The sequence below is a fragment of the Eubalaena glacialis genome, chromosome X (assembly GCF_028564815.1).
Source record: "Eubalaena glacialis isolate mEubGla1 chromosome X, mEubGla1.1.hap2.+ XY, whole genome shotgun sequence".
Lineage (NCBI taxonomy): Eukaryota > Metazoa > Chordata > Mammalia > Artiodactyla > Balaenidae > Eubalaena > Eubalaena glacialis.
The window spans coordinates 136,513,607-136,582,114 of NC_083736.1; the positions used below are offsets into that span (position 1 = coordinate 136,513,607).

The 68,508-nt window shown below is 57.9% G+C and overlaps 3 protein-coding genes across 7 annotated transcripts; 1 reads left to right on the forward strand and 2 right to left on the reverse strand.

The window, feature by feature from the left end:
• The first annotated feature begins 6,451 nt into the window (after window positions 1-6,451).
• ZFP92 (ZFP92 zinc finger protein) lies at window positions 6,452-15,402 on the forward strand. 3 transcript variants are annotated; one of them, XM_061179034.1, is made up of 5 exons: window positions 6,452-6,886; window positions 11,897-12,027; window positions 12,218-12,344; window positions 13,409-13,513; window positions 13,853-15,402. In XM_061179034.1, the coding sequence occupies exons 2-5, from the start codon at window positions 11,995-11,997 to the stop codon at window positions 15,118-15,120; spliced, it is 1,533 nt and encodes a 510-aa protein (XP_061035017.1). In that variant the 5' UTR covers window positions 6,452-6,886; window positions 11,897-11,994; the 3' UTR covers window positions 15,121-15,402. The 3 variants fall into 3 exon arrangements, with proteins under 3 accessions (XP_061035017.1, XP_061035018.1, XP_061035019.1); XM_061179035.1 differs by having other exon boundaries at window positions 11,900-12,027; XM_061179036.1 differs by lacking the exons at window positions 6,452-6,886; window positions 11,897-12,027 and having other exon boundaries at window positions 12,266-12,344; window positions 12,704-13,513.
• An 11,715-nt stretch (window positions 15,403-27,117) lies between these two features.
• TREX2 (three prime repair exonuclease 2) lies at window positions 27,118-28,567 on the reverse strand. Its single transcript, XM_061179074.1, is given in 4 exon segments — window positions 27,118-27,377; window positions 27,380-27,501; window positions 27,503-27,949; window positions 28,526-28,567. Coding segments are annotated over 3 exon segments (651 nt in total). The 5' UTR covers window positions 27,892-27,949; window positions 28,526-28,567; the 3' UTR covers window positions 27,118-27,237.
• Window positions 28,568-30,275: 1,708 nt separating this feature from the next.
• Window positions 30,276-48,301, reverse strand: HAUS7 (HAUS augmin like complex subunit 7). Of its 3 annotated transcripts, none has more exons than XM_061178745.1 (10): window positions 48,165-48,301; window positions 47,083-47,198; window positions 43,223-43,290; window positions 40,648-40,709; window positions 37,433-37,524; window positions 36,856-37,014; window positions 36,645-36,741; window positions 35,974-36,198; window positions 34,809-34,923; window positions 30,276-30,430 (listed from the first exon to the last, which is right to left on the reverse strand). In XM_061178745.1, exons 1-10 carry the CDS (start codon window positions 48,276-48,278, stop codon window positions 30,360-30,362), a joined length of 1,119 nt encoding a protein of 372 aa, XP_061034728.1. In that variant the 5' UTR covers window positions 48,279-48,301; the 3' UTR covers window positions 30,276-30,359. The 3 variants fall into 3 exon arrangements, with proteins under 3 accessions (XP_061034728.1, XP_061034731.1, XP_061034729.1); XM_061178748.1 differs by lacking the exon at window positions 48,165-48,301 and adding an exon at window positions 47,874-48,083; XM_061178746.1 differs by lacking the exon at window positions 34,809-34,923 and having other exon boundaries at window positions 30,322-30,430.
• Between the last annotated feature and the right edge of the window lie 20,207 nt (window positions 48,302-68,508).

Consider the following 68,508-nt stretch of genomic DNA (forward strand, 5'->3'; position numbering starts at 1 on the left):
ACACAAAAAATAAAGTAAACATTTTTAATCTTACAGTACAGTGCCTTGAATAGTACAGTAGTGCAGTACAACAGCTGGCATCGAGTGAACAGGCAGGAAGTGTTACTCACTGGAGGAGGGAGAGGAGGTGGGAGATGGTAGAGCTGAAGGATCCTCAGCAATAAGTGACAGAGGGCAAGCTGCAATGTCACTCATGCCTGACGTGGATAGCACAGGCTCTGGTTCCTTGCTGGATTCAATTCTACCTACCCTCTTAAAAAATGATCCAGTGATGTCTGGGTAGTAGCTCTCTTTTTCTCATCATAGATAACAAGGTAGCACTGGATTGCATTCTGAACGGCTGCTGCAACCTTCGGGTACCGTTCTACGTTCGGGTCCTGTGCCTCATAAACTAACAGTGCCTCCTCAAATAAAGAAAATCCCCTTGCCATTTCCGGCGTCATGAATCTCTCTGGTCCTTCCGTTACATCTTCTTCCTCCTGTCCCTCTTCATCCTTTCTCTGGGCCTCCAATTCCATCAGTAAGCTCCTCATGTTGCACAGCAAGGAGTTCAGTGAAGTCGTCCTCTTGCAGATCTAGCTCCAGCTTCTCGCTGAGGGTCACTACGTTGCTGAAGACCGCTTCGGACTTCTGATCTACCTTCTCAAATCCACAAAAATCATGAACAAACTGTGGGCAAAGGTTCTTCCAAACCCCATTCATGGTGACAGCCGTAACCTCACGCCAAGCAAAGTCAATGTTTTTTATGGCCTTGTAGATGTTATAGTCTTTCCAAAATTGTCACGATTGTTCCTGATTGGTCACTCGCCTTTACTGCCTGACGAAAAGTGTGAGGTAAATAATATTTCTTGAAAGTCGCTATAACTCCCTGGTCCATAGGTTAGATGAGCGACGTAGTATTCGGTGGCAGATGCACTACTTTGATGTTGGGATGAAACTTGTCGATGAATGGGGGGTGGCCCAGAGCATTGTTGAGCAGCAAAAGAATGTTGAATTTGAGGGACGCCCTTCTCCAAGCAATGTTTCTCTACCTCCGGGATAAAGTGGTGGAAAAACCAGTCCTGTAAAATGGCCTGTGTCACCCAGGCTTTGGGGTTACTCTTGCACACAACAGGAAGAGAGCCCTTGGCTATGTTTTTAAGGGCTCTTGGGTTCTCTGAATGATAAACTAAGAGAGGCTTCAGCTTCATATCACTGGAAGCATTGCCACCAAACAACAGAGTTAGCCTATCCTTTGCTGCTTTATACCCTGGCATCAACTTTTGTTTTTCAAGGTGATTTAATGACCTTTTTGGCATCCCTGTGACTGCTGAAATCTTCTGTAATTATTCAGTTTGGCGGCAGAGAGTTCTGTTGATCAAAGGAAGGCTGGTGTAGATGTCAAATGTCAATAAATTTGCAATCCATAACTGTAACCACTTGATGCTGGAGCAGACCGGGAAACGACTCGGGCACTAGGCCATGAATGGTTGAACCAGTACAAACACCAAAGTATTTCGAGTGTTACACATGCAAAAACATTACCCTATCTTTTCTTCTTCCACCAGTTCACTTTCTCTTTCCCTGCCTTTTTTTTGTCCCTACCTCTGTCCCTGCCACGGTCCCCATCCCTGGAGATGGGCATGCTGCATAGTCTACTTTCCAGAGTCTTCTGGGTCCATCTCCACCCAGAACCAATGATACTCTCAATGCACTGGCATCAACTTTTCCTCCTTACTGATGTAACTTCGGTCTGGCATCCTCTTACAGTACAGTCCTGTCTCATCCACATTAAACACCTGCTTGGGTAAATATGGCCTTCATCAATAATTTCTCAAAGCGTTTCAGGAAATTCCCAGGCAGCTACCGTATCTGCAATCGCTGCCTTGCCACTTACTTTTACGTTGTGAAGGTTGGCTCTAGCCTTGAACCAATGAAACCAGCCATGGCTGGCATTAAAATATGTGCCCTCTGATTCTTTGCCGTGTTTCTTCTTCAAGTCTTCATAAAGGCTTTTAGCTTTCTCTTGAATCAGCATTAAGCTGAGCAGGACTCAGCGCTGATGTTGATCCTGCATCCGCACACTGAGGAGTTTCTCCATCTCCTCCATCCCTTTTCCACGCTTCTTCGATATTATTGTCGATGTCATCGGCGCAGCAGACTTCACATGTTCCATGATCTTGTCCTTGTTCTTTAGAATCGTGCCAATGGTTGAACGATTCAGGTTATAAGAACAAGCAACGTCTACCATCTTTTCGCCTGGCTCCACTCTCTCAAGTATTTTCACTTTTGTTTCCATCATTATCGCTTGGCTCTTCTTAGCGGTACCAGCTACATCACCACTGCTTTTACACTTGCTTCCGGACAGCCTGGGCTTGAAATAAAGATACTGTACTACTTTACTCTATACAGTACTGCTCAGTAACGTACACAAAAGCACAATCACTTGTAGAGGATGCATGCATGTGACAATGTATGCCAGACACGTGAACTAACTTACGTGATTGGACATACGAATGCACATTCGCATCTTTGAAAGTTTGCAACTTGAAGGTTTGTATGTAGGGGACTTACTGTATATCCCTAACTTTTTACTGTCTGGTTGTGGCTAACATTGTACCACTTCACATAAATGTAAGAACCTTTCTACCACATAGATTCCTTCCCCCTCTGCCCCATCTTTTATGCTGTAATTGCCATGTGTATTATGTCTACACAGATTATAAAGCCTACAATATACTATTATAACTTTTACTTTAAATAGTCATATGTATAATAAAGAAATTAAGAGCAAATAAGTATTCTTTAATGTTTAAATGTTTACCCACGTGTTTAGCATTTCTGGTGTTCTTCGTCTCTACCCAAAGATCAAGGTTTCCCTCTACTATCACGTTTCTTCAGGTGGAAAGACCTCCTTTAGCGTTTCTTTTAGTGCAGATCTGTTGATTAATTCTCTTAGTTTTCATCTATCTCAAAATGTCCTTATTTTGCCTCCATTCCTGAAGGATATTTTCCCTGAATATAGATAGAGTTCTGGGTCGAAAGTTATTTTTTGTTGTCGTTCAGCATTTTAAAATGTTGTTCCACTGTCTCCTGGTTTCCATCGTTTCCGCTGAGAACTCAGTGGATTTTCTTGTTAATGTTCTCCCATATACAGTGCTTCGTCTAATTCAGACTGCTTTCAAGACCTTCTCTTTAACCTTTGTTTTCAGTAGTTTGACGATGATGCATCTACATGTGGTTTTTCTTTGTACTTATCCTACTTGGGGTTCACAGAACTTCTTGAATTTGTAAATTATGTCTACCTCCAAATTTTGGAGATGTCAGGCATTATTTCTTCAAGTAGTTTTTCTTCCCTGTTCTCTCTCTTCTTTTCTGGGATCCCAAAAACACATGTGTTAGACCTTTATATATTGTCCCACAGCTCACTGAGGTTTTTTTGTTTTGCTTTGTTTTCGTTTTGAAACATCTTTTTTCCTCTCAGTTTCTCAGAATGGATCATCTCTATTGATCTACCTTCCAACAAGTAACATGAAGCCTCTAAATATTCATAACTATTAACAAACACTAACATGAAAAGAAGGATGGAGTAAGAGGAGCCAATAAAGGACCTTGTAAAGAGCTGTCAAGTTCCAAGAGCAAGTGCTGTCCCTAAGCCTGGGGTAGGGAGCACATAATGCAGTGGGAGATCAGATGACCTCTGCAGAAACCTATTCCATCATGGTTCTTAGTAGCACACAAGAGAAGCAGACTGGCCAATGGAAGCACAAAGGGAATTAGCTGAAGGATGGCAGGTGTCCCATCAGCATTTGGGGAGGGCTGGAGAGCCAGGCCTGGAGGCTTTGCAGAGAGGAACAAGGCTTTGAATCATGCCACACTGCTGGGTTGGTGAAAGCACCCCTTTGGCTCCCTCCCTCCCACCACCGAGCACAGACACTGTGGTTTGCACCACCCCTGTGGGACTTGGGTGCTGCCATGACCACCACGGCTGCCACTGCTTCTTGAGAAACAGGTCTGATTGTCCCCGCCACCACCTGCCCACCCGAGTGGGATCTATGTGGCCCCTGCTCTTCCCAGCTCTGGCCCGACTCAGTTGGCAGCAGGCATCTGATTGATGGGTCCCAGTCCTGTGCCCACGCCCTGGCTGCAAGGGAAGCTGGGAGACTGCACACCTGGCATCTTCTGCTCCTCTTGTGGGAGGTGTGCTCCACATCAGCTGAGTGAAATGCAAGTGTAAATTTTCAGTCCTGGGGCTGAAAGGAACACGGTGAGTATCAAACTGAAAGAAGACCAGTGTGGCTGGAGCAGAGAGGGAGAGAGGGAGAGAGGGAGGGAGGGAGAGCGAGCGAGCGAGAGACACACAGAGAGAGAACACCATGTACTGAAGCTAGAGAACAGGCCGTGTAGTCCTCATGAGCCTCAAGAAGGGGTTGGTCTTTACCTAAGAGTTAGGAACCCACTGAAAAGTTTGAAGTCAGAGATGCAAGTGCACTCGTGTGTGTGTGTGTGTGTGTGTGTGTAACATGAGCACATATTTTCAGGCGTTTTCTCTCGCTTCCTTGTGGAAGAATTATGGGGGGGCGGGGCACAGAGTGGATGCAGAAAGTCTCTCAAGGGGCAGTTGGGGTTGTCCTGGGAGAGATGATGGTGGCCTGAACAATAGTACTGGCAGTGTCATAGGGTTGCGCCGATAGGGCAGATATAACAAACCTAAAACATGTGGAGAACTAACCAAACACTGTGGATGATCAGATGTGGAAGGTGAGTGAGGAACATGTCTCTGATTTCTGGCCTGTGACATGGGTGTATGGGGTTCCAGTCACTGTGGCTGAGGACTCGGGAAGAGCACCAGCCTGTGTAGAAAATCATGAGTTCTATTTTGGACATCTGAGTTGGAAGCATCAAAGTGGAGATGACAAGAAGGCAGCTGGATATAAGGGGCAAGGGCTCTGAGGAGAGGTTTGGGCTAGGGACAGAAATAGGATATCATGGAAAGCTCCCAGAGCCCCCCTCCCAGCCGCAGGCCCTCACTCCCTCCTTCCGTGAAGGTTGGATGCCAAGGCTCTCTAATAATTGCCCAAAGCCACAGGAGCTGCCTTACCCTGGGCTTGTGGCCACACCCCTCCAGTCTCTGCGTTTGTCTTCAAGTGGCTTCTCCTCTGTGTCTGTGTCTCTCCTCTTCTGTCTCTTATAAGAACACTTGTCATTGGATTTAAGGCTCACCTGGATCATCCAGAATGATCTCATGTTGAGATTCTGAATTTCATCACATCTACAAAGAGTTTTTTCCTGGAAAACTCACATTCACAGGTTCTGGGAGTTAGGGCGTGCACATATCTTCTGAGGGGCTATCATTCACCCCATTATACCTCTAGAGCCCAGGACCAGGCCTGTCTAGCCAGACTCCTGGCGAGAGGACAAGATTGGGCATCAGAGCCCACAACCAAGAGCCACAGGGGACCTCCCTGCCTCTGCTCCAGGGGAGGGCTCCTGAAGCTGTGCTGCGTTTGGCCCCCTGAGAACCCTGCTCCCTGAGGCCAGAAGCACCCTGAGTGGGGATCCCAGCTTCTCCCCTAAGCCAGGGGCGGGCCGCTGCTGTCCTGGGAGCACCAGCATGGGGAGGGCTTCTCGCTGCAGGCCTGCACTCTCCTGGCCAGGGCCCACTTGAAGAGAAGAAGATGCCTGCGCTCTGGTTGTGTAAGGAAAGGTGCCCGCCTTGTGCTCAATTCCCAACAGCCGGGGCGGGGACGGACAGAACATGCCATCCGGCTGTTTTTCCTTGTTGCTTTTCGTCCACAGTCTTTTTCCCATTCCTAACTTTGGGAGGAACTCATCACTGTCAATGGCAGGCATGTGCACAGTCAGCCCTGGATTTCAACCCCAGTCCTGTGGGAAAATGCAGACCCCAATGCCTACCCTGTGGCCCGGTTTGACAGTCACATGGGGGGACCAAGGGAAAGACCAGTGCACCCAGTAGCTCTTCACTGCTCCTTCTCCATCTGTCTGCACACCGCTCTTCCCCGAATCCCCTCTCACTGCCCTCACTTTCTTATCTTTGCCCTCCTGACTCAAGTGGGCTGGTCCCTTATTGGGGTGCCATGGCTGGGTCACTTGGTGCTGACTACCCCGCAGGGATCCCGTGGGTCCCAGATGGATGGACGGATGGATAGATGGACGTAAAGTAAAGCCCCAGAGTTTGAGCCGTGGGAGGTGCGCAGCCAACACTGCCCCTCCCCTGTCCCCTTGAGGGAGTGCGGTGGATGGACCACTGCGACCCTGAGCGCTCGAAGCAGCCCAGACTGAAAGCGGAAGTGCCCCGGGGTACGCAGCGAGCCAGGCCAGAACCCCCATGGGGCGCGCCGGGGCGGGCACGGGGCGCGCCGGGGCGGGCACGGGCCGTCCCTTCCTCCCGCCGCGCCGCGCATGCTCCGTGCCCCCACCCCACCCCACCCCCGCGCCCCGTTCCCACGCCGCCGCCGCCCCGGCCCCGCCCGTGCCTCGGCCCCGCTCGTCCGCGCTGGACTGACGGACGGCCGCACAACGCGCCTCCCGAGCGGCGCCCAGCTGCCAGGTCGAGACCCAGCCAGGAGCCCAGCCGCCTCCCGGGGGCGCTGCCCCGGAGGGCTTCTCGGAGGCGGCGGCCTTGGCCTCGGGCCTGCCCAGAGGCTGGGGCAGGTGGAGGAGGGAAGGACAGCCCAGAGGCCCGCGAGCCCGCTCTCGGCAGGTGGCCGAGGGACACCCTAGGAGGTGGCGAGTGCGAGCGCGGAGAGCTGCCGGCCGGCCCTCGGGGCCGCCCCCTTCGCCCGCCGGGGAAGGGCAGCCCGTGTTTCCCAGTTTCTCTCCTCCGACTGCGGTTCGCCGCTGATTCTGGGGCTGGCAGGAGAGCATCCCGACGCCAACCTGCCTGGTAAGTTTGGATTTTGCGCCTCTGCGTGAGGTCGCGGCACTCCTGCCCAGGGGCACCTGGCGAACCGTCCGCAGGCATGGGCCCTGAGGGTGCCCGGACGTGCGCCTGCGGCTCTCAGGGTTGGGGGTTTGTGCCCCTCGGTGGTGTGGAGGGTCGGCGGGGACGAGCACGCCAGGGGAAGGTACAAGAAGAGGAAGCCAGGGGCCGGACGGAAGGACCGCAAGGGCAAGAGCTGGGCTGGCCGAGCGGGAAAGTGTGCGGGGCTGCCATGCAGGGCCAGCTGTGGCAGCCCTCCCGTCCAACAGACAGCTGCGAAGCACGCCTGCGGGCCGGGCTGCGGGCACTGCAGATATATCCTCGGGGAACAAAACCGCAAAGCCCTGCTCGGGGGTCCAATTCTAGTGGCAGGACACAGGCAATAAAGAGTAAACGTTTCAAATTAAGAACTACAGAGTACGTTAACCAGTGATAAATGCCGCGGGGGAAAAATGGAGCAAGGGAAGGGAGGTGAGCGGTCGGGCTGCGAGTTTAAGTAGTGTGGTTAGAAGGCAACATTTCCGAAAAACTTGAAGGAGGTGAGAGAGCATTCTGGGCAGAGGGGACAGCCCGTGCAAAGGCAGGGGTGGCCTGGTGCGTGGCCAGAGCAGGGAGAGAAGAGGGCAAGGTCAGGAGATGGGCACCCCAGGAAGGGCTGGCAGCAGGTGGCCTCTTTCTGTCCGGGTCAGCCTCTGCCCCGGGAGGGGCAGGGCCTGGAGACACGGGTTGCAGAGTTGCTCCTCAGAGGGCTTTGCTTGGCCGGGCAGCAGGGATGGCCCTGGGCTGACCTGGGGCAGCTCCCAGGCTGGATCTCTGCTCCGGGCTGAGGCTGGGCCCCCCACGGCCTGGGGCCTCCGGCCTTTCCACCAGGTGGGTGGCAGGTGACACAGGTCTCAGGGAATGCTGCGTGGGGCCGAGAGGAGGCAGTTGGGGTCTTGAGTTACCAAACACCAGAGGAAGTTGCAGCAGGAAGGAAGAAGCCCAACCCTAGTGGCCCTGCTTATCCCTCCTCGCAGACGAGAACGCCCCAATTCCTGATCCGGCCTAAGTGGGACTGATGAATGCCTTTCCTATTGTTGTTTGTTTGTTTGTTTGTTTTCTGTTTTCTTTTTCTGGGGAAATAGCCCCATCTTGTGGTCTTCCAAAGACATCAACGCTGAAGCCCACTGGCTTCTTCTCCCTCTGGGGGCCACGTCGTTTCAGGCTCTCCGCGTCCCGCCGCCTGCTCCGCGTATACTCGGCTTTACTTCGGCTGGGCTCAGCGAGCGGCCTGGGGGTCTGCTCCCTCCGTGGGGCGGACCGGTGTGGGAGGGGCACCCAGTTACCCTGGCTCCCCGGGCCTTCCCAGCTTCTTGCCCCAAGTGCTGCTATGTGAGGGACCCTCACCTGCGTGCCCGGTGTCCTACTTCAGGGAAATCTGAGCGTCGGGGTCTAGAATCATCCTTCAGCTTCTCCTCCGCTCTGGAGGCCCACCGACGTCAAAGGGTCTCAGGAGAAGCCACTCTCCAGTTCCGCAAGCTCCTTCCATATCCTTCCTTCCATTCCTGCTTGGGAGTGTCTCCCCGTTACCACGCGGGGATGATGGGGCATTAGGGTCTGTGAGAACAGGGCTTGTCGTGTGTCTTTCCAGGATTTGAAATTATGCTGCCTTTGGGGCATTAGGTCTCAAGGATAGACACTGCTGTGTGTGAGCACATCGCTGGCCGGCGCCTCCGACGCGCCTCGTGGTGCTGACCTTGAGCGCTGGTCTCCGTCTACAGGCGAACCCTGTCCGTGGCGTTTCTCTCGGCGGGCACAGCTCGTTTCTTCTCTCTTGGGGGCTTGCACTGCACCATGTCTTGGGATGGGGGATTACAGAATAACACCTCTTCTTTTTCAGCTTTTCTGTATTTTTCAAAATGGATGGTGACCTGGCAGTACAGTCGTGATAGAGAAAAAACAAGCTTGTGATGTGTCTCAAAACAATTTGATGCTAGTCTGAAAACCCTTGCTATTATGAGTATTCATCCCTCCCCACACCTTTAGCTGGTGCAGGTCCCCCTGTGACTGATGGTGTGTCCCAATGAAACATGTCTGGCCTGTGGACAAAAGGATGACCACTTGACAGCGACACTAAGTATATTTGCAACTTTGTGCAGCCATCACCACCATCGACCTCCAAAATATTTTTATCACCCCAAAAAGAGACCCTGTCCTCATGAAGCAGTCAACACCCCCCCCCACCCAATCCCAACCCCTGGCACCCAGATCTGCTCTCTGACTCTCTGGATTTACCTAGGACTCTGGACATGTCATATGTTTTATAAGGTTTAAAGGTTTTTTTTATAGCGAGCCACAGGACAGTGACACTCTGGAGAGATGACAGGCAGAAGGAGGGATGGCTGCCACGAGGGATGGCGCACCTGGGTAGGGGTAGCTAGTGTCCTTGGGGTCCCTGGGCAGTGGCCAGTTTGAATGGTTTCACAGGCTCCGGTGCGTAGGAGCTGTCCCTAGTTGTCTGGTACCTGGCCACCGAGTGTGAGACCCCGATAAGGAGGGGTTGGGGCCTGGGTTTAGTGGCCCCGGAGAGAGGGGTTTGCTATGGGAGGTGGGTGGGGTGGGAAACTTCGCAAGCTTAGCAAACTGCTTGTGAAGGCCAAGGAGAAAGAGTTTCTAGTCATAACTTCAAAACTAGGTCAAGAAAGCTCTTGTGAAATATTATATTACATCATATAAATAGAATCATGCAGTATGTGGCCTTTTGTGCCTGTGTCTGGCTTTTTTCACTTAGCATCGTGACACTAGGTTCATCCACATGGTAGCGTGGATCAGTATTTCATCCCTCTTTGTGGCCAAATAGTATTCCATCGTGTGTCTAGAGCATGGTTTGTTATCTACTCTTCTGTTGATGGACGTTTGGCTTGCTTCCGCCTTCGGGCGATTGTGAATTGTGCTGCAGGTAATTCACATGGGTGGACATTTTTGTGCAAACACTGTTTCCGATTCTTTTGAGCATATACCCAGGAGTGGAATTGCTGGGTCAGGTGATAACTCTGTTTACTTACTGAGGGACCACTACACTATTTTCCCTTTTAATTCTGAACACTGTCAAGCAAACAGACAAGTAGAGAGAATAGTCTAACCAAGCCTGGTACCCACCTCCCAGGGTTAACAGTGGCCTCCAGCTCCAGCTTGCCTTATTTGCTTGGGTCCCCCCCCCCACCTCGCTCGCTCTCTCTCTCTCTCTCTCTCTCACTCTCTCTCTTCCTCCCTCCCTCCCTCTCTTTCCTTCTGTCTTTTGTATTTGTTGAAACACTTTAAAGTCACTTCACACGCCCTATTCTCCCCAAATGGTGCGATGTGTCTCTTGAAAAGGACATTTTCTTCCATGACCTGGTGCCACTATCCATCCAACACATGGGCAGCAGTGGCCCCGCTCTCACCCTCCACTCTCCGCAATGCCTTTGACTCCTCTTTTGTTCACACCAGCATCTCATCAAAGACTCCCATTGCACTTGGCTGTTGGCCCCTTAAATCTCTTTTCATCCAGAACAATCTCCTTACCCAGCCTCCTCTTTCCCCCGTGACACTGATTTGCAGAGGAGACCAGGGAACAGCCCACCTTCTGGATTGGGCGCCCCACTTGTGGTGCCTTTAACTGGTCCCTCTGTCCCCAGGGTCCGCTGTAAACTGGATGTTGGGCCCCAAGGCTGCATTAGAATCAGGTCAGGCTTCGGCAAGAGCCCTCCTGGGCATCCCCACCAAGGGGACATCCCACTTCTGTCCCACCATTAGGTTCGCTTCCTCTCTTGCGACCAGCAGTAAATGGGGAAGACATCATATGGCCGACCCTTCCCCCTCAGGCTTCACCTAATGGTTTTCGCATCCATTCGACCTTAAGAGATTCTTTCTCTCTGATTAGTATAAACTTCTCCATCAGACATGCATTCATTTGTTTATTCTGGGCCAGTGTTAGCTGACGGCTCATCACAGGTGATAAGGGAATTTGGGGCGATTTAACTTGCCTCGAGGACCCCATCCCCTTGCCCTCTCTCCTGGGGCAAAAGCAGGCTGTGACGCCCACTCCCTCCCTCCCCCTGCCACTGCCTGTCTCCTCCGCTCCTCCGCCCGCGACTCCCATGTTGTGGCCGCCAGTTGGGTGGACATATCCTTGGAGCAAACTTTCTTTTGCCCCACTGTCTTCTGGCATTGAGGGCTGATGTGGAGAAGTCTGATTCTGTCCACTTGGTTGGTGATACGCTCTTCCTACCTTAGCGTGAGCCCCAGGCAGCCTCACCTTCTGCCCCTCCCACCCCCCACCCCGCTCCAATTTTCAGCACCATGACCGCCCAGCTAGGGCCCATCTCAGGGCCGGGTATGGGCCATGCCATTGGCCAGCTACTCTCTTTATTCACCCCCAGCCCGCAGCTCTCGGCCTGAACGCTACCCCTCCCCCAGCGATGCGGGGGGCCCTCCCTCTTGCATCCCACTAGCTTGGTCTTTCTCTTTCCTTGAGAGCAAGTCTGTTTGCAGGTGAAGGAGGTATGCGTGTTTGGAGTTTTTCTTGTTTTTTTTTAATTTAATTTAATTTAATTTTTTTATACAGCAGGTTCTTATTAGTTCTCTATTTTATACATAGTAGTGTATATATCTCAATCCCAAACTCCCAATTCATCCCACCACCATCACCCTCCCCCTGGAATTTTTCTTTAAGAACCCCGACCTCAGGGGGCAAGGGGGTGGCAGTGGGGCTTCCAGGGATGGCTAGAAAGTCAGGATTGGGGCGCTGGCCACGTGGGAGGAGGGCTGAGAGAGGAAGGAAATGAGAAAAAGGAAAGAAGAAACACACTCCCTTGAATGCCTGGCTAGGCAGGCCCAGAACGAGGAGACGGAATCCTTGTCTGGTGAAGAGAGGGGACAGAAGCTCAGTTTGAGAAAGTGTTATGGGTTGAATTGTGTCCCCCCCAAAAGATATGCTGAAGTCCTATCCCCCAGCAGCTCTGATTGGGACCCTATCTGGACGAGGTCACACTCAGCGCATGGGCTCAGCTCACACCTGGCTCTCTGCACATTAGCGTCTCTGCGCCCCTGCAATGGCAGCCATGCTCCTGATGGCGAGACGCAAGGTGAGTGGGGCTCCCTGACTGTGGGCGGCATCTCCCCCAGCAGCCTCTCTCTGCCGCTTCCTCCTATCCCATCCTCACAGCTGTTGCCGAGCTCTCCAGGGCCCCCCCACCCCATGTTTAGTTGCTGCCAGCTCATCCTGGGACCCACGGAGGTGAATTCCCCTGAAGCCACAGCAATGGGTTGTTTTAGGTGCCAGTATCTTTTGAGGACGTGTCTGTGTACTTCACCAAGACAGAATGGAAGCTTCTGGATCTCAGACAAAGGACGCTCTACAAGCGAGTGATGCTGGAGAACTACCACCACTTGGTGTCACTGGGTAAGGACCTCACACACAGCCAGGCTCCCACCCTGTGTCTGAACTGTTTATTTCTGAGCTTCTTTGCTTGTTGGTTACTGTGAGTCCAAGAATACATGCATTTCCCCATCAGGTCAGTAATCCATTGACGCCCAACTTTTACCTCAATAGCGCAGTGTTTAGCTAAATGGTTTGGGCTTGTAGGTGTTTTAGGTAAATGCGTGGGCCCCCGTCAAACTTATTTTGATATAAAATCACGAGTTAACAAAATCTCTTCTACCCAAAAGATAGATGCAAATTAGCCTTGAATATTTATATACATTAATGTATACTTATTTCATTTTTACCAAGGTTGCCTTTACATTCGTTTCATGTTCTAGGGTTTACAAGCATCTGTTCCTTGCATCAAGCCACAGAGAGCCCAGGACATAGAGGCCCAGGACTTGGAGAAATCGGGAAAGAGCTGGGGCATGCTCCCCCACTGCGCCCCTGCCTTTGGGGTTGCAGGGGATCCTTTTGTTCTGTTTCTTCTTTTAGACTCTACAGATTCCACCTCAGTCATCTAACCCCACAGAGGGAGACTAGCTTCTTCCCCTTGGTTGTTTTTGACCCTTATCAGGCAGATCCGGGGTTCCCCAGGGAAGTTGTGGATTCCTCAGTGGAGTCTGGCATAAGGAACAGAGACATCTGCTCTGTTTGATGGTGAAACAGGGGGCTTTGGCTTTCGGGGCACAGGCAGCCCTTCAGCTCTGTCTGCTTCTTGATACTGCCTGGGGCCTTGCTCCAACCTTCTGTTTGTCCTTCAGGGTCTCCACACTGATCCCCCATTTCCCACAAGCCAGCCCGTCCTGCAGGCCAAATAATAACATCATTATCCTCTTGGGCTGAATCACCACCTACTTAAGATTCACCGTGCATGCCTGACCCCTGTACACTCAGAGCACCTTGCTTCCTTAGAGGGACTCTGCCGTTTCTCTGGACCTTCCCAGTGGCACTTTCTAGAGAGTTCTTCATTCTCTGTTCCTGAAGATACTAATGCTGGACTGAGTCCAGGAGTGACTAACCTGCTTCCTTTTCATGGACAGGGTTTTCATCCTCCAAGCCTCACCTGGTCTCCCGGCTAGAGCGAGGAGAGGGGCCCTGGGTAGCAGACGTCCACAGGATGGGGACCACCACAGGGATGCAGGCAGGTGAGTGAGGGGCACTTTGTCGGCTTGCCTAAGCCATTGGCAAAGAGCAGCGGCTGATGGAGGGTGGCATGGCCACTTTGGGTGGGACCTTCTCTTTCGTGGCAGATTGAAATCTGTCATGGAGTCCCCTGTCTCACACCAGCTCTGATATTTCTAGCTTGTTGCCGTCTCCTCCCCTCTTGCCCTCCTTTCTGCTGACGGTTATCTTGCTTCTTCTCCCTCGTCCTCAACTCCTGATTCAGCTCTTCTCAGCCTTGGAGTGAGGGTGAGGGTGAAGAACAAACCTAAATAGAGGCCCAGGGAGGGGGTGACACTGGTTGGTGCTCTCTGTCTTTACAGGTGACAGGATGAAGAGCAAACCGATAATTTCAAAGCAGAAAAATTGTCCAGAAGAACTCACAGGGGCTGACCTTCAGGGTGGCAACAAGGGCCAGGTAGCCGGGCGGTCAGAGGAAACACTTGAGCACAGACGGAAACATGCTTATTGTCCACAGACAGGTTTCAGCAGGGGTGACCCTCCCAGGGAGAAAGGCCAAGGCAGCTCCCCAGGTGAGGAAAGAGAGATACAGAGAAGTAGCTGCAGAGGTAGGCAGGATTTGGTTCTAAGGCAGCAGGGTTCCAAAGGCGCAGAGAAACAGTTCCTGTGTCAGCAGTGTGGGAAATCCTTCAGCCGGAGCTCCAACCTCATCAAGCACCGGATCATCCACAGTGGCGAGAAGCCCTATGAGTGTGGCGAGTGCGGGAAACTCTTCCGGCGCAGCTTCGCGCTCCTGGAGCACCAGCGCATCCACAGCGGTGAGAAGCCCTATGCGTGTGGCGAGTGCGGGAAGACTTTCACACGCAGCTCCAACCTCATCAAGCACCAGATCATCCACAGTGGTGAGAAGCCCTACGAGTGCGGCGAGTGCGGGAAACTCTTCCGGCGCAGCTTCGCACTCCTTGAGCACCAGCGCATCCACAGCGGCGAGCGGCCCTACACGTGCAGCGTGTGCAGCAAGGCCTTCAGCAGGAGCTCCAACCTCATCGAGCACCAGCGCACACACAGCGGCGAGAAGCCCTACACGTGCAGCCAGTGCCCGAAAGCCTTCAAGGGCATCTCCCAGCTCATTCACCACCAGCGCATCCACAGTGGGGAGAAGCCATTCGAGTGCAAGGAGTGTGGGAAGGCCTTCCGGGGGCGCTCGGGCCTCAGCCAGCACCGGCGGGTGCATAGCGGTGAGAAGCCCTATGAGTGCAGTGAGTGCGGGAAGACCTTCAGCCGGCGATCCAACCTCTTCAAGCACCAGGTGGTGCACAGTGAGGAGAGACCCTACAAGTGTCAAGACTGCAGGAGGGCGTTCCGCAGCGGCTCCATCCTCCTGGAGCACCGGCGCACCCACAGCAGCCTGCGGCCTGGCGCCTGCGGCCACTGCGGCGAGGCTTCCAAAGGGAAACCGCAGCTCGGCCGGAAGCCGAAAACTCACCGCGGAAGGAAGCTCTCGGAGGGGAGCAACTCAGAAAAGGTGCCGGCCTGCCTGGCCCTCTGGAGAGCCACTGCGGAGCCCCGCCCCGAGGACGAGAAACTCCGTCCAGACTCCTCCCACGCCACCGCCCCCAGCGCCTTCTGACGGGGTGCACTGTGGGAGGGCTGGCTTTAAAATGAGGCCCACCTTCCCCACCTCATCCCCCTCCCTTTGCTCATTGATGATGCTGCAATTGAAGCACCGAGTGCGCCGCAGGCAGACGGGCCCCTGCGCCCGTGCCGGCTCCTGTGCGGTGCGCACGGGCGTGTGTGTGCCACCAAGGTGCACGCACATTTGTATTCCACCCTGGAGCCGCTGAAAGTGCTCTTGCCCCATGTGCCTGGGGCCTGAGTGCTGTGGGTGGGAGGGAGCGGGTGCCTTGAATTAGGGAGGAGTGGCCCATCTCCTCTCGTGGGGGCCTTCACTTCACCCAAAGACTTGTTAGCGTTTCCAGGTAGAAGACACGAAAAGCACTTTAATCCTTTAATAGCTTAATAGTGGGAGGGACCTGAGGGCATTCAAAATTTGTGGGCTCCACAGCGAGGCTGTGGCTGGACTGTGACATCACGTAAAATTCATCTAGAAATGGTCTGGAAAAGGACTCGGGCAACTGCATGTGCCCGCGTCGGCAGCCCCTGAAGAGTGGCATCTCCTCGGCGGGAAGGCACAGGACACCCTGCTTCTGGGAGGAGCAGCACCAGACCCCATCTTCTGGGAGCTCAGGGGATTCTGCCAGATGGCTGGCCTGGGCCCTGCGGAGAGGATGAGGCCTGGAGACTCTTGGCTTCTCCACCCCAAGAGAGGAGCCCTTTGGCTCTGGTCCCTCCCAGCTGCCACCAGCTGCCCTGCTGCCTTTGGTGTCCTCCCCACACCCTGAGCCCCTGGGCTCACCCCACCTGCTGCGTTCAGACCCTGCCTGCAAAGGCCGCACTGGCCTCTCCGCCCCTTCTCCCCACCCTCAGTGCCTAAAGCTCCAAAGTTAGCTGCTCCCCCTGCAGCAGCCGTCCCTTGTGGCTGGTGCCAATCAGGAGGAAAGCGGCCGGGTCAGGAATTTGCACAGAACGTGCCCAGTAATGGCTCTCTCTCCTCAGCTCTCTTTCACGTGACATTTCTTAAAATATTAGAGGTTCAGTTGCTTTGAATGTTTTTGCCTTCAGGGGTAATGTAAGTCAAAGATAGAGATTTTTGCCATATGGAAGTGTCAGGTAATCACTCCTTAAATAAGAATCTGTCCAACTCTCTGAGAAGGCCTCAGGCAGGAGAGAGGGGGCCGCCCCAGGCCCGACACCAGTTAGTGTGCTGGCCCCTCTTCTCACTCCCCGCCCCCGGCCTTAGCCCCGTAGGGATGGGGTGGACCCTTCAAGTGGCACTTTACTGCCGGCCATGGGAGACTCTCCAGGGAGACCTCGTGCCGCCTGGGGGGGCAGCTGCTGGCAGGTTCCATCCTGTCTGCTCACACTGGCCCCAGAGCTGGGACCAGGAGTTCTGCCGCTTGCCGTTCTCAGCCCGGCGTCCCAGTTGGCTCGCCACCTCCTTCCAGCCCCCTTCGCCACTGCCACAGGCTGCCCGAGGGCAGGTGGGTGTGATGGAGGCCCCCCACTGGGCCTTTGAGAAGCACGCACTTTCCCTGCCAGACACCATCAGGAGGGTGTGGGAAAACCTGGAGACACAGGGCTCCTTCTGCGCATGCCGCTTGGAGCTCCAACTGCTAGGACGACTCCAGAAGTGAGAGAGACAGACAGAGAGATCGAGGAGTTTTATATAGATAGAGAAGTTTTATCTAGATATATTAAAATGACTGTACACACCTGTGACTTATGGAAAGTTCCAGAGTTGTAACTTGCTCTTGTCTCATAGCCTCCTTGTGCTCTGCATGTCACGTTGTCTTTGAGCCCAGAGCTTGGCACTTAGTAAATACTTGTGAAATGAGTGTTGCCCCCTTAGCACATTGAACTCAGGTTCTAGACCACAGTCAGCTCCAGCCTTACCTTGCGGCAGTGGAAAGTATCTGCAACCTTGGGTTTTCCGATAGAAAAAGAAGTATTAGGAGTGGTGTCTTTGGAATCCATGGTAAGGTAGCTGGGAAGCATGTGTTTATATGAGGTGCACACAATGCTTGCTTAGGCGGCAGGGCTTCAGTAGACCAATCCCCATGCAGGGCAGGGGACGGTGCCTGAGGCCTTGTGCTTGGGCTCCGGCCTCTTTTTTGTTCAGCCGGGGCTGCCCAGGATTGGGGCAACAATTGCTACGTGACAGGCCCCGGTAAGAGCGTAGATCCGTGCGCACTGCCGTCCATTTCCATCGCTCTAGGAAGTGAACAGCTTCGCTCTCATGGGCCAGTCAGCAACCAACTTTTAATAAAGAAGAGTTGTATCTCCCCAGCATAGCATCATCGCATTGGTTCTACTGGATAAGCTAACTCGATTTTTAACATGAGTGCCTTTTTTTCACCTTGGACCCACCCAGAGATGACTAGATACTGGAGGCGGGGGTCGTGATGTCCAGTGTTTTCAACAGGAAGTGGACTTGCCGGGAGAGATGCCAGGCACCTGCACTCCGGTCTCAGAGTGCCCTGAAAGGCTCCAAGGTCTCCAAATGCTTACCCAGATACATGACATTTATAATAGTAATGCATCTTTGGTTTGTCAATTCTCCATCTAACCTCACTCCTGATCATTAGATGTTCACTCTGATGCAGTTTTGAGTATCATTTTCTTTTAGATGTGGTCATCAATCAGATGTGCAACAGAAACTGAACGGGTGTCGCGTGGAATCAGCCAGAGAGTGTCTGGAGAGGATGCTTGCATTTTTCCCTCTACAGTGCCTTGAAATCGGGCTCCCACCAGGCAGGGTGGGGGACTGCGATGGTGGCCCGCACTTGCTTTCTGACGACGACTGGAGTATAAAAGCTGAGACTCTTGGGGGATGTCCTGTCTGCTTTCCAGGCCCCCACCACCACCACAACGTCCCTGGATGCCAGCCCCTTCACACTTCTGGACTGGGCTTCCGCTCCAGAGATGAACTTGCAAGACGCTGGACCAGCCCATAGCACATCATTTGCCCTTTGAAACTTTGGACACTTTTCAAGAGCTGTTTAAGTGCCGTGGCAGTATCTTCACGTAACTGGTAAACTGTCCCAACTGAATTCATTTACTTTGGGTGCAGACAAATAAGGAAGGTCTGGGTGTTGGCCTTGAACGGCACCCTCTGGTGGAGACGGCATCTACTGCGGTTTGAAGTAACGGCTAGCAATTGGGTGAAAGGTCTCAGGAAAGGCCGCTGACCTAGGCGTGGGGGGAAGCCGAGAGAGCATGTCTGAGCGCCCCTTGGCCCCTGCAAAGGGAAGGCGGGAACCCTTGAAGTGGAGCTGCACGGGGACCAAGGGCAGCCACCCTGAAACAGCATGGATGGTGTCTTAGAACCTTTGCTTAGATTGCCTGCAAGACTTGCTCTGCTTTTTGAAGCTGCCCGGACCCCGCCTCTTCACTCCCTTCCTCAGTGGCGGGACACAGTGGCTTTCAGTTGGGGCTGCTAAGTCTACGCCTGGTTAGGTAGCAAGGGGTGACACGCCGTCTCTGGAGGTCAGGGTAGGACTAAGTAGCGGGCGAACTCTCAGGACAGGAAGCAGAGGTCGAGGGGCTTCCAGTGGGTTGGAGTAAAGCACAGGGAGCGTGTGGTGCTTTCAGGAACCCTAGAAGGGCGGAGTGCTTTCTGTAGGGCAGTCATAGGGTAAAAGGTCATTAGAACCAGAGGGCAGAGAGCCAGGGATGCCAGGTGAAGAAGTTTGGTCTCTAGCTGGTTCCTGAGGAGGAGTAATTTTTTTTAAAACATGAAAGAATTATTCTAAGATCAAGGAGGAAAAAAGTTGACGCAGATGGTAACTGCTGGAGTGTGTGAATTTACACATGGATGACCACCAAGTATACACACTAGAGTCATCTAGACAGTTCTGACGCTCATTGGGTGTTCACCTATGGGAATGAATGGCAGCAGCCCACCACTCATGATGCTTTGACATGAGCCGCCTCAAATGGCACTTTGGGGAACTCCCACTTGCCCTGGGAGTTATGACAAATATCTGGAAAACTTAGATGGTTTTCTCTTATGCTAGCCTCAGTGTGTGCATGACTTCACAACACAGGGGCCCTCCAGGATTTGAAGGTTGCTGATTCTTCATCTTTCTTGACAGCCTTATAGACGTATAATTGGTGTACAAGAAACTGCACATATTTAAATTGTACAATTGGATGAGTTTTGACGGGTATCCACCTGTAAAACCATCACAGCAATGAAGACGGTAAACATACGCCCATCACCCTGCAAAGTTGCCTTGTCCCCCGGGTGCTCCCTCCTTCCTGCCCCTTCCTCCCCCCGACCCCATCCCCACAACCACTGCCATTTCTATCAGTACACATTAGTTTGCCTTTTCTAGAATTCTGTGTAAATGGAATCATGCAGTATGCACTCTTCTTGCCTGGCCTCTTAGTATAATGATTTTGAAGTTCATCCAGGTTGTCGTGTGTATATCAATCCTTCGTTTTTTATTGCTGAGTACTATTCCATTGTGTGGATGGACCACAATGCCTGTTGATGGACATTTGGGTTGTTTCCAGGTTTTGGCCTTCACCAATAAAGCTGCTGTGAACATTTGTGTGCAAGTTTTTGTGTGGACAGATGTTTTCCTTTCTCTTGGGTGTGTAGCTAGGAGTGGAATTGCTGGGTCACGTGGTAACTCTATGTTCAACTGTTTTCCACAGCAGTCGCATCATGCTACCTTCGCACCAGCAGCGTATGAGGGTCCAATTTTCCATGTCGTCCCCAACACTTGTTTTTGTCCATCTTTTTGATTCTAGGCCTCCTGGTGGGCGTGAAGTGGTATCACGTTGTGGTTTTGATTTGCATTTCCCTGATGACTAATGATGTTGAGCACCTTTTAGCGACCTTGTCAGCCACACTCATATCTTCCTGGGCGATGTGTCCGTTCAAATCTTTCGCCTCCTTCTCTGTGTCTGTGTCTCCTCTCCTGTCTCCTGTAAGGGTACCTGTCATTGGATTTGGGACCCACCCAGCTAATCCAGGAGGACCTCATCTCAAGATTTGTCATATATCTGCAGATACCCTTTCTCCAAAGAAGGTCACATTCACGGAGTCCAGGGATTAGGACATGGAGGCCCCCATTTAGAGACAGGAACATTCTGAAGCCCAGGGAGCTGGGGGAGGGATGGGGGCAGTGCGCAGGGGCAGCGTGTAGGGTCAGAGGCCATGACGAGAAGAGGACATGCCAAGCATCTAGGCCAGGGTTCCAAGTAGCAGGAGCTGTATCATAGCTGACGCTCACTGCCCAGCTGCTGTGTGCCCAGCCCTGGGTGCGATCCATCCTCCTGGCACCACTGTACTGTTCCCATTTTACAGAGGAGGAAACTGAGGTTTACCTGTGAGGTAATTCTTCTGGTCACAGAGTTGGGGAACAGGGTGGGTAGGGGCAGGGCCCAGCACCCAGGCTCTCCCACGGCAAAATCTGCCCACATCACCAAGAGCCGAGGCTCCCTCCCGACTGCTGGGTTCCTCTCATCACCACCGTGGGGCCCGGGCCAGGGTAGGCACATGTGAGGGGAAAGGTTGATTCCTTGCTTTTTCTCCTCTTTCTCCACGAGCAGGATTTCCAGGTTCTCTGACGTGCCCTGGCGGGCAGGTGAGATGCTCCATGTACCCAAGCTGCCGGGGTCGGGGAGTGAGCGAGCAGAGAGGCTTCGAGCTGTCAGCAGGAGAACCGGTCACAGAGTCTGTGCTCGGCCTCATCCCTGATCTCCAAGCTTCCAGCTTTCCAGCCTCCTCCTGCCTCCTTCCGGCTGGCCCGCTGGCCCATCCTCCCCAGCCTCCGTCACCAGCCATCCTTCTGCGGGACTGGGCCTCGGGGGCCGCCCGGTCCTCGTGCCCGCACTCCCCGCGGGCTCTTCGTCACGTGGTCTCCAGCCTGGAGCAGCTAAACAACCAGCCGCGCCCTGCCCCTCACCCCGCCCCACACCTCTGCCGACACGGATGGGGTCCGCTGACCACTTTGCGTGACAGCCCCGCGCTAGGCCTTTCTGGAGACGCCCCATCCCGTCCTGGGAAGGCTTACTGCAGGCTTGCCGAGAGCACTCCTTTCCCCAGAGCCCCAGTTGTGCTAAGCTTGGTGACCGGGAGAAGCGACAATCCACCGTGGGCCTTTGAGAGGACGCCGAGCCCTTCATCGAGCAGGGAGCTGCCCTCGTGAGGGAGAGGCCACGCACCTCATCAGACTTCCGAGTGTCCCCCGAGAGGCGGGTCCGGTGGGGCAGCACCTGAGGATCCACAGGGCAGCCGAGGGGGGACGTTGTGCAGCCTTCAGCCGGAGCTCCCCCGCCACCGGCCCAACCAGTCCACAGGCTGGAGGCCTCCGAGGGCCTGAGGGCCGGCGCGGGGCTGCAGGAGCCCTGCAGGCCAAGACTGGCAGTGGAGAGACTGGCAAAGCTGCAGCCGAGCTGCTGGAAGGAAACCTTTCTCACCTCCCTTTCTTTAGAGCACTTAGGTGAGCCACCTCCCCCTTCGTGAATCAGGGAGATGATTTACATACATCACAAATGGCCATTTGAGATGTATGTACATCTTTGTGAACCTAAATAAGCCTCCTGCCGGCCTTACAGGCCAGGAAAGCTCTTCTTCAGAGCCCCGGAACCATCTCCTTGAAATGCAAACGTTCAGGAAGGTACCCTAGCTCCCCGCCAGGCCAAGAGAAAGCTGTCATTGTCCTGAGGATAAAGGCGATTCACCAGCACAGAGGGCCACCCTGATTACCAGGAGAACTTGCCCTGAACTAGGATGGGCAATCTTGGGAAGTACTGCCTGGCTGGATAAAAGGCTGAGGTTTCCTTCTGGCCTTGCGATCTCATGAGCAGCGGTCTGAGATGGGCATGGCAAGCAGTTGGCTTTAATGCTTATTCAGTAGTGAAGCTGTTTGCTTTCTTTTCCGCTTTCGTGGAGAGGACTCTGTGTGGGCAGGGTCCACGGGGAGGGGGCCTAAGTGGGAGGACGTGGATCTGAGGTCTGGGGCAAGGACCGATGCCAGGCAGAGCTGGGCCCACGGAGCTGCGGGGCCCCACCCTCCCCTCCTGGCCTCCCTGGGACCGTGGTGACTGTCACATCTCACCCCTCGTCTACACAGTGGGTGGGCTCGCCAAGCTCCAAACCAGACTGGGTGCCTGAGGCCCAGGCATTGCCAAGCGAACATTCCTGAAATCCCAGGAAAACAAGCAAGAACCTCTTAGAAGCTTCCGAACAGAAGGAACCAGCCACAGCAGAAATGGATTGTCGACTGAAAAAAACCCCAAAAAAACCCACAACCTAAAAGTTGAGAATTATGTTTTATTTGGGGGCATAACTGAGGACTATAGCCCAGGAGACAGGCCTTCAGAGAGCTCTGAGGAACTGCTCCGAAGGGGTAAAGGAGGAGCCACGATATACAGGAAGTTTTGCTTTAAAAAACAAACCAACAAAAAACATGTAGTCAAACATCAAAAGATTACTGCTAATCACAAAAAACAGCCATCTCAAGTTAACGAATTTCGTGCTTTTCTATGTATGGGGAGGTTCAAGAGTCTGGGCTCACTGAAATCATCCCCTTGATATGCATCTTAACTATCTAGGGTCAGCATCCTGTTTTTCTCCATCCTGAATTCCCCTCAGGACACTCCGTCGGGAGGGGGGCAACTCTGGAAGCTGGAATCTGGAGACCTGTGCAGGCCAGGGGCGCTGCAGCCAGTGGGGCCTGTTCCCAGCCACAGCCACTCACCCAGCAGGGAAAGGAGAGTGAGGACGCAGAAACTGCCTAGCACACCACCCAGGGCAGAGGCCTCAGGAAAGAAGAGGAGATGAAGGAATCAGTGGTGGGCGGTCACTTTGCAAAGTGTGCGGGTCCATCTCCACGGATGAGGTCATTGTGCTGGAGGGTTTCTGTGTCAGGTTGGCAAGGCTAGGGTTCTCAGTGTTCAGTCAAACATCCGTCTAGATGTCACTGTGAACGGACTTTTTAGGTGAGATTAACAGGGAAATCGGTAGACTTGGAGCAAAGCAGATCGCTCTCCATAATGTGGGCGGGCTGCATGCAATCGGCTGAAGGTCTTATGACAAAATACTGAGGTCATCCGAAGAGGAAGGGATTCTGCCTCCAGATGGCCTTTGGACCACAACTGCATAAGCCGATTCCATGCACACACACGCACACACACGCACACACACACACACGCACATGCACATCTATAGATGTCCTACTGGCCCTGTTTTTCAAGACCTCAGCATGTGACCTTCTTTGCAGACCAGGATTCACAGAGGTGGTCAAGTACAGAAGAGGTCAGTCAGGTGGGCCCTAATCCAATAGGACTGGACCTTTATAAAAAAGGGAAATTTCTTTCCGATTTGTGGTACTTTGTTACAACTGCCCTAAAAAACTAATGAAGCCCCCCCAAAAAACCTTAAGCAACACACCCTCAGACCATTATCCAAAACAATTAGAAATACACAATAAAAATGACCACAAAGTCTCAACAACTTGGAAATTAAGACAAACTCTACTATGCAAGCAGTAGATGGGTGAGGAAATGAAAACTGAAATTAGAAAGCATCTCCTAACGCAAAGCAAGGAGGAACATTTAATGGCAAACCTACGGGACGCAGGAAAATCTCATTCAGGGCAAAACTGCAGCCTTTGAGCGCCTTAGTTATTCGAGATGGAAGCTCACAAAGGAGGTTAGTGTTTCTCTTAAGAAATTAGGAAAAAAAGACCAAAAAGTGACCCAAAAGAAGATAGACAGATGGGATTCATAAAGATACAAGCTGAAGTGCTGTGCGCACGGTGCCTCACGGCCTGCGGGCCCCCCGAGGAAACACGTCTCCGGGCTGCTCCAGGCTTCTGCATGGCCTGGTCCAGATTCTGTCCTCGTCACCTTGTCCCTCTGCCTGGATCGTCCTGTTTTCAATCAGGTATGCTCTTGATCACAGCTTCGTCCCCACTGGCAGACACGGATGTGGCTTGTGAGCCAGTGGCGCTTCCTGACGAGGGCCAGGTGGCCGGCCAGGGCGAGCTGGAGCGGTGGAGTTGACTCTTTGGGTCTGGCCCTGACGTGCAGCGTAGTCACTGTGAGTCCCCTCGAAGTGCTGGGTCTCAAGAGCTCGGTCTACCGCACAGCCACGTTCGGCGGTGTGCATGCACGAGGTCCCTCCCACCATTCACCGGCCCAGGGACCCGAGGTGGCGATGACTAGAGCTGCCGTGAGCAGAGGTGTTCGAGTCTTTGTGTGGACGCATGAATGCATTTCTCTTGGGTAAATAGATACCCAGGAGTGGAATCATTGGGTCATTATGGTAGGTGCATGTTTAACATCTTAAGGCCCAGCCAAACTGCTTTCCTAAGGGTCTGTCCCGTCTCCCATCCCCACCAGCAGTGCCTGAGACTTCCGGTTCTTCCCCATCCTCGCCAGCACTCAGTATGGTCAGTCATTTGTATTTTAGCCATTCCAATAGATGTTAAAAGTTCGGGAATTTTGAGAGTTGATTGTTAAATTATTAAAAATTAAATTGTATAACCTTTCATTTAAATTGTATTATAAAACCAAGGAGATACTCAAAATTCATCATGTCTTATTTCCCCCCTCGTACCCATGTCACAGTGCACCACCCAGAATCTCTTCTCAACCACACGTCCAATGACATCACATGAGTAGCCTGAACGTGGCCTGGTGGGAGTATTTACCCCACAGGAATCAGCACAGCCTACAAACCAGGGCTTCATCTGTTATTGTTCAGTTGATTGTGTAGACTTGAGTGTGTAGTAACTACATTGTGAATAGCAAAAAAAAAAAAAAAGAAAGAAAGAAAAGAAAAAAGGAAAAACTTCCAATATCAAAAACTACTATCCAATTCGGCAGAGATTTTGCTCATGTCACCAACGAACATGCGAGGTTCCGACACACACCTTTGTTGTTTCAGTTTTGTCTTAGTGAGATCAGTGAAAATACCAGCCAACGTTTATGTGGGAACCGCACTCAGCCATCAGTTGCAACCGTGGGTCAGGTACAGATACAACAGTTTGTCAAGTCAACTGAAGGGATTTTGGTGAGAATCAACTGGCCATATGGAATTTAGAAACAGTGTATTGTATATTTTATTGTATATTTTATATAAATTGTAGATTTTATTTGTAAATTGTGTGCTTGCATCCTTTATGTCAGTACAGTTTATAATAAACTTACATACGTCTGGATGTATCTGTGCGCATGTGTATAGAGACAGACACAGAGAGATAGATAAATACACCCCACACACACATGCACACACACACACACACACACACACACACACATAAATAGGCTTACATTTACTCGTCACCATGTATCAGCACGCCACGGCTTTCAGACAGCAGGGGGGCAGGTCCCGGCCTGTCTGCTTGGCGCAGAAGGCACACGGCTTGGCCTGGCCAGTCCGAGCGCGGGCTTGGGGAGGGCACCTGAGGCCAGGCCGCCATGAGGCCAGGAGAGCGGGGACTGGTGAGGGAGTAGCACCTGGGCCCTCAAAAGGTGAGAAGGCACAAAACCCGAGACCACAGCAGCAGTGGCCACAGATCAGGCCTTCGACCCACCCATTCGGGCCTGGAGGCGCCCTCTTGGCCTCAACCGCTCATTGAGTCGGTGGCTGGGAGCCTGCCCGGTCAGATAAAGGAAGCCGGCCCGGCCGGGACACCAGGGGATCTGAGGGGCCCTGGCCGCTTGCATCCTCACGGCGCCCCTCTCTCTCGGCTCCACCTGCCACGGGCTCCTGGACCAAGGCCCCGCCCTGGCCCTCTCCCGGGTGGGTGCTCTCCTGGGGCAGGGGGCAGCGCACAAACCACACTCCCGAACTGTTCTCCGTGGATCTTTCCCTTATGGCGCACCCGCCCCACCCCTGCCAGCCTGTGTCCTGGCCACACCAGTCTGCCACCTTGCACACTGCAGTGGCTCTAGTCACTCTGACCCACTTAGTGTTCCCGGACAGCCCGGCTGGCTCAAAGCTCAAGGCTTTGCTCGTGTGAGTCACTCCTGGGCATGGCCGCCCCTCCCCCCCCGCCCCGCCCCTTCTCACCTGTTCTCTGTGTCCTGGACAGCCCGCCCCTGCCTTGCCCCGTCCTTTGGTAACACAGGTGGGGCCCCAGAGGCAGGTTAGCCAGCTCCCCAGCCGAGGCGGCTGCCAAGAAGCTGACCTCGCACAGAGCAGCCTCGCGGCCCTCCTCGGGCTGTGCCACGAGGGACACGGGGCCCAGAATGGGCTCCTTCCAAGCTGTCGCCCTCAATGCGCCAGCCAGCCACCTCTCCTACGCGCTCTGGGTCACCTGCAGCGCGGGGCAGCCTGGAGCCCCCGTGGTACCCAGCCCTCATGCTTGACGTGTGCATTTCAGGCCCTTCCCCAGCACCTCCGCCCTCCCCCCAGACCTACCGTATCATTTCACCCTGCTGCCACTCGCAGAGCCGGGACAGGGGCTCCAGGAAAGGAAGGAGTGGGGCTTTGCCCCCGGAGGCCGGGGCTGCAGCTCCCTCTTCCCTCTGTCTCCTCGACACAGATTCGGGCCACACAGATGTGCCTTAGGTCCTGCTCGCTGATTTCTTAGGTCTCTGGGGTGACAAGGCAGGGAAAGGGTGATCATCGATGGCACAGTAGGAGACCAGCCAGGGCAGAGGCCCGTGGCTTGAGGTCCACAGCCCCAGCCTGTCGGCCCCTTGGACCAGGCTGTGAGCGCCAACGGCTCCCCGACCAGGCTCACCGCAGACATAGGCCACAAGGGGGCAGCCCCGGGGTGCTCTGCTCGTGCCCCTGGCCTGGCTCCCTCTTGGCCCACTCCGGGCAGGGTGTAGGGAGGAGAGCAAGCGAAAGCCAGCTGGTAAGCAGTTGTCAATGTTTATTGAAAGACGGGGTGGAGGGTGGGTGCCAGCGACAGCAACCTCCACCAGAGCACGGGCCAGGGGAGGGCCGGGAGAAGGCTCTAGGGCTGCGGGGCAGGGTAGGCCAGGGCCAGGGGAAAGCCTGGCAGGCGCACAGGCCCGCCAGGAGGGGCAGCAAGGCACTGGCCCGGGTCCGGCTCCAGGCCGCATGGCCCGGCTGAATGGTGGAGGCTGGCACTGCCCTGCTGCAGGGAGTGGGCCTTGTCACCCTGGGCAGCAGCGTTACCGAGCCCCTGGCTCAGGCCTTGAGACTCGGGCCGTCGGGTGGCACGTACATGGGCTCGACACGGGCCCAGCTAAGGGCATGCTCGTCAGCCCAGGCGAGCAGCTCGGCGGCGCGGTGCAGGAAGACCATGAGCCGGGTGTGCACGTGGCCCTCGGCTCCGCCTGGAAGTAGCAGCAGAAGAGGCTGCCCAGGCTGTAACCCTTGCCACCCTGGGCCCGGGTGCCATGGCTGTGGGCACGGTCCAGGCCCCGCGGCGCCGGCAGCGTATCCAGGCAGCTCCGTGCACGGCAGGGGGAAGTCATAATCGAAGCCGTTGTGGGCCATGAGGCACAAGGGGCCCTCCTGGCAGCTCAGGAAGGCCTGCGGCGTCCGCACCACAGCGCCATCAAAGCCGGCCTTCTGGCACCTGGCCAGGTCCTCGCTGCTCAGGCCGGTGATCTCGCTGGCCTTGGCAGTGAAGGGGCACTCCGGGCTCGTGCAGAGCGTGAGCTTGTCCGGGACCTGGGGCAGCACCGGGGCGTCAGACTCATCGCGCTCGGGGTTCTCCAGTGAGGAGCGGTGGACGGGAAACAGGGAGATCTCGGCGATCTTGGGGTCCACACTGGGGAGCCCGGTGGCTTCCAGGTCCAAGAAGACGAAGGTCTCAGCCCGGGGTCCCTTGGACATGGTGATGTTTTCACAGGGACAGTGAAGCCTACAGCTGCCCAAACAAGAGGCACAAAACCTGAGGGCCAAAGAGATGGGGATGCCTGGAGTTGGCCACCCACAGCCGTGCCCATGGCCAAGGTTCCAACCCTTCTGGGTTCACTTCCTGCCACTTCCCAAGCTGGGACCCAGAGACCAGGACCTGTTACTTCTGTCCAGGATGAGGCGTCCTAGGGGGCTTGTCACCCCATCCATCGTGTCCTTCAGTCCCCCCCCGACCATCCCCACTACTACCACCTAGTAAACAGCATAAGGAAGGCCTGATGTGCCCAGACCCCGGCCCGGAGGCCTCTGCCTCTTGCCTCCAGTATACGGACAAGAAGAGTATGCCAGGTCCATGTCACTGGGGACTTGGGGAGGTGCAGCCCAAGATGGTATGGTCACTGACACACAGTGGCCGGGAGCCTCAGGCACAGCACCCCAGGTACGCACCCCTGGGGTCGGCTGCCCGGACGCACACAAGCGGGCACCCGAGAAAGCCCTCACGGTGATCCCCAGCCTCCCTGGCTTGGCCTGTGCCCTGGCACGCGGGTGCTGGCCCCAACCCGGCCCCCCGCCTGTCTCCGGGCCGCTGGCAGCTGCCATGCTGGCTTACCGGGAGCGGGCACTGCTCGGCTTCCTGGGCTGTTGGGCACCTGTCTCCACACAGGCTGCTCCGAGCGGCCTTTAATCTGTGGCCACGGCCCACCCCCAGCCGCCTGTTGGGCAACCAGGAGGCCTGAGGCTGCAGGACCTGTGCTGCCGGCTCACGGCCCCTTCGCTCGCCCACAGCCCCTGGGACACACGCCCCGTGTTTACAGATCGGAAATCCGGCTCCTGGGCCGCAGGCGGGCTCCCAACGACGAGCGAGCAGCGCAGCCCAGGCCGAAGGAACGTGTTGTCACAGGCGCGAGGAGGAAGCCCGAGCCCTCCGCCCAGCCCTGCCTCCCAGTCTGACTTAGGTTCAACACCCAGCCCCAGGCTGGGGCATCTCCCACAGGGGCCTCTCCAAGGCACAGCTCCCCCCGCCACCAGGGAGCCGGTCGCCCCTTGTGAAGCTGGAGTGGGCTGTAAGGACAGGCCTTGGTGCGGGCTCGCCCTCCACCAGCAATGGGAGATGGTATCTGTTTCTCAGATATAACGACCCAGAACTTCTCAGGAGCCTTTAGCGGAGGCTGCCAGGGAAGGAGCAAGGGAAACAAGGCAGGCCGAGCAGCCCTCCACCGAGCCCTGTGAGCGCGGGGGCGGGGGCGGCCCGGAGGCACCCACAGCCCCAGCCCCTCAGGCCCCAGGCTCGGGGCCTTCCCAGCCCGAATGGCTCAGTCAAGGGTGAAGGGCAGTCAGCACAGGAGGGGAATGGGAAGGCCCTCCGTGATCCAGGAAGCGGGTGACATCATCCACAGGACCTCCTCCCGAGGCAGGACATGCCAGCACTTGGCAGTGGGCGCTCACAGGCCCAGTCTCCTGCCGCAGGTCCTCCAGAGGCCCCTGGGCTGTAAAGCTGTCAGTGAACCTGGACTGTGGTGCCCAGGGGCCTGCCCGCCCTCCCACCTCCCGCGGCAGCCATCTGGGGGATGCCCCAGGCAGGCAGGGGACCAGGCCCAGGGGCTCCGGCAGCCCAGGCGGGAGGGGGCCCGGCGCCCAGCCCCTGGAGCCTCCTTGTCTGCAGCAGCCACAGGGGCCTTGGGGAAACGAAGGTGCAGATGCAGGGGCAGGAGAGCGTGGGCGCGAGCGAGGCGGGCGACCAAGCGCTGAGGGAGGCCCCTCCCCCTCCGCCTGACGCCGGGCTGAGGGAGGCGGGGCCCCACCAGCTGTGCCCGCTCCCGCGCCTGAAGGGAGGGAGGTGGCTGTGAAGGGCGCCCTGCTCGCGGAGGTACAGAGAACAGCTTCCTGGCCAGCCAGCCAGGCCACCGGCAGAAATCCCCCAGGCCAGTGCCGGGTGACCCGGGGAGGAAGGAGGACGCACACGCTCCACTGGCCGCGACGCAGACGCAGTGGGTGCCAGCGGCCAGGCCGTGGGGCAGCAAGGAGACCTCACCGGGCATCCCCAAGGCCGGCCCCAGGGCAGGCAGCGGAGCAGGGCGGGGGCCGGGCGGGGAGCTCAGGCGGCATTCAGCCAGAGGTGGTGACAGGCATCGCCGAGCTGAACAGGCAGTGGCGGCGGCTCGTGGGACAGGCAGGATGGGGCAGACAAGTAAGCAGCGCAGGCCGCACGGAGGAGGGCAGGATTCACTTTGTGATACAACAGAAACTAACACACCATTGTAAAGCAATTATACTTCAAGAAAGATGTTACCAAAAAAAAAGTAGGCTGGAGGCAACTTGTTAGAACCTGAGCTTTCTTTTGTCCCCAGCTCACACGGCCCCGCCCCACCCCCGGCCCCTCGTCACACCCCCCCCAATCGCTGAAGGCACGGAGCATGCGGAGGGCAGCCCCGGGAACACGGGGGCTACTGCAGGCCATTGGGCAGGCCGTTGCTGAAGACCTTGTATTTCCAGGTTACCCCTTCCATTCTGATGGCTGCAGAGAAAAGAAAACAGCAAAGTCAATCCAGCGCTTCCCAGCCCGTCTCTCCACTGGCCTTCCTCAGGCCCCAGGCCCCACCCCACCCCCCTGAGCCAGGAGCCGTGAAGGGGGCCAGGGGCTGGTGAGCACGGCTGGAAGCCCCCGTGGGCGCCAGGCCGAGCGCCGGCCGGGGTCCACTCGCTTGGCCACGTCCCTGCCCACCCCTCTCCCCAGAGCCCAGGAGCGAGAGGCTGTTCTGATTTTGATGCTGTGTGGATTTTAGGCAGACCAGCAACCGGTGCCCACCCGACCTCTGCCCTCCCACACGGCAACGTCGGCATCTGGCATTTGGTCGCGCCCACCCCAAGGGTGACTCTGAAGTCAGGAATCATGCGGTGGGCCTCAGCCACCCTCCCTACTCACCATCGACACTCCCTCTGGGGACGATCACACCTCTCCGCAGATAGGATTTGGGGGTGTCATTTGCCTTTACCAAATCCTCAGGTTTTCCCAACCTCTAGACGCCCCAGCCCCGCTCTGCTCCTGGGGCTCCCCCGACCCCAGGCGCGTCCTCGGCTCACACGTCTCTCCTTTGTCCCAGGCCCTCGTCGCTGCCTTGCCTTCTCTCGGCTCAGGGCTTGGCTGGGTCGTGTTGTCTCTGGAAGCCTGGGCCCTGCTGCTGCGTCCCTGCTACTCCAGATTGCGGGAGACTAGGCCTGGGGATGCATCTTCGGGGTCCATCAGCTCTGCGACCTCCGCCCCCTCCTCCCTTCCTTCCTCCGCATCAGGCCTCTGTGCTGCTTTTCTTTGTCCTCGTTTTGTTTATCTGCCCCTTTTCTCTCTGTTCTCAAGATTTGTTGCCTCATCCGTTTTCTACTCTTTGCATGGTTTTCCTGCACACTCTGACAACCATTCTTAACTCCTAAGACTGTCTGCTTGCGTTTCCCCTTGTTGGTTCTTCCTAGTTTCCTAGGTATGTTTGGACAAGATACTATGTTAATTCAACTTGGTTGGAAAGTTCTCTTATCTGAATGACCCATTAGGCCTACTTTTCCAGGTCTTTCTTCTCTCTTCTGTGGTGTTGGTCCAGGCTGGGGAGAGGAGCAGGCAGGGACCAGCCCTCACGCCATGGACCCTCAGAGGCCAGAAAGAGGTGGGTTTCACCTGGCCACCAGCCGTGTCAGGAGCCCGAGCTTGCCATGCATGTCAATCATTTTCCTCACAGAAGAGCAGGCTAGTCTCCCTGGGAGCGCCAATCTGTACAGACCTGCTCTGCTTATGCCCTCTGCTTCCAGCCCACCTGCCACTGTCCCCTCCCTGGGACTGCCGGCCACACAGCCCTGGGACTATGGTGGTTCCACCAGGCAGCCTGGCCCCCGCACTGCTCCTTCGGGCTGTCCTCTTGGTTGCAGCTTTTTCCCCCCACCGCATCCAGCGAATTGCCTCCATGGACTTTCCTGCTTCCAGAAACCTGTTTGTTTTCAAAATGCATTGATATTTTGATGGCCTGGGAGGCAGAAGGGGCTTTGGGTCCGCCCAGTCGAGCCGGTGACTGATGAATGACGATGGGACGAGCTGCACACCCACATCGCCAAGGCCCCGCCCACACACTCGAGGCCACGGCTCTGGGCGCCAGCCCTGCAGGCGCACCCGGTCCCCTCACTCAAGCCCCTCACTTCAGGCGTGGGGACGTGCGACCAACATAGCCTGGCTACTGGCACCCAGATCGGTGGCCTAGCTTCTTATACCGGGAGGTGAAGTAGCACAGACACATGGACCTCCCACAGTGGCGGGCCCGAGGTCGCAGAGACCAAGGCCCTTACTCTCTCAGGTAGACACAAGGGAAACGCCAAGGCCCTTCCAACCGGCCCCTGGTGTGGAGTTGCCAGGGATCATTTCTCTGCTGTGTCTATAGCCCAAGAACGAGTCTCAAACAAAATGAGGAAGCGACACTGACCACAGCTGGGCTGGAGGGCTGGACGGGAAAAGGGCGCTCCCCCCTTTGGTGAGGCGCTTGCCCTCGAGACTCTCTGGATTCCGGGGCAAGGAGACACTTCTCTGCAGGCACAACACAGAGGGGAAGCGGAGGGGTTCACACAGCTTAGACGGGAAAGGCGAAGGCTGCCGCTGTCCGGTGAGCACGGGGCAGGTGGCACGCCGTGGAGAGCACTCGTGGTCATTAATATCCTAATGAGGGCATGGGCTGCAAGCTCAGGACTAACAACAACTACACAGCACAGCAACAGCGGCGATGGGGACGAACGTTAGGATGGATGTTTAAACGGAGGCTTCTGCTGCAGTTCAGTCAGAAAGGAGAGACACTCCTGGGTGCCCAGGGATACAAGTGGCGAGTGTGTGTGCGAGGCCAAGAGCGGCGAGAAGCCCAGCGAGTTCACGCAAGGGAGGGCTCGGGGCTACGTGGCCTGAAGCCAGTCCTTGGGGGTGCACTGGGTGGGGGGACTGACAGGCAGATGCTGGAGTCGCCGTTGCCTCAGGCAGTGGATGAGAGTTGGGGCAAACAGTAGACAACCAGAAGGCGCAGAAGGAGAGGACGGGAGACGAGACGCCCACGAGCGCTCTGCAGAGCTCTGACAGTCCTGGGAATCTAGAAGGCCACGCGCACGCCCGGGGTGGCGCGGGCACCCAGGAGAGACCTGAGAAGGCCCTGAGCTGGCGCCTCTGCTCGGCCTCTAAGAGGGTGGGAGCAACAGGAAGTGCGGAGGAAGGAAGAGTCGCCGGCCACGTGGCCGAGTGTGGACGAGAAACATGAAGCTACATACCCAAGGAGCTCAAAAAACTCCAAATGAGAGAAACGCAAAGCGACCCTCACCAAGACACACTATCATCAGACTGCCAGGAGCCAAAGGGCAAGAGAGGTCGGAGAGTGGAAGAGAGAGGGGACCGTGCAAGGCCTCAGCTACGTGCCGACGGATGTCAGCAGATCACAGACCCCCATGTGGGCGGCGGGCGCACAGGGAGAGAATCCTCAGCGGGCGAGGACAGCGCTTAGCTGCGGGCAGGCAGAGGCGGCGCGAGTCTCCAGCGTGCGAGGCATGTTCCATTTCTTAGCCGGGGTTGTGGTTACACAAGTACTGGCTTTAAAGTCATTGGAACTGGATTGAAGGGGAAATATCCAACTTTTCACTTTTCTCTCTCTAAGACTCAGAGAGAGAAAAGGCTATTTTTCTTATCACAAAAGAACAACAACAACAAAAACCTTTTCTGAGTGTTTTTTTACATAAGAAAAATAGACTTACTCAGAAAAAAAGTTTAAAATTAAATTCAGATACAACTTTGCCCCTATCCAACAGCAGAAAGGTTGGAAGGTTCAAAGCCAGCGCTGACGAGGATCAGTCAGATGGAGACCGCTGGCCTCACCGACACGACGGCGGGAACCCCGCCTCAGGACGGAAGCACAAATGTCGAAACGTGTTCACTGCGACCTTTTTTAAACATTGACAATCAGGGGAGAAATCCTCTGCGTGATACATGTTCACTGGGGAATACGTGAAGGCCGCAGAGCAGGATGAAGAAAGAGTAAATGAACTAACACACCTCTGATTCCAACACAGAGCAAACCAACGTCCATGTTCTAGCTGAACTCCTACAAGGGATTCTTCTACATTTTTTTCCCTTTAGATAAGTGAAATCATACTGTATATTTCGTTTTTAACCTGCATTTTCCTTTTAACATTACACGATACACATTTGCTCATGTCACTGTAACCAAGTTTTGAAACAACAAATACTGTCCCACCATATTCATATACCAGTATTTACCCAAGCATTACCCAAGGGTAAAACCTTGGATTGTTTCCATTTGTCACTATTGTAAATCCTGCGACAGCATCATGTGTATAAAACTGAAAATGACCTACAGGGTCAGTAGTAGAAAATGTTAAGTAAATTATAGCAAATGCCTGAAAGGAAGTGTTTGATGATTAAAAATGTGACTTCGAGAACATGGGGAAACGCTTAAAATGAGATCCAAGGGAAAGAATATAATAGTGTACACATGTTGTAATTCTACTCACCTTGCACAAAGAAATAAAAAATGATGAGAGGAAACGGAATAGAGGGAAATAGACCAAAATATTAACACCGACCATCTCTGGACCACCACATTATGCAATGTTTTTAGTTTACCTCTGCACGTCTTTACATTATCCCAATTTCCTACAATTAATGTTTTTATTTTATAATCTGTCAGAAGCGTTTTCAAGGGAAGGAAAACCTTAAGCATTGGAAAAAGAAGAAAAAAAGTAAGGGGCCAGTCCCCAGATGCGGGTCAAGCACAGAAGGAGGCAGGCACTAAGCCGAGGTGTACTGTGAAGGCCCTGTCCCTGACCACCAAACGGGTGGCCACAGCCACAGAAAGGTGGTGACCACATACCTAGACTCATCACAGAATTGTTGCTGCCCCAACACATCTGCTTGCCCTGCTGCTGCTTCGCCATCTGCACAGCTTTCACCGAGGTGTCAGTGACCTCCACGACCGCTTTCAACAGCTGGGAGGGAGGGAGGGAGGGAGGGAGGGAGGGAGGGGACTTGTGGGCTTGAATGCTGGTGGTCTGACCCACAGAAGGCGTCTCCTGCTTCCCACCCAGGTTGATGCCGAACATGTGCATCCACCCACCAGCCCAGGGTGAGGGCAGGCCTCCCAGCTGGAGAGTCACCCATCAGAGCTCCCCAGCCTAACTCCCTCCCCCCTGGCCCAGCGGAGACGCCACACTATCATGGACCCCATCCCACACTGAGGCCACGCAAAGCCAGGGTCACGGTGGGAAAAACACTGTCCCAAGGTAAAAGGGCATTTCTGATGGGAGAGGACTGTGCCCTAACTCAGCCTGTTGGTAGAATCGCAAAGGACAAGCTGGTCAGAGGTTTGGAAGTCTAGAAGCTTTTTTGTTAAAAAACCAAGGCCAGCATCATGGAAGCCCTGAGCCAATGCCAGAGTTCCACGCATGGCAACTGTACTCACAATCATAACCAAACCTAGCATTCCAGGCCAGCCTCTGGGGATCTGAGTCAATACTGATGTAGTCAGTGCAGCAGCGTGAGGCCACTTTTTCTCATCTGTCTGAACCGGGTCAAGGGCACAGACAGGCAAACATCTGTCTATCTGTCTGGCATAGTTCTTGGCCACACAAGAACGAACAGGCTGTGATACATTTGGGAGTTTCGTGAAGACAGAGCGAGGCCAGTACAGGGACAGAAGCTGGAGGCGGGGCGAGGGCCTCCCGCGTTCAGCTGGGACCCAGTGCAGGCCGTGCACAAGCCTCTTCCGCACCCGGGGTCTTGGCTCAGTTGGCACCCTCCTGAAGTGCAGGGGGACCCACAGGGGGACATCCCCATCAGCCCTCATCCCCTCCATGGCACCGCGAGAAGTGCCTGCCCCAACCCATCCAAAGCCCCAGACTGAGGCCTGGGGCCCGGAGCCCAGAGCGCAGCGTGCCACCCACTCGCAGGGAGGCCAAGCCTGTCCAAGCCCTGAGGTCCCTCACTGGGGGCTACAGTGGCACCTGGGAGGGAGAGGGAGGGGTGAGGGTGATGCTCACTTGGCTGCATGAGGTCAGAGTCTGGTACACGGCCTGGACGATGGGGCCGCACGGGCGGGGGTTGGGGCCTGGGCGCTGGCAGCACTCTCCCAGCTCATCGTCATAGACTTGCAGGAAAGCCACGACGAGCTGGCGGAAGTCAGAGATGACCAGGCGCAGCTTCTGGTCTAGGGTGCTGGCGTCGGCCCCGCCCACAGCGGCTCCCTGCTTGTGCTGCGCAAAGTACTGCAAAGCCAGAGGCGGAGGGTCCCTCGAGGCTGCCCTGCCTGTCACGGGGCACCAGGTCCCTAACCCCCTCTGTGGGCGGGGTCTGCCGCCCACTCCATGCTTCCCCAGACTGGGAGGCAGACAGAAGACCAGAGGCCTGCATGGGCCTCAACGTCCCCCTCGCGACCTCAGTAATGAGGCTGGGCCCAGGGCTGCGGGGAGGGTCACATACCGAAAGGCCGCCCGAGGACGGTCCTGTCCACTCCTCAAAAAGCCTCCCCACTCCTGCCCTCACGGGGCCTGAGCACCCATCACATTCTAGAAGCTGGCGGGCATCCACCACCTCGCTCAGGCCTCCCGACACACTCATCGTAAAGACGGGGTGTCTGAGGCCGGGGTGGGCGACGTGCCTCGCCTTAGGACACGTAGCGGGGCCCCTGCCGCCCCTACGGCCGGCGCCTCACCTCCACCCTGAGCGACTGCAGCTTCGAGGCGCTCTCCTGCAGCTGCCTGGCCAGCTCTGCCACCGTGTCCTCCTCTGACTCGATGGAGGGGCTGGCCCTGCAGGGAGAGGAGGGGGCACACTTCTGCCCTGTGCCATCACGGGCACTGGGGCACCTGTGGGCCACGCACAGAAGGCTCTGTCCCAGGTAACAGACCGAGCAGGGCGTGTACCTCCGCCAGGCATTGCTCTGCTTGTCGAGAGGTGGCTGCACGCCCAGGGGCCGCGCGTCACACTCGGGGCTCAGGAGCATCTGCAGGCGGGGGCTCAAGAAGAACTCCCCCAGCAGCGCCTCATTCTTCTCCCTCGTGTCCTCGAAGTGCTCTTTCACACTGCAAAGGCAGCCCCAGGGCCACGCCGTCACCGGCCAGAGATCCAAGAGGCCAGACGAGACCGGGCGGACAGGCCAGGAGAAGGCATCTCCTCCAGTCTCCGAGAGCCCACCCACGTGCGGAGACACCGCGGGTGCCCGCCCTCCGCCGGGGGCAGCCCGTGTTCTCCGAGGCCCGCACCACACCTTCATGCCGACAGCCTGGCACCTCGGGCGGCACCCCGGCGTGGGGTGGGGCTTCCTGCCTAGGCTTGCGGCCCACAGCTCCTGGGCCAGGGAGCAGCCGCCTCTACGGGAGCGGGGAGCCGAGCCCCAGCCGGAGATGTGCCCGGGGCTGGGCCCCTAGCCCCGCCAGCTCCAGATGGAGGACCAAGGGCGCCCACCGGCCGTTCCAGGGAGGGCCCGTCCCGAGCCTTTACCTGAGGCAGCTGGAGCCTCCGACAGTCAGGCTCTGGACCACGTCCAGCAGCTGGTCCATGAAGCGCAGCTGCTTCTGGGCACAGGCCCGGCCCTGGGCAGGGAAGGCCACATGCACTCACTAGCCAGGCAGGCCACGTGCCCCCAGCCCGCAGCTGGCCCCGCCGGGCCACTAGCAACCTGCCCCCTACCCAGCAGCGTCGTGGACTGGCTTGGGGCCCCTGGCACAGCAAGACAGGCCGTGGCTGTGGCCTGTGCCGAATCCACTCCTTGCGGGGAACAAGGACTCGTCCCCAAGGGGCGGCAAGCAGCCAGGCCTTACAGCCAGGCTTCCCAAGCAGCAGCTGACTCAGCCCCCTACCCCAAAGGCGGCTGGGTCTCCCAGCAGGGAGCTGTCCGGCCAGGAGCTCAACTCCTTCCTCCTTCCAGAAAGGGGAGGAGGCTCGCGGATGATCCCCATGATGTAAATACAACCTGAGAGGCCCAGCCTGCTCCCGAGAGCCCTGCGTAAGCAAGGATGCTGGGAGGCAAGCTGGGCCCGGCTCTCCGCTCGAGCGCCTCACTGGCCTGCCCTGACACACCGCTATTCTGAGGAACGCACCAGAATGATGCACTCAGCCAGCGTCACTGGTGACTCAGTATAAAGCCCTCCAAGAAGCACCTGCATTTAAAGTGGGCTGAGAGTTCGGTGCTTTGTGACCACCTAGAGGGGTGGGATAGGGAGGGTGGGAGGGAGACGCCAGAGGGAGGAGATGTGGGGATATATGTATGCATACACTTGATTCACTTTGTTATAAAGCAGAAACTAACACACCACTGTAAAGCAATTATACTCCAATAAAGATGTTTAAAATAAATAAATAAATAAAGTGGGCTGAGAGGGAGAGGGCTGAGAGGCTCCTGGTGGCATCTCAGGCCGGGCAGCCCTGTGTGGGGAGCAGATCTGGGGACAGGGCCACATTCTGCTATCATGTTTGCAGCTCAGTTCCCCGTTCACGAGTCTCATGGCTGAGGCTGCCTGGCACCCCCGGCAAGCCTGGCTCTCGGCTATGTAGCCACGTTGACAGGACCAGTGCCTCTGGAAGCTTCTGGCATCTCCATCTCCTTGCCCTCGGCCTGCCACTGGCTGCTCATCACTACCTCTTGTTGACTCATTCTCCCAACCTGCCCAAACAACACTGAGCCCGAATGATACACCTGAGGAGCAGCCTGGGAATAGGAGGTGGGAGGTGGGACACTGTCTAGACAGCGGAAAGCCTGGGCCGAAACATGAAACCAAGTGCCACTCAGGATCTCACAAAGCCTTGACCAGCGGCCAGGGTTGCGTGCCGTCCCCTCCTCAGCAGACCCGGCTCCAGGAGACCCCCCCAAGCCCAGGAAAGGGTAAGTGCCCCTCACAGCCTGTACACTGAAAGCTACAAAACATCTCTAAGAAAAATTAAAGAAAACCCAAATACGTGGAAAGACAGCCCATGCTCAAGGATAGAAAGACTTAATATGGTTGATGGCAATACTTGCCAAAGTGATCTACAGATTCAACACAATCTTCATCAAAATCCCAATTGGATTTTTTGCACAAATTGACAAGCTGATTCTAAAGTTCATATGCAAATTCAAGGGACCCCTAATAGCCAAAACAACCTTAAAAAAGAGCAAAGTTGGAGGATTCACATGTCACAATTTACTACAAAGGTACAGTAATCAAGGCAGTGTGGTACTGACATATAAATCAATGGAATAGAATGGAGAATCCAGAAATAAACCCTCACTTCTACGTTAATTGATTTTCCACAAGGATGCCACCAAGGTCTTTTCAACGGTGCTGGGAAAACTGGACAGCCACATGCAAAAGAATGAAGTTGGATACATACCTTACACCACACATAAATCTAACTCAAAATGGGTCAAAGACCTAAATATACGAGCTAAAACTATAAAACTCTTAGAAGAAAACACAGGTGTCAATCTTAATGACTGGATTTGGCAATACATTCTTATATATGAAACCAAAAGCACAAGCAACAAAAGAAAAATAGATAAATTGGATTTCAACAACGCTAAAAACTTTTGTGCTCCAAAGGACACATCGAGAAAGTGAAAAGACAATCCACAGAATGGGAGAAAATATTTGTAAATCAAATATTTGATGTGACTTATATCCAGGATATATAAAGAATTCTTACAACTCAATAATAAAAAGACAAATAACCCAATTAAAAAGTGGGCAAAAGAAGTGAATAGAGACTTTTCTCCAAAAAAGATATATAAATGGCTAATAAGCACATGAAAAGATGTTCAACATCATTAGTCATCAGGGAAATGCAAATCAAAACCGCAATGAGATAGCCCTTCACACCCACCAGGATGGCTGGTATCAAAAAGATAATAACAAGTGCTACAATGACAAGTGTGGGTGAGGATGTGGAGAAACTGGAAACCTCGCACATTGCTGGTGAGGATGTAAAGTGGCGCAGCCACTTTGGAAAACAGTTCGGCGGTTCCTCAAAAAGTTAAACATATTCGAAAAATTCAAAAAGTTAAACAATTCCACTCCTAGCTATATACCCAAGAGAACTGAAAACATGTCTTCTGTCAAAAACGTATAAAGAACAGTCACAGCGTTGTTTGTAATAACCAAAATGTGAAAATAATTCTTTCAAATATCCTTTTTAAGTTTTAAGGGTAGGTGGCAGAGTTTCTTTGACTGATATGGGGGTGGATTAGGCCTGCCTCTGCATGGAAACCCACGGGTGGGCAGCACATGGGGGAAAGTGCATGGGCTCAGGAGCCAGAAGCCTGGGTTTGAGGCCAGGCTCTGTCACTGGGTAACCTTGAGAGACTTGTCTGTCACCTTCCCCAGGAGATGGGGCTAAGACAAGTACCTCCTGCCAAGTGTGGGTGTGACAATTACTGGCATGTAAAGTACTTACCATGGCGTCGGTCTGTATGAAGTCATCCACCAAGGACAGGACGTGCTCTCTGTCCCTTTGGTCATCAGAAGCCAAAGATCCTTCTCGGCCTCCTCAGCCACCCTCCCCTCTCGGCCCTAGGGATGGCTGGGGTCTACCCAAAGGAATCCTATGGGTTCCTGCCCCAGGGGGCTAAGAAGCGGGGACTGTGGGTGCTAGCTCCTGGGCCTGAGGGAAGAAAGCCCTCCCATGCCCACCTCAGTGTCACCGAGGCCCCCGGCCCATGGGGACAGAGGGCCTGCTCTTACCTTCAGGAGCTCGTGGTCATCCAGCCCACACAACATCAGCTCATGGCCCAGTTTCACCATCTCTGTTGGAACACAAGGATCCAGTTACCGCAGACACCCACCCAAACAGGCAAGGACGCCGCACACCCATGCAGGGTGCCGAGTACTTCCCTGGTAAGGGTGCTCCTGCTCTAGCGTCAGCAGGCCCAGCGCCCGTGAGGCCGGGCTGGGCCTGGAAGACCCAGGTAAAACAAGGACACAGGTGGCGGACATCCCAGGTGCCAGGAATGCCTCTTGCTGTGTGACCTATACCCAGTCACTGCCCTTCTCTGGGGGCCAGTTTCCTCACCTGAAATAAGAGGTCGCATTCAATGCTCTTCCATATAGGGAACTCTTGCTTCTAGCAGAAGCCAGCCAGCTGCCTGAGGAGCCCACAGAAGCCAGGGAACCTTCCAAACATGCTGTGTGCCACCGTTTCAGAGACCTCGCCAAGCCAAAGCAAAAGGAACCGTCTCACATTTGTCAATCTCCTATACACCTTTCATACCATCATGTCCCTTCATTTTGCTGGCAACCCTAGGAGGTGGCAACTCTTTCATTTCACAGATTGGGAAACTGAGTCCCTGCGTGGTGCAAGGAATGCTCGGCCACGTCTTCCAGGGAGCCCTGGGCATTTTCTGAGTAACCATCTGCTATACAAAGAAAGGCCAGGACCTGGAGCCAGAAAGCCTGGGGCCAATGCTAGCTCCATACCCCCTCCCCCCAGCCCTGCAGCAATGCCCTTACCCCTCACAGCTCCCACCCTCATATGCCTCAGTGGCAGAACACGCATCTGCTTTGGAAGGTTTGGTGCTAGAAGCAAGCAGAGCATCTATGTGAAAGCATCAGTCATCCTGGAGACACGGTACAAATGCCAGTTATACCCCCAAGCACACGTGCACAGCCCACATCCCTTCACCCCAAATCCTTGCGTACCCCCTGGCCCCCCCTCACTTGGCCCACATCCGAGTCTCAGCGTGGCCGGACCCGTGCCCTGTTAAACCCAAAGGCAGGCTGCAGCCCTCCTCAGAACAAAGGCCAACATCCTTCTGCGGCCCACAAGGCCTGGCCTGATCTGGCCCCGTGGCCCCTCTGACCTCATCCCACCCCTTGCCCTCACTCTACACTCTACGTCAGCCACCCCGGCCTCCTGGCTGTTCCTCCAAGCTGCCAGCCACACACAAGCCTACCTCAGGCCCCTTGCGCTTGCTGTTCTCTTGCCCTGAACACTAATCTTCCTGATACCTGCCTGGCTCACTTCCTCCCTTCCTGCACGGCTCTGTTTTTTTAAACAGAGGCCTTCCCCAGCCATCTTGTGTCAACAGCTCCACCCCTCTCCCGAGCACCCACCCGAGCACCACCCACCCGAGCACCACCTTGCCTTCAGCTGGCTTGTTTACGGCGCTTCTCACCATCTGATACACTGAGAAGTTTGCCGCCTTCTGTGCATCGCCTGTCCCTCCCAGCTAGCAAGTGAGCTCCATGAGAGCAGCACGACTGATTCACTGCTGCACCGCCAGCACCTAAAACAGTGCCGGCGCATAGTGGGTGCTCCATAAATACCTGTCACGTGAAGCTGTGACTTCTAATCCCCCTACCTGTCCCGGTTTCTCCCAATCATACTCTTTCACAAGCGCTCTGCCACTCAGCGCACTCCCATGGGGCGGCAAGGCTGAGCACCCACACTTTACAGAAGAGGAAACTGAGGCCGGGAGCGGCAAGGGCCAGGGTCGGCACCTGTGCGCGCACATGTGTTAGAGGATTCAGGTGTGGCCTGATGACCAGGCTCGCCTGGCCTCGACACGGTCCCATCAGGAGGAAGGTGCCGGACATGACAGTGCTGGGGGGAAGGGCAGCGCCTCTGTGCAGCCCAGGCCGGCCCCCAGGCCAGTCCCGCAGGCTCCAAGACACAACCCCTGTTCTTCTGGCCCATTTCAGCCTCGGGGACAACTGTCCCCAGATAACTAACTTGGCAGTGCCAACAGCGGCACGGATCAGGAATCTGGGGTCCAGCTCACCCACCCTGGGGTTGGGGCGGGGGGGAGGGAATACAGGCCCGTGGAAGGATGGACCTTTGGAAACACTGTTGTGTGGGCGAAGAGCCAGCCACCATCTTGAGGACTGCAGTACGCTCCCCTTTACCTAATGTTCATTGCCGGGTTAAGGACAGTTTCTGCCAAAAAAGGATCAAAAAGAAGCAGTTCCAAGATAAGGCCCACAGACCCACAGAGAGCTGCCCAGCGTGCTCCCAGGAGCGCCTCGTGCGGCGTGCACGCACACACACCGGCGCAACGCGGACGGACCCCCGGTGGCGTCGGCAAGAACGGCTGTCTCTGCCCCCAGCGCCTCAGGGGAGAGGGTCTCTGGCAGGGTCTCCTTCACGTGTGCAAGGGAGGGCGGATCCTAGCAGGCTCTAGTGATATCCACTGAGCGCGCACCCTCCAGAAGAAAACACCGGTCCAATGGGAAATCCGCAGCCTGCTAAGGAGGCCGCGCACCAGGTGAGAATGGCCCCGAATCCACCGTTCAGCACCAGACTCCCCCAGCGGAGACCCACCTTGGATCTTCACCTCGGCTGAGGCCCCCTTAGGTGAGCTGAACCTGTCTTGCCAGGAGGGACAGACCCTGCAGGGAAAGAGCAAGACCAGTCAGGCCTGAGTGGGCTGCAGGGGCCCCTCACACCCCCCCTTACACGTGCTCTCAAAAGCGAAGCTTTGTGCCTAGGTGCTAAATGCCACTGGAACACTCACCTTCAAATGGATAACCTTATGTGATTTCAACTCCATAAATTATCAGAGAAACAAAAAACCAAAATATTTCTGAACGTTTATCTCAGAAATGTGAATTTGAATACTGAAATTAAAATTCTCACAATAAAAGAGATGAAATGACTGCCCAAGACAGAACACTGAATTCCTCAGAGCGCTAAGCTCTCTATCAGGAGGAACCCAGGGGCTGGCTTTTCTCGAAATCATGGCGCAGGTCTGTTTGGAGGACGTCCGAAAAGGCCCTCCCTGCTCTGGCGTCCTTGCAGGCCTGGCTTGGGCCCCTCTCGCACCTCTACGTGTGTGTCTGCCCTTCTCCGCCTGCAGCGCTTTCTTCCCGCCCAAGCCAAGCACACCGAGTTGGCTCCAACTCATCCCGTGAAGCCCACGCCACGGCTGACATCACCGCCCCAGGGAAGCCAGGGGCGGGCTGGACATGCCTGCAGCCAGCTTGGCATCCCTCAGTCACTGCGGGGCCTGGGAGCTGTCTTTCCACTGCGCTCTCACCTCCCAGACTTCAGGCTCACCGAGGCCAGGAGCTGACTTTCTGTTCTGTATTTCTAGGCCCTAACATGACAGCCAGCACTGAAATGGTGGCCAGTGGGCATTAACGAATGGATGACCACAGCCCCTTGTCACAGAACAATCTGCCATTAGTAAATGCCCGTGCTTAGCTCTTTCAACAGAGGGAATGTTTTTAAACTAACAGAAGTCAACAGGAGATGGTGCTACCCCAGGTCACAGCTTTGAGCCGTTCGAGGGCTCCTAGCATGGGCTCTGGGGTCACAGCAATCCCAGCTGTCCCCCTTGGCTTGGCAGAGCCCCAGCCTTGATGATGCCACACAGATAAACGGGACGGTGGCCACCTGTAAGCGTCTTGCCTTAAGACGCCAAGCTGATGGGCAGAACCATTTCCAGACACAGACCACATCCAAAGGCAGTGAGGGGTGCAATATACCGCAGGCGTCACAAGCGACACACAGCACAGGTCTCTCACTGGGTCTCTTCAACGAGAGGGGCACAGTCTGAGCACCGCGTCCCAGCCCCAAGCTCCAGGCCTGGCGCAGCACCGAGGCCATGGGAACTTCGCTCCAGCTGCTTGCCAGGGAGCCCCAGGATGACTGGGGCCAGGACCCCGCCCTGCTATGGCAGTGTGGGGGACCAAGTCTCAGCCCCAGGGACCTGCTGACTCACTCATCATGGTGGGAGAGGGCAGGGTCGGTGTTCGGTGGAAAAGGCTCACTGTTGCTTCCCTGGGGCCATGCCTCCAAACGCCTGCATCCCAGGTCACACCTGCCCCAACTATGCTGGGGCCCTGGGAGCTAGTGGAGCCACCCTGACCCGACCTGAGGCACCAGCCCCCCTTCCCTTGCAGGACTGCAGGGAAGAGGGGGCGGGGCAGCCACCCGTTCTGCCAAAGAGGGCTGGGCCAGAAGGGGCGGGAGGAGGAGCCCCCGCCGTGTGAAAAGCTGGGAGGCTGGCCCTGGGCCTGGTTGCCAGGCAACATTCCCACTCACAAAGCACCAGAGAGCAGAGAGCACTCAGTGATCCATCAGGCTGGACCTCAGCAAACCACTTCAACACGCTAAAGAATAAATCCCCAAAAGCCTAAGCGACCTCACTCAGAAAGGGCTTTCATTAAAGTTGATTTTCCTGAAGCAGCAGGGAGCAGGGCAGAAACTAACGGTGCTCAAGGCCCTGAACTCAAGTACAGCTCTTCGGGAGCCAAGGAAACCCATGCGCCTTAAACTCAGCAATCTAGGAGCCCCACGGCTCTGCCCCGCCCGTGCTGAGGGCTAGCTGGGCATAGAGGACCCCAAGGGCCACCACGCCCAGCCCCCCAGCCAATGCTGCGTGCAGTTTCCAGGTTCCGCCCAGACAAGGGTGAACAGGTGGCCCTAAAGGAGGCTGAAGTGGTGAAGCCACGTGCAAAGAAGCCAGCAGGAAATTAGGAGAAACTGGACTCTGTGCAATCCTCTGGCCATCGAAAGGCCTACGGCACTTTTGCCAGCTTGGGATCATAAAAAGCAACTGGACATTCCTTGGTTGCTTCTTAAAAGGAGTCTGTTCCTTGTATTTAAAAAAGCACTAAAAGCATTTGAGGACTGCAGCCAGAGGCTCTCACCCATGCTCCCTCTGGCCAGCAGAGGGACCCAGTCCCCAGCTTCCACGTGGGCCAGGCAACTCTGGGCTCCCTCCCACGAGAGCCTCTCTAAGACCTGAGTCTGGCCTCCCTCCTCCTGGGAGCGTGTTCAAGATCCCCGAACTAGCCCAGGCCATCCCCACTACTATCTCTCCTCCCAGGTTCCTGGACCAGACGCTGGTACCTCCAGGGCCAACAGTGCCTGTCATGAGAGCCATTGCCATTCCAAGCCAGGCTCCTGCCATCTTTTCCCAGGGCTGTTGCAGCAGCCTCCGTATTGGTCTCCCTGCCTCCAGCCTCTCCCCTCCAAATCCATCCACCACAGGACTCCCAAGTCACCCTGCCAAAAATGCCAGTTTCAGTATGTCACTCCCCTGGTCCCGTACCCGTCCTGCCCAGAGCGTAAAGTTCAAAGGCCTTCACGTGGCTTGGAAGGCTCCACATGAGCTGCCCTGGGCTGCCATTCAGGCCACTGCTGCCCGGCTCTCCCTCCCACACCTTGACTCCCCGCTCCTGTGGAAACGAGTGCCCGCCATGACTCGTTCCCTCCCAGATCAAATGCCACCTCCTCCCTGCCAACATCCACAGCACTCAAGACTGCAGAGGTGCGCCCAACACTGGGATCGGTGCCTGAGCCTCTGTGGCCACTAAAGTCCCAGCTCCTTGAGGACACCCATCCGTGTCTGAGGCACCGGGAATGGTACCAGACACCTGCTTGTCACCCCACAGCCTGGAGCATGTCTTAAGCATGTGCAACGCTGCACTGCGACCTGGGGCTGATGGCCGGGGTGGGGGTCCCACCTGGTGCCTGCCCTCCAGCAGCTCCCAGTGCTCTGGAGAGCCAGACAGGACAGCAGGCCAAGACCCAACCAACAGGCTGAGGGCTCTGGCAGGGGTGCGCTCAAAAGGCTGTGGGTGTCCAGAGGAAGGAGGAATACGTTTTGCCCTGGGAACCGGAGACTTCTTAAAAGGAGACAGGACGTGTGAGCTGGGTCTTTGAAGGCTGTATAGGAGTATGTGTGACATGCAGACACCTGGGCAGGCTTTGCTTCCCTTGCACGGTGCCAGGCACACACACCCAGCTGCACCTTGACCCAAAGGACTGGGAAATGGGGTCTTGGCCCTGCCTGCCACTCCTCGGTGGCAAGACCTGAGACAGTTCTCGACTCCAGCCTGACCCTCAGCTTCCCAGTCTGAAAATGAAAGGACTGAAGTACATCATTTCCCAGGTCCCTGCCAGCTCTGAAACTAGTAGTTACAGCAAGAAAAAACGCTCAGAAGCCAAGCTCAGCTTCTGTGAGGCGGCAAACAGACGAGCTGAAGCACTGCCCAGGGCACTTTCTCCCCAGATCTGAGCACTGCTTCACTTCTTATCTAAGCAGAGGCTCTCACAGTGACCGGGGATGGAGGGCAGCTCCTCAGATAAAGAACAAACCCCACCTTCCCCCCGGTGGGTTGAGTGGTGCCCGTGTACCCCAGGGGTGGGGGAGGAAGAAACCAGGCTGTTACCGTGCACACATCCACTCCAGGATTTCCAGGCGGTACTTCGAGGGGCTACACAGCAGTTCCTGAATGGTCTTTGGTTCTGTGATATAAAGACCCTGGAGGAAGGGGCAGCTGAGGTCCTAAGCAAGGAAAGGGAAAGCCAAGAAGCTTTAGAAAGCCAACATCAGCGAAGGGCTGAAACGCACATCTGCAATCACGCTCTCAGCGCACCTCCGTTCACGCACGTTCCGGCCGCCCAGCACCCACCAGGCGGGTCACACACACACACACACACACACACACACACCCGCCGGGCGCGCCCGGCACACTGGCAGCGCTGTCGATCGCGCCCAGAGTTCAGTCCCCCTCATCCGCGGCTCCGGCCGCCGGCCACTCCGCCTCCTTTACGGACGCCCCCTCGGAGCGCAAGCGGTAGTTTGACTTGGTAGCAACTAGGGGCTTCGGAGAGATTCCGATCCCGGCTCCAGGCTGTGGGAGCAAAGGGAAAGGGTCGGGAAAGGGTCGACGGGGCCGATCGCGGACAGGAGGGAGGTGTCGCGGGGCGGGGGGGAGAGGAGAGGGGATAAGGGGAGAGCCGGGACGGGGTGGGAGAGGGGAGGGGAGCGCGGGTAGCGGTCCCGGGACCGCTGCCTGACCTCGCGGGGCGGGCCTCCTCACCACCGCTGTCACGGGCATTGGCCGCTGACTCGGAGGGGGAGGCATGGACCCCGCCCATCTGTCTCCCCCGGACCCCGCGAGCTCCTCGAGTCTCGGGCCTGTGGCCCCCGACCCCCGCCGCCCGCCCCTGCACTCACTCCGCGCGCCCGGCCGGGTCTTGCAGCGACAGAAGTTCAGGTGCGGTACGCGCACGGCGCCTGCCTGAAGTACCAGGCGTGGGCCGTGGAGACAGCGAGAATGAAGGCCTGGGGCCGCCCAAGGAGCCGAGACGGACGCCCCACAAGCCTTCCCGCGCAGCAGGACACAGCGCGCAGCCTGCAGCAGCGACTGGGGCGGCGCGCCCGGCGCCGCCGACTTCCGCAGCAGGCCCTGCCCGCCCCGCCGCCCGGCCCCAGCCGCCCCGGGGCGGCTCCTCGGCCCCGCAGCACCTTCAGCTTCGCGAAGACCTCCACGGCCGCCTTGAACACGCTATCGTCGCCCTCCTCCTCGTAGCCTCCGCCGCCGCCGCCGCCGCCGCCGCCGCCAGCACCCAGCCAGGCCATGTTTCGCGCTCGGAGCCGCGCCCCGCCCCCACGTCCCGGGCTGACTGGCCGGCCCAGCTGCCAATCAAGTGCCAGTCGGTGCTCCTCCCGCCCACCCGCCGGCGCCGGGGCCCGGGACTGGCCCGGGAGTGGCCCGGGAGTGGCCCGGAGACGCGGCCCACCCCTCCCCCAATGCGCCTTTCCCCTGGGCCGCGGCTCCGCCCAGGGGGCTGACCTCAAGGAAGGGGGCGGAGCCGGGGCTGGCGCTCAGTAGCCCGCTCGCCCGCGATCCTCCCGCCCGCGCCCGGGGCGGAGGATGCGGCCGGGAGAGCGCCTTCCAGGAGAGGGCGCTCCTACCCTAGTCGGTTTCTCCGCGGGAGGACGAAGGGGGGGGCCTGGGTGACCGGACAGAACTGGGACTTGAGCGTCCCATCTCCCAGCGCGGGGCTCTGTCTCCGGTTTCCCACACTCACAACTGTAGTTAGAGGGAGGTTTCATGGGTTCGAATCCGGCCCCAGCTGTGTGACTTTGGGCGGGTTACCTAACCTCTCTGTGCCTCCTTACCCTCACCTAATGTGGATAATGAAACCACTTACCTCCTTGGGTTGCTATGAGGATGGAATGAGGTAATAATTCCTATAAAATACCTAGAACAATACCTGGCATGTAAAAAACACTATGTACATGTTCACTATTATTATGCTGGGCCCTGCTCCTTCCACCTACCCTTCCTCCAGTCTGTCTTTGACCTTCTGGAAGGTTCTGTGCCTCCTTCCTGCCCTGTCCACTTACAAATGTCTTTGCACCTCTCATGCCCCTCAAACTCAATGAGTCTGAAATGACATTTGTCAGCCTGTCCTCCCCCACACCTCCAAAACCCCCAGCTCAGTGAATGCCCCCATCCCCCGGACCTGCCAATCAGATGATGTAGGAAGGAGCTGGAGGGTGGCCGGTGCCCAAGGAGTGGGGAACCAGCAGCAGGCAGCTGCGGCCAGCCCTCCTTGATCCTCTCCAGAGTCTGTCCCTGCTCTGTGCCCCACCCTGCCATCTCCTGGAGGGTGGGATCAGGGGCAGGTCTAGAGGTGAGGAGACCTAGGGACCTGGCAGGAGGCAACTGCAGTCCTCTGAGTGACAGGAGAGGACTTAGCCCTGTTCTGGGAGGAGGGGATGGGCAGGCGTCTGGGCTAACAGGAAGGGACCCCAGCCTGGCCTTGCGGGGCAGGGCCTGATTCCCTACTGAATGGTTTGGAATTGCAAGCTATTCTGAGGACACAAAGCCTCTGAACTTGAGCTGCAGGGACGCCCCGGCCCAGGGACCCAGGGACCCAGAGACTTGCAAAGCACCTAAAGATCCCTTCCTGCTCCGACGTGGCTGCTGACTTGGGCCCTTCTGGCAGCTGAAGGCTGTAGGGGTCTTTGGGTTGTTTTTTTAAATCTTTTTTTTCCCCTTTTTCTGTTTTTGTTTTTCTTTCTTTTTTAAAAACTTCATTTCCATCACAGCCCCAGCTCAGACGTTCAAATTCTTGTGGGTTTTCCTGTGGATCTTTCCTAGGACTAGGGAATTTGGCGGGAGAAACCATGGCAGTGTGGTGGCCTTCCCCACCCTCCCCATATCCTCTGCTCCTGAGGATCGGGAAAAAAAACCAGCCCCTGTGTATTCTGGAAGAAAATTCCCCTTCTCCACCCAGCTCCACGGAGCCAGTAGTCTAAACAGCCCTTCCCCGACTCAGCAGCTCTGTCTATGGCACAGGGTGGGACGTGGAGGGATTGTCAGGGCCTTGACGGGAGAACACCATCTTAAAGGGTCATAGGCTTCATCCCGTGCATGGAGAACCCGCTGGCCAGCCCTAAGCTCATGGAAATGGCAGCTGAAGACGCAGCAGCAGGCCGCAGCCTCCCCACCCCCGAATCGTGGTGCCTCCCAGGCCTCCTCCACCGGAAAGACTGGAGGCTGGGATGGGAACAGAGACTACTGGGCCTCTCTGGGAGGGGGGAGAAAGGGCTGCCGAGTGGTAGAAGCTTCTGGAAACGTGGACTCAAACTCAATACAAAGAAGTGCTTCTCTCAGAGGGTACTGTCTAAACACTAGCTGGCTGCCTGGAAAGGGAGGAGGAGCTCTCTGTCTTGGGATGTATGCAAGCTCAAGGAGGCAGGGAGGGATGTGGGGTGGCTTGCTACGGCGAGCAGGGAGTAGACAGCTCTGTAGGGCGCATCCCTGCCCAGAGCCCCTGGCTTCTGTGAGGGAGGCCTGGGCCGGTCAGGGGCTGAAAATGGGGCCAAAGGACAGTTCTACCTGGGAGGGGATGCAGCTGGGGGGCAGATGTCAGCAGAGGCTGTGGGGCCCTGAGCAGACCCGAGCACTGAGCCAACCTCCTGATCATGGGGGAAACTTGGCCATGTGTCAGTGCTTGGAAAACAGGTTGGAAAATGAGACCAGTTGACAGGTACTGGCCTCACTGTGTCAGGGATGGGCTGGCAGCAAGCAGTGGTGGCTGAGGCAGCCAGCCACGTGACGCACCTCGCCTTGTGCCTCGGGCACAGAAATGTATAGCCAACCAGGTGGCTTCACCCCATGGCCTCCCTGCCCTGGAGCAGCGGGCTGTTGGGCAGAGGTGCGCAGGTCATCGGGCAAGAGGAAGGGCCCCTAGAGCATCTCAGCCCCGACGTTCCAGCTGCCTTTAGCAGCAGACCCCAGGGTGCTGGGGGAATCTGACCCCCCAACAGCCAGTCAAAGAAAGCTGAAGTTCAAGTTTTACCTCTCCAGCAAGGAAGAGAAGGCAGATTGGCTTCTGCTGCATCTGACAGGGGTTGAAGGCCTTGTTCCAAAAGAGGGGAGCTTTTGAGGGATGGGGGGGTCCCTCCAGCCCCCACTTTCCCCACCCCTGAGATTCCCCAGTAAGAAAAGGAGATTGAAGGACTCCTCACCACATCCTCTGGCGAGCACCAAATGCAGGCTCCTGAAGAAAAGGCAGGTGGAGAGCGTGTGTGAGAGAGAGAGGCAGAGAGAGAGACTTCAGGGGAAGAATTCCGTTAGCTATGGGATGAGAAGCCCTATGGGAGAAGTAAGTGGCAGGGCCTGGCTTTGGATCTGGGGGAGAAATGATACAGGGTAATGAGGCCAGGCTGAGGATGGTCTGAGTTCAAGGTTCTCCAGGAGAGGCAAAGTGAGAGGGCTGTCTCTCCCCTCCCTCTCCCCCGCTCCCCCTTCCCGGACCTCTCTCATCTGCTCGAGACTGAGCCGCCAGGCTGGGCTGTTGGTCACCCATCCACCCAGGTGCCCGGGGCTTGCAGCCAGCCCACGCCCTCTGTGCCAGCCGGAAGCCCACTCAAAAACAAACCGTCTTCGCGCAGATGGGAGGAGGGGTAGAGAACAGGAAAGTGGGGGGCGCTTGCAAATGAGATTGGGAAGAGCCTCAAGGCTGCAGGGGCCCCAAACTTTGACCTGAGCAATGAGACCCAAATTCTTCCGGGAACAAGAATGACACCAACTTTCCTTCGGGTGGCTGTCATTCAGCCTCCCAGAGGCCCTGGGGACTGGCCTGGCCAAGCACAAGCTACTGGGGTGGCATAAGTCTGGAGGGCCCCAGAGCTGCCACTACGGGCCTGCCAGACGCGGGCCTGCCACAAGGGTAGGCCTGGGGGGAGTCTAGCGGTCTCTGGTCCTAGCATTGGACGGATAAGAATGTCAACCTAGGAGCTGCCTGGTGACGGCCAGTTCTGGAATGCTCTCATTCTAGGCCTGTGTCCACACTGAGAGACTACCGGCACAAGAGGATGGAGAAGCCGCCCTGGGACCTTGGCCTCCTCTTCCTGTCGCTTCTGACCCCTATGCTGGGGCAGGGACCACAGCAGCCCAAGGTAGGGGCAGCTGAAGAGCCAGCCCTTGAGAGGGGCAGGTGGCTCCCTGCCCAAGGGACACCTAGGCAAGGCCGCCCTCACAGCAGGTCAGACCCTGGACCTCCTGCTTTAGGGCCCCACCCCCATGTCCTGCTGCTGAGGGGCCCTCCGGAGCCCAGAGGACCCTACCCGCTCCCAGGCCGCAAGCTCCTGCAAGAGCACGTTTCGTATGCCCAGGACCCGGCTCGGACCCCAGCCCACTCCGAGGGCCTGCGAGGGTCTGCGGGTCCGCCTGGAGGCCCGAGGCGCTTGTGCGGGTGCGGGCGCAGCCAGGCTGCGTGGGCGGGGCTGTCCCCACCAGGGCGCTCCCGGCCCGGGTGGAGCCTGGGGTGAGCCATCGGGGAGGGAGTTGGTTCCGAGGAGGGGCGGGGGGCGGGCCGGGCCGCTGGGGGTTTGGGGGGCTCCCCGCTCGCACCCTCGCGCTCAGGGTCTCCGGCGATCCAGGCGCACGCGCCCAGCGCAGCGAAGGGTGAACAAGCCGGGGCGCGTGCACGCGGCGCGGGCGAGGCGGGGACGCGCGGCTGCACATGCGCTGGGGGTTCGGCGGCCCCCGGGCGGCGGCGGAGGAAATGGCGGGCGGGACGGCCCCCTCCACGGAGAGACGCTCGGGTCTAGACGGCTTGGCAAGGCCGGCGGGGCTGAGTCACATGCGTCTGGAGCTGGAGACGCGGGCGCCAGGACTGGAACATGAACGTGCCCACTCGGGAGGGCCGGCGGCGGGCGGTGGACCGCGCCTTCCCTCTCCCTCGCCCCCAGCCCTCACGCGAGCCCCAGTGTCTGCCCAGACTGTCCCGTGTCTGAGGTCCCTCCATGCCCACCTGGAGGGGCAGAGGCAACTTCTACAGGGAGTCAAGCAGGGCCCACGTTATTGGCAAGAGCCATCTGGAATTTCAGACGGGAAGGAGGATGGGAAAGTGGCCTTCACGTGCCCCTATCCCGGCCATGGCCCTGCTCCCTCGACCCAGCCACATCGGCCACCTGGGACCTTTTTGCCCCCAAACCACTCTTGCTGCTTTCCACCACCTCCTCCGGCCCACCTTGCACTGGCACCCTCCCCAGGGATGCCCACAGCCCAGCAGCTGAAGGCCCCGGCTTCTCTCCCCTGACCGCCAGGGCTTCTTACTACCCAGCCATCATTGGGGTTCTGTGTTCCCTTTTCCTCCTTCTTTCTCTGTCTCTGCCTTAGTGTCTCCCCCCGCCCTCCCCCCCCCCCCCATGGCTTGCTCGCTCAGGAGCGCCAGGTCTCAAGCAAGGAAGCATGACACATGAGTCCGGATCGCCTGATGTGTTTAGTTTTCACAAAAGCATCTGCAAGAAAAGTTGTTTAATTGGGACCAGATCCTCTGAGGTTTTAATGGCATTAAAACAAGATGGGTTTTCTCTAAGGAAGAAACTGCTGGCAACAGGAAGAGGGCATGGAAAGTTTGGCTTTCTTCTTCTCCAAGTTTGAAGAGGGGAAAGGCCACTGTACCTTTATTTATATACAATAGATGCCCAAACACGTGCTGGAGGGACCCTCCCACATACCCCCCCCCCATGGGTAGACCTGGCATCCATGTGCACATCCGTACACACACACGCACACATACACAGGCTTTGAAGTTACTGGGACACATTGTGGAAGGCACAAGAGCAGGCCTGTTCCCTTGCTCTGGGGGTCACCCCAAGGGTGTGTCTTTGGCTGCAGAGCCACTGTTCTGCCCTGGGCCCTGGCAGAAGGCCTGGTACATAGGAGGGGCTCAGTGAACTTGTCAAATGACAGACAGCAGGAGGGCAGGACTGGCAGCACAGACCTTGGCCCTGAGCTCCAGATTCATACACAGAACTGCCTTATAGATGTTACCACTTGGCTGTCTAATCACCAACCTCGCACCTGAGAGGTCAGGAGCTGGCCTCCCCAGCTTCTGCCCCAGGCTCACTCCACCCACAGTGTTCTGGCTCCACCCACTTCTCCCACCAGCCCGCTCCACCCTGGGCCAGACACGATGACCTCTCCCATGGAGGGTGCAGCTGCCTCCACACTGGCTCCCTCCTTCTGCCCTTGTGCCCCCAACAAGTCTGTGCTCCACCCTGTAGCCCGAGGGACCCTTTTACAATATAAGTCAGATCACAACCTATGGACTGGGAGAAAATATTTGCAAATGATGTGCCCGACAAGGGCTTAATATCCAAAATACACAAGCAGTTCATATAATTCAATAACCAAAAAAACCAACAACCCAATCGAAAAATGGGCAGAAGACCTAAATAGACAATTCTCCAAAGAAGACATACAAATGTGCAATAGGCACATGAAAAGATTCTCATCATCACTAATTGTTAGAGAAAAGTAAATCAAAACTACCATGAGGTACCACCTCACACCAGTCAGAATGGCCATCATCAAAAAGTCTACAAACAGTAAATGCTGGAGAGGGTGTGGAGAAAAGGGAACCCTCCTACACTGTTGGTGGGAATGTAAATTGGTGCAGCCACTATGGAGAACAGTATGGAGGTTCCTTAGAAAACTAAAAACAGAGCTACCATATGATCCAGCAATCCCGCTCCTGGCCATATATTGGAAAAGACAAAAACTCTAATTAGAAAGTATACATGCACCCCCCCATGTTCATAGGAGCACTATTCACAATAGCCAAGACATGCAAACAACCTAAATGTCCATCGACAGAGGAATGGATAAAGAAGATGTGGTACATATATACAATGGAATATTACTCAGCCATTAAAAAGAATGAAATTCTTTGCAGCAACATGGATTTGCAGCAACGTGGATGGACCTAGAGATTATCATACTAAGCAAAGTAAGTCAGAAAGAGAAAGACAAATACCATATGATATCACTTATATGTGGAATCTAAAATACGACACAAATGAACATATCTACGAAACAGAAACAGACTCACAGACATAGAGAACAGACTTGTGGTTGCCACTGTGGGGGGAGGAGAGGGAGGGAAGGATTGGGAGCTTGGGATTAGTAGCTGCAAACTATTATATATAGGATGGATAAACGACACGGTCCTACTGTATAGCACAGGGAACTATATTCAATATCCTGTGATAAACCGTAATGGAAAAGAATATGAAGAAAGAAAGAATATACATATATATATATCTGAGTCACTTTGCGGGACAGCAGAAATTTACACAACATCGTAAATCAACTAGACTTCAATACAAATTTTTTTTAAAGAGTCAGATCATGTGTGACTCCTCTGCTCAGAAGTCCACAGTGGCTCCCTGCTTCCTTCAAGGTCAAAGGCAAAGTCCACCCGCCACCCTCTGATGCCCTATCAAGCTGGCCCTCCTGCCCTTCCCCACCCTCACCCCTCACTTAGCCCGCTCCGCTACACTGGTCTCTTTGCTGGTTCTCAAATTGGGCCAAAGCCTTTCCTGCCTCAGGGCCTTTGCACTGCTGTCCCTCCTTTTCGGAGGGCTCTTCACTGGAGCCCTTTTTGCGTGGCTATCTCCTTTTCACTCACATCTCCACCCAAATGTCACTTTCTCACAGTCCTTATCTGATTCCCTGTCGAAAGCATTTCTTCCTGCAGTCACCCTGAGCAGCCCGTTTCCTTCTGATGGGGTCCTCGTGCACCCCACTAGACGGCCAGCTCTGTGAGCACAGGGGAGCTGGCCGCGTAGTTCACCACCGTACTGCACGCTGTGCCGGGGAACGGTTCCTGGCCCACCACAGGGGCTCGGGAACATTCTGTGAGCAGAGAATCCATTCTCCAATCCTCCCCTGACAGGAGGGGAGCTTTCCGCTGTGCAGTTCTAAGGAGGCTTAAGGGACGAAGGGCATTGCTTTGGCATCCTCCAGGCTGCCAATTGTGAGGGTATGTGTCCTGACTTGTGAGGGTATGTGTGTTCTTGGGGGGCAAGTGTGTGCGGACAGTGGGCCACGTGTAAGGGAAGGACAGGAGGAGAAGGGGCAGGAGTCCCTTCCTAGCCCTCAGAGCCCTGTGATTGTGCAGCCAGAAGCAACCGTGATCATCTTATGCAGCTTCTCTAGGCCCCTTCCAGTTCTCAGATTCTAGAACTTTCTAAGGAGCCCATAGCCACCACATTGAGATGGGGAAACTGAGGCCCTGAGCAGGGAGGCTTCCTCCTGACGTCACATGGCCAGGCCGTCCAGGGCAGAGCTGTGAGCCCAAAACCCTTCCAGCAACCCCCAGGCTACATCTCTGGTTCCTGGAAAATCCTGACAACTCTCCCGCCCTGCGCTCCAGACACCAAGCTCAGGGCTAGTGCTGGCCAGGGGCCCTGCCTGTCTCAGCCCAAGTCCACGACCAAGCTCTGTGTGCAGGAGGGGCAGGGCAGGAGGGCACCTCTGGTCCTGCTGAGCCCCTGCAAGCTGGCTTTGCTCTGTACGGGTTCTTTCAAGGTCCCCACGATGGTCAGGCGCCCTGACACTGGACAGAGTAGGTGGCCAGGTGGCCGCTGGGCCCCCGGTGGGGGAAGGGCAGCGAGGACAGGACTCCACAGGACCTGGGGAACTGAGAGCACTCCAGGCCTCGCCCCTTCCTGCCTAGGTGGGTAGGAGCGGGGGTCCCTCCCTCCTCCAGGCCACTGTGCCAGAGAAACCTGGGAGCAGGCTTCCCCCACCTCCAGCCCTGCTAATGGGAACCAGATGGCAGGATGTTTAGTCAGCGCCTGGGGAGCAGCGCGAACAGGGGAAATGGGTTGGGGGCCAGGATTCCAGAATCCATCCCTAGGCAGGGGGAGGGTCAGAGCCAGGGCTCCCACCGCAGTCCATCTACAGGGTCCCACATCAGGCTGGGTCCTACCACCTCCTCAAGCGATGCCCGACCAGCAGGCAGGAGGCAGGAGGCCTGGCCTCTGGCATCGGAGTTGGGCGAGCCCTACCCCCTCGGTTCCTTTTGTACGAGGGGGGAGGGGGATCGTGCTCGGTCGTCCAGGACCCCTGGGCAAACCCCAGACTCGCACGCCTAAGTGCCCCCCCTCCCCCAGCTTTAGCAAAACATCAGTCCAGGACACCCTGTGTCACCCACGGGCACACAGGCAGATGGTGGCTTCATCCTTGGCTCCCAGGGTGCTTGCTCACAGTCCCCGGCCGGTCTCTGTCTCTGGGCTGTGTGCGGCGTGGTCCCAAGTTCAGGCCTGAAACCAGAGACCTGGACAGGACAGGGGAGGGGGGTGCCGGCAGACCCTGTGTGTCCCTGCCACACCCCGGCCGCAATACATCTGGCTGATCCCCAGGCCCACGTGGGCAAACGCTGAGGACCCCAACGAAGACCCACTTGCGGGGGACTCCGTGCCTTGCCTCCAGCCCCGTCCTGGGTCTCACGCGTTCCTCTGTGGCCCCGGACGGATACCTTGAACCCCAGCTGGCTACGGGACACTCTCTGTCCACGAGCTTTCCTGGCCCTGCTCCTCACTCCCCTCCCCCTCTCCCCTCCACCCAAGCCTTGCCCACAATTAACTCATTTTTTAAGATCGCTTCCAAACATAAGTCAATGCTGGACAGAGCTGTAGGAAAAGCTTCCTCAAGGCTGGGCCCAAAGAGCCGTGTGGTGAGACCCGGCCTCTTTGCCAGCCCCCGCCCGCCCTCGGCTCCCACAGCTGGGCCTGGGGCTGGGGCCCTCTGAGGGTGGGCCAGGGGGCCTGTGGTCAGACACCCCTTCTTTGCTTCTTGCTCCAGCCCACAGCCCCTGTTCTCAGGCCCCATCCCGACCCACAGGTACCCCTCTGCCTGAGAGGGCACCCATGAGGCATAGGGGCGTCTCGGGCGGCGGTCACACTGAGGCCTGGAACTCTCAACCAAGAAGTCTGGGGGAACTGGTGAGATGGCCTCACCCAGGCCAATGCCAGGCCACCCCAAGCCAAGTGTGCCCGCGGAACCCGGCTGCCCCTGGTCCACACACACGCCGATGTGGGGGAGGGAGCATGGGGGGTGGCATTCAGGAGGTATAGCTGCTCACCATCTTACAGAGGGGGAAGTGGAGGCCTGGAGGAAGGGAAGCGGCCCAGAGGTGGGCAGGGAGCCAGTGGAAGGAACAGCAGCTCAGCCCCATCTGAGGCCCGAGGCCCGTGCCCGGGGGGCACCGGGGCCCCAGGGGCTGGGGTCTACGCTTGCGACCCTAGCTCTGCCCCCGTGTTCTGTGTCCCCTGGAATCGGAAGGCCTCGGCATCGGCGCCTGTGGTGGAAGCTCACAGGCTTGGCCGGCTGCAGAGGGGCCGGAGTCGCCGTTGCCCAGGTGGCCCTGGCACCTGCCCCCTCTCCCGAGGACCCTGGAGGTCCTGGGGCCTGCGGCTTGCTCTCGGGACCCGGCCCCTCTCCTTCCCCAGCCGCCGAGGGAGGACCTGGCAGCCTGGGGTGGGCAGCCTGCTCTGCGGTGGGCCTCACAGGTCCCCTGTGTGCGGAGACAGAAGCCCCATTCACGGGGGCCACTGGGCCGGCGCCAGTGGAGAAGGAACACAGGCTTCTCAGAAAGGGAAAATCAATCTCTCTTTCTCCTCAGGTGGGAGCAGGGGACCCCGGGGAGGCGTTTGCTGGGGGGAGCCTTCCTGGGAAGGGCCGGGCTGGGCCGGGGAGGCTCCCAGTGCTGTAGCTCAGGGATCCGGACTGTCGCTTGCCGCCCCCCTGGTGTCCCATCCTGCCGCGGCCGCCGCTGCCACCCCTGCCAGCCCGTCATCCCCTCCGCTGGCCCGGGCGGCCTGCGCACGGTGGCCATGCAGAGCGCGCTGCTTCCTGTCCTGGCTCTCTGGGTGGGCTGCTGCCCTGGAGGGGCCGGGCCTGAGAGAGCCCGCGGTGCAGCCAACCTCCACAGGGCTGCCCACCCTGTGGCCGCTGCCGCCCAGCCCGTCTGGGCCCCCCGACGGTGAGTAGGGGGCACCAGCAGGGAGGCTGGCAGGACAGGACCCTGCCCCCCTACCGGGACCCCGCGGGGCGGGGGCAGAGGGAGAGCGAGCGGGTCACCCTGAGGCTGCCCACGCGGTGCCCCCCGTGGGTGTTCGGTTCAGGGCCAGGAGGGACCCATGAGCCTCAGGGGACCCTCCCTGGGGGGCGAGGGGGGACTGCAGACTCTGGGAGGCCCTCGCACTGGTGGCCCAGGGTGGGGACGGGGCAGGGGAGACAGCCCCCTAGGAGGGGCCGCTGCAGCTGGCGGCGGAAGTGAGGGCCCCGCCCAGGCCCGGGGGTGGGATGGGAGGGGCCGGTGGGGGACCCAATCCCCCACCCCCTGCAGACGGCAGGCCCATGGTCAGTGCTGCTTAAGGAGGGGCTCCATGCGGTGGAGGGGAGCCGCCGCCCCTGCTCTGCAGCGGCTGAAAGCCCCTCAGAGCGGCCCCGGGGCTCGCCTGGCCCCTAACAACCTGCTCTCGCAGCGCCACTGGGGCCGCCACCTCCACCCGCACACTGCACCAGGTGGCAGCGACCCCTTCATCTCCCGAGGCTGCCCCACCCCTCCCTGCCCAGGAAGAACCCACAGGGAACTGGGGGGCACGGAAACAGGCCCAGCCCCTCCGCCTAGGGCTACTGAAGCTCCCCTGGGCCCACCCTCGTGAGCCAAGGACCTGCCGCTGCCTTGTCCCGGCAGGCCTGAAGGGTCCCCAGGAGTTCTGAGAGGCAGGCAGGGCAGGGCGACTCATCCTGCCCTTGACACTGAGCTCTCTCTGCCCCCCCTCTCTCCCGCTCGGGGTCCCCCACTCTGGGACCATGACAAATCGGGGAGGAGATCAGGGAATCTCTGACACTTGGTGGCCTTGGGGGTCGGTGACAGAAGGCTGAGAGCTCCTGAGGAGAGAAGAAAAAGGCAGAAGTGAGGCCTGGGCGGACAGAAGGAGGGAGGCGGGCCGGCCGGCGGCTGATCCCCCACTCGGGAAGGAGGTGCTGCCTCTCCCCCACGCAGCGGTCCAGGCACCCCAGCCCACACCGGCTTCTTCTGCAGGTCGAGTGCGACCCACCCCCGGGAACGGCGGCCCGGACAGGCTTAGTGACGGGCAGCTGGACAGGCCATGGCTGCGGCCCACCTCCGAGGAGGGAGCCCATAGAGCCCCCCAACCAGCCCCCAGCCCCGCGCTGGAAGGCCCCCGCCAGACCCGGGCTGGCCCAGAGGAAGGCGACGCCGCCAGCAGCCTGGGGGCAGGAGCAGGGTCACGACAACGGGGCCGGCACTGCGCAGTCCCATCTCCAGGCCACAGCCGCAGCGGGGCCTGGGGCGGCGAGGCCCCGGGCTGTCGAGCTCAGGCCCTTGCAGGCAACCAGGACCCCCTGAGCCCAAGAGAGGGCAGTGGCTGCCAAGGAGGGCCAGGGCAGGCAGGCAGGGGGCCAGGAAGCCAGGAAAAGGGGCCCAAAGCCTAGGAGGCCCCCCAAAGGTGAGGACCAGCTGGGACAGGCAGCCCCCAGATGGGCCCTGCGGGGGGTGAAGTGGCCGAGGCAAGCGCCAACCTCCACCAATCATACTAACGTCCCCAGCCACTGAGACCCCACCCCGCTCTCAATGTGCCCAAGCTGAGCGGCCCCGTGTGCGGGCAAGTGGGGAACCCTCCCAGGGCAGGTCCCCTTCCCCAGCCTCAGGGCCCCGATTTGGGCCTTTTGCCCTTGGTGCCAAGGGAAGGAGGCCCAGTGGCCTGTTGTTTCAGCTCAGCTGGCCAAGTCACCGGCAGGCCCAGGGAGCCCCGGGCAAGCCCCTGTCCCTAGGCGGGCCCCTGTTTCTATGTGGCCAGGCTGGGGCCTCATCTCTCATCCTCCAGGGGCCTCCCAGCAACCCAGCCCTGGAGGCTGGCGTCAAAAGAAAGATCGCAACCGAGGCCAAGGTGGCAGCAGCACCTCGGAGACCACAGGTCATGGGCGGAAAAGGCCTGGAAGCAGGCATGGGCTTGCAGACCCGGGCACTATGGAGCAGGCCATGCCCTCCCTGCCGGCCTCCTGCCTCTTGGCCCAGGTGGCCATCGCCTGTGGCAACGTCAAGATGAAGCACGTCCCTGCCCTGTCCGGCCCAGGCCTGACCACACTCTACCTGGCAGGTGGGTGTCCCCTCTTCCCTGCACTCACTCCCGCGGCAGGGGTGAGAAGGCCATACACCTTGGGCCCTTGGCCACTGTGGCTGCCACGCCACTGCGCCTGGGGACGGCCCACCTCCCCTCTGACCTGAGAGGCTCTGACCTGGGACAGTCAGGAGAGCCAGCTCCTTCAAGGAGTGTGTCACTGCTGCCTCCGGCCCGTGTCGGGGAGGTACAGAGTGGCAAAGGGGAGGGCGACAGAGGGGCCCGGAAAATGGCTGCCCCGTGTGTGCACAGAGAATGAAATTGCCAAGATCCCGGCCCACGCGTTCCTGGGACTGCCCAACCTGGAGTGGCTGGACTTGAGCAAGAACAAGCTGGATGCCCTTGGCCTGCACCCCCATGCCTTCAAGGTGCGCCGCAGCCCCTCATCCTGCTCTCGCGGGGCTTGGCGGGGGAAGTGGGCCCCGGGCATCCTCTGCTCCCCTCCCTGCCCTACCTGGAGTCGGAGCTGTGCAGAAACCCAGCACCGCGGGCTTTGATGATCTGGGGTAACACGGTCCATAGCTGCGAGCATGGGGAGCCCCACAAGGAAGCAGCACTCCTGGGAGAAACTTAGGGGAGTCCCAGAAATCCCCAGACAGGCCTGGTCCAAGAGGGAACCAGGAAGCCACAGTGCAACCAAATAGGGGGGTCCCTGGGCAGGATGAGCCCAAAGCCATGCCTGGAAGGCCTAGCGCCAGCCAGCAGCACCCCAGTCTCCAGCACTCTCTTCTCCTCCAACCCCCTAGAGTCTGACGCGGCTGAAGCGTCTGAACCTGGATGGCAACTCGCTGTCCACGGTGCCGGCCTTGCCCGCCTCCCTGCAGGAGCTCAAACTCAACGACAACCTTCTGCAGGGCCTGCAGCGCAGCAGCTTCCGGGGTGCGGGCAGGCCCCAGGGGACAGGGGCCAAAGGGGCTGGGCCTGAGCAGCCAGGGAGGCCGAGGGCAGGGGCTGCCCAAGGCAGCCTGGCTGGAGGGCAGAGGTGGGAGCAACAGCCCAGGAAGGCGGCCCCGGCTCCGAGGGCCGGGGGGGGTCTCTGGAGCTACGGTGGGCAGCTCCCAGCAGGCCTTCCGAGCTCGGCGGTCAGCTCACCTGCCCCTCTACCCGCCGCCCGCAGCTGCTGACGCTGGAGGTGGAAGGGAACCGGCTGCACGATGCGAACATCTCTCCCCTGGCCTTCCAACCCCTACGCAGCCTGCTCTACCTGAGGCTGGACCGGAACCGGCTGCGGACCATCCCGCCCGGCCTGCCAGCCTCCCTGCAGGTGAGCTGGGAGCCCCGAGGCCACAAGAGGCAAAGCTGGGGCCGAAAGACTGGAGCGTCTGCCCACGCCAGCCGGGCCGGCGGGTAGAGCTGCCCATGGGGGGGAATTTTGACCATAAACCCACAAGACCTCAGCACCAAAGGGTCTTTCCTCCGCCTGACCTAACCTTCCTGGAGCCCAAAATTGAGCCTCGAGGACTGTCCTGGACCGCTGGGTGTCCCTGCACACGGCTCATGGCCTCTCTGGGCCGTATGATCCCCCGTGCTTGGCGGTACTCTCTGAGCCTGTGTCCTGTGGGGCTCTGAAGAGTCATGACAGGGCTTGCGGGTGTCGCTGGGATCCTTTGCACAGCTGGCCATGGCCCTGAGAGGGGCAGAGATGGTGGGACCCAGTGGAAGGGGGCAGGGGACGCGGCCAGGCTGCCAGCGAGTGGTGGGTGGGCCGCTCACCCCGAGCCCTGGCCCTAGGAGCTGCACTTGGGCACCAACGTCATCGAGGAGGTGACAGAGGACACGCTGAACCGCAGCCGCAGCCTCAGCGTGCTGGTTCTCAGCAACAACCGGCTCCAGGAGGACCGGCTGGCGCCCCGCGCTTGGATCGATCTCCCGTGAGTGCTGCCATCCACCCTGGCACTGCCCAAGCTCCGTCTCCATGGGCTGTGGAGTCCAGAGAGAGAGGATGCTCGCCAAGGAAGCAGAGAGTCAGGAGGGAAGGCGGAGAGGGCTGAGGGAGGGCGCTGTCGCTCAGGCCTGCTCTCTGGTGGGTCACCTGGGTCACCTGCCTCCCTGCCCAGGGCTCAGGGTGGCGTGGGCCCTCAGCCACACCTGCTCCGCCAAGATTCCCCTCTGTCCCTCCCACCCGACAGAATCCCCAAGGCCACAGAAACCCCTTCCCCTGCCCATGCCTGGAGGTGCCGTGGGCCCAGATGGAGGGGCAGCCTGGGTGGTGGGAAGCCACATGGGCAGGAAGGGGCATGGAAGAGATGGCAGCCACGGGAAGAAGGCATGTGAGTTTCCTAGGGCAGCCATAACAAAGTACCACAAAGCGGGTGGCTTCAAACAACAGAGATTTATGTTCTCACAGTTCTGGAGGTCAGAGGTCCAAAATCAAGGTGTTGGCAGGGCCGTGCTCCCTCTGCAGGCTCTAGGGGAGGGTCCTTCCTGCCTCTTCCAGCTTCTGGGGGCTCCAGGTGCCGCTTGGCTTGTGGCCACATCCCTCCAGTCTCTGCATTTGTCTTCACGTGTCTTCTCCTCTGTGTCTGTGTCTCTCCTCTTCCATCTCTTATAAGGACACCTACCATTGCATTTACTCCCCATCCTAAACCAGGATGATTTCATCTCAAGATCCTTCACTTACATCTACAAAGACCTTTTTGCCAAATAAGGTCACATTCACAGGTTCTGGGTAGACATATCTTTGGGGGGCCACTATTCACCCCACTACAGGAAGAAGGGTCCAGGATGAGTCCCCATCATCTCATTTGGATGGCTGAGTCGGGTCGCTGGCAGGAGGGGCCCAGGAGGAGACAGGGCCCTTACAGGCACTGCCTAAGGAGTCAGGATGTGACCCCGGGAGCAGCTGAAGGGCTGGGGAGGTACAATCCATGGGATCTGAAGACCACCGAGGCAGGGCAGGGGTGGGGGTCTGGGGGGAGGCAGGGGTTGACAGTCCAACCTGCCATTCCAGGGACTGGAGCCTCCCGCCCTGCGCCCTCGTGTTCCAGGAAAAAGTTACCAGGACGTTTGGGTTTAATTATTCCTTTTTCCTCTCCCCCTCTTGCCAAGGGGGCAAAGGAAAGCAGACAGCAGCCTAGGGAGGGGCCGCCCAGCCGTGTTCCACTCCCGCCGCGGGGCCTGGGCAGGGGGCTGGCGGCCAGTCAAGCCCAGGCTGGCGCCACCCAGCTTTTCTCCAGCTGGTAGACGGGGAGCAGGCTGGTGGCTCGGCAGGCTTGGGAGGCACCGGAGCCCCCGCCCCCATGGACTGAGGACGGCTCCCATCCCAAGGCCAAAGGGCTGACCCCACCCACAGGGGCTGGGGGATATCACTGAGAGAAGCCACTTTCCTTGCCGTTCTAGAAGCATCACCACTCTCTGCTCCTGGTTTCCCACCATGGAGTGACCTGGGCTCACTGCCTGCCTCCCTGATCCCTCAGGGTTCCCTGGCCCTGACCCCTTGGAGCCTTATTTTTCTGTCCTTCCCCATCTGTCTTCTGCTTGCCTTCGGCCTGGGTGAGGCCGGAAGAGGATGAGAGAGCGTAGGGACAAGAGGAGAGGGATGTGAGGCCAAGGAAGCGCAGAGTGGGGACAGCTGGGGCGACAGCTCTTGCCCCAGACCACCGGCCCCTCCACCTGGGCTTCCTCTGTCAGGTATAAGTTTAGGAGGGGAAGCAGGATCTGCCGTCTCCATACCGAGAGCCAGCCTCGCCAGCCCTGCAGTGAGCTAGGGAGGACCCCTCAGACCCCCTTTTCCCAGCCTCAGCGGACAGAGGAGGGCACAGGAGCCAGACGGGGCCTGGCACTCGCCAGCTGTTGGGAGCCTTGGCGGCAGCTGCCGTCTGGGGGCAAATCCCCACTCTCCTCTTGGGCGTGGACCAGGGACCCCGACTGTGGGCTTCAGCTGTTGCTGTGGTCTCTGCCGGGCGCCACTAGCTCCCCCACCGCCCCGGGCCCGCAGGAAGCTGGAGGCCTTGGACTTGTCGGACGACCGGCTGGTCCACGTGCCCTCCTTCTTGCCCCGGGGCCTCCGCCGCCTGACGCTGCACCACAACCGCATCGAGCGCATCCCCGGCTACGTGTTCGCGCACATGAAGCCGGGCCTGGAGGTCCTGCATCTGTCCCGCGATAGCCTGCGTGAGGACGGCATCCACGGCGTGTCCTTCCTGGGCCTGCGAGCCTCCCTGGCCGAGCTGCTCCTGGACCACAGCCAGCTGCAGGCCGTCCCCCAGGGCCTCCTGGGCCTCAGGTAGGGCCGATGGCCTGTGCCCGTCCTGCTGTCCCCCCAGCCCACCCGACCCGCGTCCCTACCGCCAGCCCAGGAGGAAGCTCGGCTGAGGCCCGGAGGCCCAGCCTGGTAGGTTGGCCAGGTGCTCTGGCCTGTGGGCTCGTCACCCAAGGGCCTCAGAGGCTGAGGGCAGGACTGCGGGGGGCATCCTTCACCGCCCCCACCTCCCCATCTTGGTCGCCGTGACTGGAGGCTGTACCCAGTGGCTGGCAGGCCCGGGCAGCCAAGGTGGACGGCTGCAGACAGCAGAATCTGGGCAGGGGGTGGGCGGGGGGAGGTTGGGAGGGCTCTGGCCCAGAGCAACAAGGGCCGAGCCCCAAGTGGGCAGGTGGCAGGTGGTGGCAGCGACCCGCCTGACCCTCCACCTTGGGTCTGGTGTCTGTGCCTTGGTCTCACCTCCCCCCTCGCTGTCGGGCCCCTCTTTCTCTCCTCTCACCTGAGGCCTGACTCTCCTTTCTGGGGTCTCTTCTCCTCTGCCCCGCCCTGCTACCCCCACTCCACAGGCACGTGCCCCTGAATTCCATCTGCGACACACGCGTGGCCCAGGACTCCGACCTCATCTCCACGCACCTGGAGAACAACCTTATAGACCAGTGCTGCATCCCACCCACCACGTTCTCCTGCATCCGGGCCTACCACAGCGTGGTCCTCCAGCCCCAGCAGGGGGAGGGGGAGTCCGCCTAGCCCCGCCAGTCTTCCCCGCCCCGTGCTCTTTTGGACTGGGTGGGTGGCGGGGCAGCCCAGGCCCAGCTCCACTTGATCTTTGCACCACTGGGAGAAAGATCTAGAAGACCCTGCTTCAGATGCGCCCATGTCCCATTGACTGCTGAGGCCCCTTCACTTAGTAAATGACCCAGCCTGGCATGGCGCTGGTTTGGACTTGAACGTAATAAATGCATCTCATTCAAGCCCACTTGCCTCCACCAGCCTCCCTCCCTCCTGGATCTAAGCCGCCTGTGCACACTGGCACTCCGTTGTGCATGGAGCCCCCAGAGCCCACACCCTGGACACTGCTTTGTCAGCAGGGGGTTAAGAGGGCCTGGTTCTAGAAGTTTCTCCGAGAGCCTCCCCACCCCCACCCACCCTGGCCAGGGTCCTGAAGTCCCAGCATCACTACCCTCTTGTCCAGGAAGCGTCCCTGTCCCAGGAGTGGACGCACACAGCGTGTCACCACCCCCTGGCTGGAGTTGCTGACTGTCCGCTGAGCCCTAAAGACAAGACCCATCAACTGTGCTGGGTGGGGACGCAGGAGCTGCGGAGCCCCCTGAGGTCCCTGGAACAGTTGCCCTGCCTGTGTGAGGGGCCCCCAGGAATGGGGTGTGGTCAGTGTGTCAGCCTCGGCAGCTCACGATGTCACCGCGCCCAGTGCTGGGGAGGGAGAAGGACGGTGGTATGGGGGTGAGAAAGACAGCCGAGTGACAGGCGCCGAGCGGGATGGGCCCCGGCCTTCAGTGCCGCTGGATGCGGACGCAGTGAAGGAAGCAGGGCCCGAAGTGCCCACTGCCGAGACCTTGCCCCGCCAGTGCCTCGGGCTGGGGTCTGGGCCTGGGAACCGTGAGTCTCGCTTCGGTCCCATTCTGTAGCCAGTCCCCCCCCCCCCCCCCCCCCCCCCCGCCCCGAGTTCTCAGCAGAGAAAAGGCCAGACTCTGGAAGGGGGCGGGGAGAGGCCTGGGAAGCTGGTGGAGTGTTTGCTTTGGACTCATCCCTGCATTCCTTCTCCTCCGGGGCCTGGGCCCACAGATATGGCACTTCCTGTTTGGACTGGGTCAGAGGTCAGCAGCCCTTGAGGCGCTGGCCCTGACGGGGAGGGCCCGCTGCTTTCCCAGCTCTCACGACCCCTCCTCCCCAGTCTGGCTGCCTGGCCCCGGCCCCCCCTGCTCCAGGGCAGTCAGCCCCCAGCCCCCTCCCTGCACTCAGAGGTCAGGCCCCCGCAGGGAGGCACAGGAAGTTCAGGCTGGGCGACCCCACCCCCAGCTGCTCGCACTTCCCCACTGAGCAGGCCCTCTGGGTTAATTCCACTGCAGGTGGGGAGCTCTGGGCCCTTGGAGCTGCTGGCAGGTGGGCAGACAACTCCCCAGGAGGGCCGGGGGTGCCAGCAGCTGGAGGCCAGGGCCTCCAGTCCTAGCGGGGAGGTGGCGGTGGCAGCATGGCGTGCCCCGGGGGGGGGAGCTGGTCAGCAGTGCAGCCAGTGACATCCTCGGACAGACCCCCAGCCAGGGGAGAAAGTGCGGTGCAGCCGAGACTGGTCCTGGTGGAGGATGAAGCCCACTCTGTCCCCTCTGCTCATTGGTACCTGCATGGTGGTGGCGGCTGTGCCCCTTCTCAGGGCCCCATCGGAGGGTCCAGCGGTGGGCGTGGCCCAGTCAGTAACCCAGAAGCACTGGGCGTCGCAGGGTTCCTCGTGGTGATCGTTGTGATGGTGGTGACAACAGGGTAGGGGTGACTAGGTTCAGATGGCAAAAAGCGAGGCACTCATCAGTCCCTGGACCGAGATGGAGGTCCTCAGACCGTGGGGGTAGGAGTGAGGGTAAGAACACCGAGGACAGTGGGACCCAGGAGCGGGTCACCGAGGAGCAGAGAATGGGGACAGGGACCTCAGGCCACCCCCAGCCACAATCCCAGAGTCCCGTCCATTGACCTCCGCCAAATTCTTCTCCAGCCCGCCTCCTCCTCCTCCTCGACCCCAGCGCTCCTACCCAAGGGCCCGCCGCCCACTCCTTTGAGAGGCTCCCTGCACAGTCGGTTCCAAGCCTTCCTCCTGCCTCATACCCCACGTCGTGGCCTCCAGGAGAAACAAGCCCAGGGAGGAGCGGAAGAGAGCAAGGAAGGCAAAGGATGCACTCCGGGCCCGGGCCTCCCCTTGGCCCCCTCTCTGTGAGCAATGCCACCATGACGGACATGCGGGGCCAGTCCAGAAACTGCCTGGCCCCCCCGCCCTGGACCTGCTCCCCCTCGTGGCCCCCACCGGAGCCTCCTGGCCCTGCTGCTGGGGGCTAGCCTCCCCCAGGGGAAGACCACGGGGCCCCGCGCTTCATGGCGTCCCTGTGTCCTGCTGGCTTCGCAGGAGGCCCACAGATGCCT

What these genes read in the sequence shown, in the direction of transcription:
- ZFP92 (XM_061179034.1), top strand. Translation starts at nt 11,995, where the DNA reads ATGGCAGCCATGCTCCTGATGGCGAGACGCAAG. An exon ending in TCCTGATGGCGAGACGCAAG is followed by an intron (nt 12,028 to 12,217) that starts GTGAGTGGGGCT and finishes GGGTTGTTTTAG; the next exon opens with GTGCCAGTATCTTTTGAGGA. An exon ending in CCACCACTTGGTGTCACTGG is followed by an intron (nt 12,345 to 13,408) that starts GTAAGGACCTCA and finishes TTTCATGGACAG; the next exon opens with GGTTTTCATCCTCCAAGCCT.
- HAUS7 (XM_061178745.1), bottom strand. Translation starts at nt 48,278, where the DNA reads ATGGCCTGGCTGGGTGCTGGCGGCGGCGGCGGCGGCGGCGGCGGCGGA. An exon ending in AGGTCTTCGCGAAGCTGAAG is followed by an intron (nt 47,199 to 48,164) that starts GTGCTGCGGGGC and finishes TTCCTTGCTTAG; the next exon opens with GACCTCAGCTGCCCCTTCCT. An exon ending in CTGGAGTGGATGTGTGCACG is followed by an intron (nt 43,291 to 47,082) that starts GTAACAGCCTGG and finishes CTTTCCCTGCAG; the next exon opens with GGTCTGTCCCTCCTGGCAAG.